Genomic DNA, 71,581 nt, shown 5'->3' with positions numbered 1-71,581 from the left:
GAATTCAGTGGTTGGATTCAATTCCCTCCAGGGACATACTCATTCTTACTGGGAAAATACAAGCCAGCCAAAAAAATCTTCAACCAGTTTAAGTCAGAGAGATGCCGTGCAGAGCATCTCAAGGCTGTGTGAGGCCCTACAACCTTCCAGAAGTGGCACAGCTTCAGCTGGGAGTCTGGGCCCCTTGGTGGCCTAGACCCTCCTCCTGCCCTCCGGTTCCCGTCTCTCCTCTCCTGCTCTCAGAGGGTCCATGCAGCTATGCCTAGGATTAGGGCTATGTTAGGGGCCAACTGTGTGACTGTGGCCTCTCCTCGAGTTTGGACCAGCTCTGGCTGGGTCAGCTGAGGACAAGCAGCAGCCTGTGGCGTCTCCTCACACTGTCCCAGGGAGAAGTAGTCCTGGGAACTGCCTCTGATATTCTGGGAATCCATCTCCCGGCTTTCTAGTTCTTCTCTCTTTTCCTTTTTCTCAGGCTTCTTAGCAATCCCATTGGACCAAGACAGGCGAGTCAAAAGTCCCCAGGACCTGTGGCGAGCAGGAGATATCCTCTGAGTCATGTGCTGTCTGACACCTGGCCCACCCAATGGTCTCACTTCCAACAGGACAGACTCACCTTGCCAAGGTCATAGGACATGCCAAAGGTCAGAGAACACATTCTCTGTCAGGCAGGAAGGCACTGAGATCATGCCACTGGGCTCCTTCCTTTCCTGGCCCAGTGACAGTTGCTAGAGAGGGTTATTTCAAAACTGAGAGACGGTTCTCCAATTCCCTCTTGATTTCTTGATTTTCGACTCAGCAAGGCATATAACACTTTTGTGCAACATAATAATAATCGTAACCAACACTTTTGTAAACACTTGCATGTTGGCATTTTTCTAAGTGCTCTATGCCATTAAAGGGCAGCTCTGTCCCTGACTGGGCTAAGCTGGGTGGCTTGTTCTGTCACCAGTTATGGCTTCCTTTAGCAATACTAGATTGTCCAACTCTGATTCAAGAATGAGGCAGAAAAAAAGTGCTGGTCTTAGAACTAGATTCGCGGCTCCCCTGGGCCAAGTAATTAGCTCTGTGACCTGGGGCAAACCACTGAGCTTCTCTGTGCTCTAGTTCCATCCACGGTGACATGGACTTCACGATCATTCCTTCAGGCTCACCTCATGGTGCAGGTGGGAAGCCCAAATGGGATAAGGGGTGGGAAAACCCTGTGGACGCTTAGAACTGTACAGATGGAGCTTTGTCATTAATGGCAAGAGCTCTCACTGACCTCCCTGGCTAAGGAGGGGACTGTGCCTCTCACAGGAGAGTGGACCAGGGCAATAAGGAAGCCAGGGCAATCCCAGTCTTGCCTCGTCCCACACGGGCAGGCTTTTGTGTGTTGGATGAAGAAAGCTGGGTTTTGAATTTAGGTCTGAATTCCCGTCGCACTTCTGCCCCTTAGTCGTGACAACCCCAGAGTGACAACTGTTGAGTCCCTTAATGTCCCAGCAAGTCAGTTAGTCCCCTGTAGTGTGGGTCTAAGGATACCCCGTGAGGCAGTGGGCGATGCATAATAGGGGCTTGAGAAATGTTAGTTTTCTCCTCCTTCCTCCCTCAAGTGGTAGGTTGGGTCCGCAGTGGTTCTGCGGAGATTCACGATGTGAGCTGCATCTTAGAGCCACCTGGGGGGACTTCTAGTAAATTCTGCCCAGGACCCATCCCAGATCAATGAACACAGAACCTCTGGGCGGTGGGGCCCAAGCTATGGTTGTTTTCAAAATTCCCCAAGTGATTCCTGAGGGCGGTCAGTTGGAGAGAGGCGTAGGGCCGCAGGATAGAATGCAACTGCCCCGTAGCTGGGGCTGGCACCCAGGCTGGCCCCGACTCAACTGCACCCCCTCTCCCATTTCCTCACTGTGCTTCACTTTAATGCAGCCTGTGTGAGAGCTGAGCAGGGCAAGCGTACTCACACGGTTTTTCCCACCCAGCCTGGTCGTCCCCGAGGAATGGTTCCTTGGCACTGGAGTTCCTGTCTTGGTCACCTCTGCTTTCCTTTCCTTCCCTGCCCATCTTGGTAACAGTGCAGGGGCTCTGCCCTCACCACCGGCACCCACACCCTCTCTTCTGTCATTCACGGCACATTTACCCAGGCATAGACACCATGACAGGCATTAGGAGTTTCAGATCCAGGTGAGATACCAGGATGGGCTCCAGGAAGGTACTCACATGGAACAAAGCCAGTGAGGGCCGCCTGTGGAGGGGCGGGGCAGCCAGCAAGGGCCCTGCGGCCCAGCAGAACTGGCTCCAGTTCTGGATCCATGGTGTAGCCTTGTCCCCTTAATTTAAACTCGTCTACTCCATCTACAAGTAGGGCTTATCATACTCCTAGGTTTGTAGTGAAAGTCAAAGTCAGTGAGGGAAGGAAAGAGTATGCATATGGCAGGTGTTCAGGCGTGACAAAGGAAGCCAGTGCGGAGTGACCGAAGCAGGAGCAAAGCTCTGTGGGCTTCCTCCTTCCTCTCATTCTCAACTGATCTCTCAATGATCTCATTGATCTCATTTCATTGCCACCCCATCTTTCCCTCCTCCCTCCTTTTTCTCCCCTTGGATTCTCTCCTCCCTTTCCTTTAACTAGGGGGGTAATGGCCATTGCCTCCATTCAGCTGGCACTTGATCATGCAATTGATAAACATTTATTGAGGAGCTGTTATGTCCCTGCTTTCAACTTTAAAAGCAGGTGATTAGAATTGATTATCCTCAACTAAGTTTCCTGGGTGCACGTGTGCACCTGTGTGGGTGTGCGTGTGTGCATGTGTGCGTGTGTGCACAGGGGGTTCTCCTTTCCCAGCGCTGCTACTGGAAGGAAATCACAGTTTCCTGTCCTGGGGGCAGAACAGCTGCTGGGCAGACTGAGTTGGAGACTCAGGGGTTTCCTAGAGGGAAGGAATCAGACAGGCCGGGGACCGGCTCCCATCTGAGAGCTATCAGCTCCTTCTTCCTGACCAGAAGGGAGCCGGACCTCGGGCCTGAAGGCTGGGCCTGCTTCCAGTGACCCTGTACGGAGTATAGACTATTTCTCAAGGTGCTCCCAAATGGATCTCATTCTATGTCACTCCCACAGCTACTGTCCCCTCCCCGGCCACCTGACTGCTCCCTCACTGGCCTCACTGACACCACCCACACCCTAGACGCCTAACTCAAAACCCACGTGTTCCGTGTGTGCCTCTTCCCTCTCCCCCACCCGAGGCCCCCATTTCCATGGAAGAGAAAAGTGGCACCACCGCCCACAAAGAAACCACTAGGGGAGCCTTACCTGCGGCCCTCCAGCTTCCCATGACTATCCAGACTGGGCAGAAGCTGATACCTGTACAGGGATTCAAACCCAAAGGCTGGGCTGACAATCGCATTGTACCAACTTCGCAGAGTGACAGAGGGTAGCTAGAGCGATGGAGGTGAGCATTTCATAGTGTATAAAAGTACCGAATCGCTGTGTGGTACCCCCGAAACTTACATAATATTGTATGCCAATTACAATTCAATTTCAACATTGTTATTCATAAGAAGTCCCCCACAGCTAGCTGCTCACTCCTGAGCTGCTGGCTGGTCAGAGTTTTGCTTGTTTAACATTTAAACTACTAATTCTTCTGTAAAATATTACCACTACCTTACTTACTCCTTTGTTAAATCGGAGAGCCGCAAAAACAAGTACTGTGACCCTGAGAAATGATAATGTGCCAGGCCTCAGGATTCAGGTTATCAGTGGGAGGCTCCCAGACAAATCCATCTCCAAATGATAAAGCAGACCAGTCTCCAGAAACTTCTAAGGCCTGTTGTGCTGCATGGACAGGCACAAAGAGAAAGGAGTCGGGCTCTTTTAATCTCTCCACAAGTGGGGTCTGAAGTTCTTCGCTCATAAGAAGCTACATTTTCAGTAAGAACATGATGGAGTTGTTTTGTTAATAGCTAAAGTAGGAGCTTTTTCTGTTTTTTAATGTATGTTTATTTTTGAGAGAGAGAGAGAGAGAGAGAACGTGTGAGTCGGGGAGGGACAGAGAGAGGGGGAGAGAGAGAATCTGAAGCAGGCTCTGAGCTGTCAGCATAAAGCCAAACGTGGGGCTTGAACCCACGAACCAAGAGACCATGACCTGAGCGGAAGTCAGATGCTCAAATGACTGAGCCAGCCAGGCGCCCCACAGCTCTTTCTTTTTGTTTTTTTTTTTAAAGTTTTAAGAATGTTTTTATTTATTTTTGAGACAGAGAGAGACCGAGCATGAGCAGGGGAGGGGCAGAGAGAGAGGGAGACACAGAATCCGAAGCAGGCTCCAGGCTCTGAGCTGTCAGCACAGAGCCCAACAGGGCGCTCAAACTCACGAACTGTGAGATCATGACCTGAGCTGAAGTCAGACGCTTAACTGACTGAGCCACCCAGGCGCCCCACAGCTCTTTCTATTTATTTATTTATTTATTTATTTATTTATTTATTTATTTATTTAATTTTTTAAAATGTTTATTCATTTTTTATGTTTATTCATTTTTTATGTTTATTCATTTTTTTAATGTTTATTCATTTTTTTATGTTTATTCATTTTTTGAGAGAGAGACAGAGAGCATGAGAGTGGGGAGGGGCAGAGAGAGAAGGAGACACAGAATCTGAAACAGGCTCCGTGAGCTGTCGGCACAGAGCCTGACGTGGGACTCGAACCCATGAAGTGTGAGATCATGACCTGAGCCGAAGTCAGACGCTCAACCGACTGAGCCACCCAGGCGCCCCAGCTCTTTCTTTTTAAATCACGTTTTGAAAATAATCATCTTGGGGTAAAAGTACGGATCTGTGAGGAAGTCTTTGAGTCCAATTTTTAGGACTTCTCTGGGCAATGGTGCCATGCATAGTCATGGCACGCGTGGTCCAAGGGCATCATAGTAAACATGCAGATGTCCCCCTTGTGCTGACAGGACTCCTAAAGCCCTCTGTTGGGGGAGCCAATTCCTTTTTGCTCTCCTCAAACTCTCAGAGGTCCAGGGCCCATCTCGGTTCCATACCTGGCTCCATATCCCCAGCTTGAAACTTGCTGATGACTTTGGCCCAGTAATCTTTTCCTTCCTTCCTTTCGTCTCTCTGGAATGACCCATCACCTGCGTGATTCTCTGTTTAGCCTAAGCTTCCCCCACATAGACAGGGAGCTCCCGGAGGGTAGGCGCTAGTCGGCTTGCTCACCTCTGTACCCCTAATGCTTCGCTCGGAGCCTGGCACACATCGGAGCTCCACAGCTGGCTGCCGGATGAATGAGCTGAACGGCCACAGCTCTGGGTCCCAGTTCCAGGTTTCTGTGGGTGTTCTGCTGCCCCAGCCACCCCGGTTCCAGTTGCTTTAGACTTGGCTTCCCATCAGGGAGAAGGTGGGATTCCACAAGGAAGCTAGCAGATGGGTAAGCAGCAGTCCGTTATCCATCTCAAAGGGCTATTATGAAGATTCCATGTGGTTGTATCTGGCATATCAGTACCTACAGGACGTTAGAAGACTGTATTTGTTTATTTCTGCCCATCTCTCTGACCTTAAGTCGCCACAACGGCCTTACCCACTGTGAGGACAGGACCCTCCAAGACTTCCTGGGACACCAGAAAAGCGTGCAGAACCCGTGCAGTCAGAGGCCCACTGGGCTCTGTTGCCACTGTTCTTTTCTGTCTTTAAAAAACTTTTTTTGGGGGTTTGCCTGGGTGGCTCAGTCGGTTAAGCGTCTGACTTCAGCTCAGGTCATGATCTCACGGTCCGTGAGTTCGAGCCCCGTGTCGGGCTCTGTGCTGACAGCTCAGAGCCTGGAGCCTGCTTCGGATTCCGTGTCTTCCTCTCTCTCTGCCCCTCCCCCGTTCATGCTCTGTCTCTCTCTGTCACAAAAATAAATAAACGTTAAAAAAAATTAAAAGAAAAAAAATTGTTTAACGTTTATTTATTTTTGAGAGACAGAGACTGAGAATGAGCGGGGGCGGGGGGCAGGCAGAGAGAAAAGGAGACACGGCATCTGAAGCAGGCACCAGGCTCTTAGCTGTAAGCACAGAGCCCGACGCGGGGCTCGAACCCACAAACCGTGAGATGATGACCTGAGCCTAAGTCAGTTGCTTAACTGACTGAGCCACCCAGGTGCCCCATCACTGCTCTTTTCGATAGTAGGATCGAGGCCAGTGCAGTGGCATGGACAAAATAGGAGTTTATTTGCCTGCAGGTCAGTGAGACCTTTTAGGGGAGACTCTACCATTCTCCTTGCATAGACCTCTGGCTCCGAGTTGCTTTAGTTCTTGGGATCTCCCAGCTGACCAGAAGAGCGAAAGGGAGACAGGCGAGCACTCACCTAATCAAGAGGACAGAAATCGCTTCTGTTTGTACCCCATTGCCAAGAACTCAGTCACATGACCACATCTAGCCGCAAGGGAGGCCAAGAAACATAGTCCTTAGCTGGGCAACCATGTTCCCGCTTAAAACTCCATTATTATGGAAGAAAGGAAAAGCGGATGTTGGAGAACAATAGCAGGTTCTGCCACCTTGGTCTTATGAAAGCTGGTGAGATGATCAGAAAGTCCATAATCAAGGCACTGCCCTGCTGAAAACATTTCAGTGGTTCCCCCATTGCCCTCAGGATAAAGCCCACATTCTTTAACATGGCTTATAGTCCCCCCTGCATATAGCTCTTCAGCGTGCCATCATTCTGGAACATTCTTGCCCATCCTAACCTGTCCCAGCTGCATGGAACCACTTTTAGTTTCCCAAGTGTATCTTTATGTCACCTGAGCTGGGCACGGACATGTCATCCTTTCTGCCTGTTCTTTCCCCCCAGGGTCTCCCCTTTCTCTTGAGCCTCCCAGCATAGATGTCCAGCCCCACCTATGTGCCTCCTAAGGCCCCCATCCCAAGTGGTCTTCTGAGCCCCAGACTTGTGTACATCTGTCTTCTGGATTGCCTCTACTTGGAGGCCCCACAGGTACCTTAAACTAAAGTCCCAAATGGGATCATCATTTCCCTTCTGTCCAATCCTGTTCTCCTTCTGGATCCCTGAGACCAACCCCACCATCCATCTACCCAGAAGCCCAGGACAGAATCCTGGGAGTCATTTTCTCTCCTTCCTCTCCTTGATCCCACATCCTCTCAACCACCCTGGCTCACCTGCACTTCCTAGTCTCTACCCTCATTGCTGTGACCTTGGTTCCAGCCACTCCCACCTGGCACCTGGATTTCTGCAGCAGACTCCTCGCTCTGACTCCTGTCTTGTCCTCCCATCCATTCTTCACACTACAGCCAGAAGTTGGTTCTAAAATATCAGTTCAGTCAAGTTTCCATCTTTGTAAAGCCCTTTAGTGGTTCCCCATTGACCTGGTTCCTGCTCGCCTTCCTACTGCCTCCCTTACTGGCTTGCTCGCTGAATTCCTTGCAGATCTTTAAAGCGATGCCAAGCTCCCTCTAATAACCTTCTTGCGTCATTCTGTGCTTCACCCCAAGGTACTTCCCACGTTTGCCTGGCTGAGCCCTTGCACCTGGCTCCGACGCGATCTCCTTCGGGAAGCCTTCCCTGAGCACCGAGGGGCGGCAGATCCCCCTCACGTGCAGTCCCATGTGCTCTCTGCGACTGTGGGGAGCATATGGATGTCACAGTTTCCTTGTCTGCCGCTCAGGGAGCCAGGCGGTCCGTTCTGCGGGGGTCACCTTGCCCACCTCCCCCTGAGCCTTCACCTGTTTCTCAGGACTCACGGCTGCTGCACCTTGTTCTGGCCTTCTCCACGCAGTGATGAGGGCGGCCACGTAGAGGACACGGTGTGCCCCGTGCTCTCCTCACTGTCCCTTTATGATGGAGTCATCCAGCTGACACCAATGCTGCCGGGACGGTGACTGTCCCTTGCAGGTGTGGAAACATGCGTCCACACATCTGGGACACATTGGGTCTGTCTGACCCCACAGTGCAGCTCTTTGTTGGGGCGCTCCTTTAGCTTCACCCTTCCCCAGAAATCAGGGCCTCTCACAGCGTCTGGGACCATCTCGTTCCTTGCCTTAGGGCTCTTGGAACTCCGCAGGCCATCGCTGTGGCCTTTTGCCAGGACAGAGTCGTGTCTAGCCTGTGCTGTGCCAGGGCAAGGATGGCCAGGCTGACCAGCCCTGGTAGTGGCCTGGCCCGGGGCTCCTGGCTCTGGTTCTGTCATCATCCCACAGCTCAGCACGGCTATCACGTGGTGTCCGATACCACCCCGGGGACACAGAGCAGTTTCCCTGGAGATGCCAGCCTTGCCGTTTTCCTGTGAAGCCCACACATTTACCCAGAACAGCAGGAATTTCTAAAGTGAAGGCTGGTCCTCCTTTTTTCCCAGGGAAGAGACACTTCATGCATAGCTCCAGTCCTTATTAACAGGAGGTTTGAACCCTCAGTAGTCCACTGGCTCTGTGACCCCGGGCAGGCACCTCAACCTCTCTGAGCCTCAGTTTGCCCAGATGTAAAGTGCAGTAAATACTTGTGAGGGTTAAAAGAGGCCACTTGTGGAAAGCACCAGAACAGTCCTGACCGTTAGTAGGTGTTCAATCGACGATAGCCCCTGCCATTATGATTGTTGACTTCGTTCCCTCTGCCCACCTCTTGAGATTTCTAAGCTCCTGGCACAGGCATCGGCTCTCTCCTTGGCATCTCTCTCCTTTCCCTTTTTAAGGGCATTTCTGCAGCTCCCGCTGCGCAGTCAGCCCCAGTTCAGACCCTCTCGGAGTCCTGAGGTCCTGCCAGCAGTCCCAGCCCCAACCAACCCGAGTCCTCCGCCCACATTCCTGCTAACTGTAGTCAGGGATCTGCCGAGGTCTGGCGGGGTGTGTTCGCGCCTGGGAGGGAGGGAGGGAGGGAGGGAGGGAGGGAGGGAGGGAGTGGAGGAGGTGGGGGGGGGAGCGAGCGACAGCTGCTCTTTTGTCAGCCAGTCACGGCGGGTGAGGCCAGGGCACAGCCTGTCCAGGCCAAGAACAGGAAACAGGTGGACTTTGCTGAGGCCCAGATGGGGGTGGGACGTGAGGCGGCCCACGTCTGGGCTTGAGGAGGTGCATGGAGAAATGAAAAGGACTCGCTCGGCGTTCCCAGTTCCCAGGCCGGGGAGTCCGGAGCCCTCAGCTGGGTTTCAGGTTGCTTTGGGACAAGGCAATCGACTGACTCATGCAGCTGTGCATTGAAAATTGTTTAGTCACCCTCCGCCTCTCTGTTAGGGTGCAGGTTAAGTTGCTGTAACAAAAAGCCCCCAACAGACGATTGTGTAAATGAGGCAGGACTTTACCTCAAAGAGCAGCCGGGGGGGGGGGGGGGGGGGGGGCCCCCCACCACACCTCCCCGGCGTGGCTCGGCCTCAAGCAGTCATTCCTGAAGGCGGTTTTCAGGCTTGTGGTTCTACCATCCCCAGAGACTGATATTCTAAACCTGGGCTCCAAACAGGGCTGGCCAGAATTCGGGGGCTGTCTGAACTTGCATGAGAAAACATCACTTCTTGATTTCCACCGTGGTGTACCTGAAAATTAGCATTTCTTTCCATCATGACATCAGGCCACAAACACAGGAGTGTTGGTGGTACCTGCGACCTCGTCTCTGACAGAAACCACAGATATTTTTGTATCACATTTAGTTGTTGTAGATGTTGGGAAATCCCACTTATACTGATTGCCATTACTTTGAAAGCAGGGTAGTTAGTAATATGTACTATTAGGCCGAATCTTTAATATTTCAACAGTATTTCAATATAGCTGTTTTCCTTTGTAATCTTATGATTTTTTTCTATGAATTTAAGAACATTCTTCTGAGAAGCATCCATTGACTTCTCCGACAGCCAGAGGGGGTCTGAGGCACAAAAAAACAAAAAACAAAAAACAAGCAAAAAAAAAACCCAAGCAGCCCTGCCTCGTGCTTTGCTCTTGCTGTTGCTGGGAGCTAGGCCACCGCTTGTCAACATTCCAGAAAGGGAGAAGGGTACAGGTGCAGGACAAACAAATTCCTTCTGTGCAAGCAATATGGAACTTGCACGCTTCACTGTTGTCATCCTCTGTTGCCAGAACTTAGTCACATGGCTATACCTAGCTGTAAGGGAGGCTGGGAAATAGGGTTTTTCCCTGGGCAGGAATGTGCACAGCAGGACTCTATAGTTATGGAGGAAGGAAAGAATGGATTGGGGACCGGCTAAGGGTCTTCCACAATCTCCAACAATTCTCCTGCCCCATCAGGACCCGGATCTTCTGAAGCCATCACCTTCTCACCATTCCTGCTGTCTGCCTCATGGCCACACCCCATACCCAGCCCTTCTTCAGTTCCTTCCTACACCCCAACTCCCTGTCTTCCCTCACTTGGCATAAGGGTCCAGAACTCCATCCTTCTTGTCTGCCAGTCTGGGTGTTCCCCTCCTAGGCTAATGCTTCCACTGTGCCCCCATCGTCACCCTCTGCCCACTGGAGCCCTTCGCTCCCGAATTCTCTGTTCCTCTCCTGCACCATCACTTCCTTACTATGTGGTTCCCACCGCCGTGGAAACATACCCTTACTTCCCCATCCTCAGGAAACTTCTCCTGACCTCACTTCTCCCACCAGCTCTTGTCTGTTTCTTCATCCCCCTTCATAGCAAAACTCCTTGGGAGTGGTCTGTACCTGTTCTCCACACGGTCTCTCTCTGCTTCTCTCTCAGACCACCCCAGGCCACCTTCCTTCCCCACCACTCTGTAGTAACTTCTACTGACAAAGTCACCGAAGATCTTCGTGTTGTTAATTCAGTGATCATTCCTCTCATCTACCAGACTCAGCAGCCGCACTGAGTCCAGATAATCACTCCCTCCTCCTGGAAACACTGTCTTTCCTTGGCTTCCAGGATACCACGCTCTCCGGGTTTCCCTGTGACCTGGGCGTTTGTGCCTTCTCCCTGACCCAGCACTGGCAAGCCCCAGAGGTCAGACCGTGGCCCCCTTCTCTGTCCACAGTCCCTTGATGGTCTCACTCATTCTCATGACCTTGAATGCCAACCATATGTGGACAACTCCCAATTTTATTTCCCCACCTGGTCTCCCCCGATGCAAATCTCATGTATCCAGCTGCCTACTTGACTTCAAAAACCATCTCAAGCTCACGTGTCCAAATCTCATATCCTAATCTTATCCCCAAAAGCTTTGCCTCCCCTAGACTTCCCCATGTTTCCAGTTCTTTAGGCCAGAGATCTCAGAGTCATACTTATTCCACTCTTTCCATCACATCCTACCTCCTGTTGTCATTGTCTTCAAAATCACCTGGAAACAGGCCACCACTTCTCATCTTCCACAGCCACCAAACCTGTCCTCATTGCAGCCATCTCCCACCTGAATTCTTGGAATAGTCTCTAACTGGTCTCCCCGGTTCAAGGCTTGCCTTCTATAGTTTCTTCTCAACTTGGCAGATGGAGGGATCCTTCCAAAATAAAAGTCAGTCCCCCATCTCTCTTTGAGTATGGTCCAAATTCTTCATGATGGCCCACAGTACCTATCTCATCTGGTCCCTGTCACCTTACTGATCCCTCTCTTGCTATTTTCCCCTCACTCACAATAGGCCTTTTTGTTATTCCTCTCACTCATTAGGCATGCTCCTGCCTCAGGGCCTTTGCATTGGTGGTTCCTTCTGCTGGGAAGGCCTTTCCCCAGATGGCCACATGACTCCCTCTCTCACCGTCTTCAGAGCTTTCTCATGTGTCACTTTCTGCATGAGGACCTCCCACACACCCTCCTTCCCCCAGCAAACCTGATCTCCTTTCCTGCCTTATTTTTTTCCATAGCACTTATCAGCATCTGCCAGGCTATGATATTATTTATTTTGTTACAGTGTATTTCTCCTCAGTAGTATGCAGTCTTCTTGGAGGCAGGGATATTTATTTAGAACAGTACCTAAGAAACAGTTATTGAATGTATAAATTGACTATCTTCTTCTAGAGCCCTGTTAGGCCCTATAGGAAGATTTCTTTCTTTTCTTTTCTTTCTTCCCCCCCCTCCCCCCAACCGCTGCTCCCTAGAAACTCTATCCAAAACATTAAGGTAGGGCTGGGAACCCATGAGCATGAAACAGATTAGTTGGTGGAGACCAAGGGCACAAAACAGAGAAGGTAGAGTGTGTGCATTTATTCAACATGCCTTTGAGTGCCTTCTATGGACCATCCCTCCCCCCATGCAAACACTGACATTATAGTGGAGACAGCTGGGCAACTCCTGTTTACAGTGTCATGTTTTCACAGGGTGAGCCCTGCAATGGAGGGGATGAGACTGATGACAGTCCCTGCCCATCCGGGACAGCAGGGAATGCCGGTGTGGTACAGTGACCAAGGGCACCGTCTTAGGCAAATGACTTCTTCTCTCTGAGTCTCCCTGTCAACATCTGGATATGGAGATACTTATGGGGACAATTCTTACCAACTTCACTTGACTGCTGTGGGGTTTACATGAGACTAGAAAGGAGTTTACTGTGAATCTGACAAAGCTTGAATGTCAAGGCCCTTACTTGCCCAGGCTCCTTCCAAAGCCCTAGCTATTTGTTCACAAGGTCATTTGGGGGGATAATTTTTCACTCCCTTTTAAAAAGAAGGCCTCCTAAGTTGCTTAAGTGTCAGGGCCCACAAAACCTGAGTCTGCCTCTGCATGAGACCATATGTGGAGTGCTCAGCATAGATCCTAGCATAAAGTAATAACTTAATAATGTAAAAATAGGCACACCTGTGGGAGTGCAAGCTGGTGCAGCCACTCTGGAAAACAGTATGGAGGTTCCTCAAATAACTAAAAATAGAACTACCCTAGGACCCAGGCATTGCACTACCAGGCATTTATCCACGGGATACAGGTGTGCTGTTTCGAAGGGACACGTGCACCCCCATGTTTATAGCAGCACTATCGGCAATAGCCAAAGGATGGAAAGAGCCCAAATGTCCACTGACGGATGAATAGGCAAAGAAGATGTGGCATTTATATACAATGGAGTATTACTTGGCAATCAAAAAGAATGAAATCTTGCCATTTGCAACTACGTGGATGGAACTAGACGGTATTATGCTAAGTGAAATTGGTTAGTGAGAGAGACAAAAATCATACGACTTCACTCATATGAGGACTTTAAGAGACAAAACAGATGAACATAAGGGAAGGGAAACAAAAATAGTATAAAAACAGGGAGGGGGACAAAACAGAAGAGACTCATAAATATGGAGAACAAACTGAGGGTTACTGCAGGGGTTGTGGGAGGGGGGATGGGCTAACTGGGTAAGGGGCCCTAAGGAATCTACTCCTGAAATCATTGGTGCACTGTATGCTAGCTAATTTGGATGTAAATTTTAAAAAATAAAAAATAAAATTAAAAAAATAGGGGCACCTGGGTGGCTCAGTCAGTTAAGCATCTGACTCTTCATGTCGGCTCAGGTCATGGGCTCATCATTCCTGGGATCGGCCCCGCATTGGGCTCCTCACTGACAATGCAGAGACTGCTTGGGATTTTCTCTCCCTCTGTCTCTCTGCCCCTTCCCCACGCTCTTTGTCTCTCTCTCTCTCTTTCAAAATAAATAAATAAACTTCAAAAAATTAAAAAATGATAAGCATGAAATAAATAAAATGCATTTATAAATAAGCATGGGAAAGGGGCTTCACAGAGGAGGTGTCACTTGAACCGAGTCTTTACGGATAAGTAAAGGTTTACCAGGTTCCAAATAGGGTACCAGGAACACAAGCGTCTCCCAGGTTTTGCAGGGATGTCTCCATGGGCCTCATTAGAGACCGCAAGGGATGCCTCTGCTGGGATAATAAGAGCTACCATTTGTTAAGCCCTTTGCATGGGCCACTGTGGTGCACTAAGAAATCTGTTTGGTGCTTGTCCTCAGTTCCTGGTACAGAGTAGGACGTCCAGAGTGAGAGGGGTGCTGGAGGCATCTTTTGTTGTAATATTTGGTCTTTGACCCCGGTTCCTGACACAGAGCTCCTAAATCCCTGGTAGAGTGACGGGAGTTACAGGAGTATTTTTACACAGAGTTCCTGAATCCCTTGAGATTTCCGGGGTGACAGGAATATCTTTTGCTCTGATGAGACAGCTCTTGGTGGGCTCCTGGATCAGGGCTGGTCACCAGAAAGACCAAGCCTGATTAAAGCTTGGAGCTTCCAGTCCCACCCTTCACCCTCTGGGGAGTGGACAGGGGCTAGAGATTTAATTAATAATGAGCATGCCTACGTGATGAAGACTCCATAAAAATCCCTACACCGTGGGGTTCAGAGAGCTTCTGGGCTGGCGAACACATGGGGTGCTGGGAGGGCGGTGAGCGCTGAGCAGGCATGGAAACTCCACGTTCCTTCTCCCATAGCTCGTCCCTAGGCACCTCTTTATCTGGCTGCTCATCATTGCATAATAAACTGGTAAATGTAAATAAATAGGTGTTTCCCTGAGTTTTTTTGAGCCATTATAACAAATAAACCCAAAGATGGGGTTGGGGGAGCCCCATTTCTAGGCAGTTGGTCAGAGTTCAGGTAACAGCCTGGGACTTATCAGTGGCATCTGAAGTGGGGGGAGGGGTGCAGTGTTGTGGGACAGGAGCCTCAACCCTAACTCTGGGCAGTTAGTGTCAGAATAGAAGTACAGGACACCCAGTGGATGTCCGATCGGTTGGAAAATCCCCACCCGTTGGGTGTCAGAAGTATTCTGTGAGTGTAGAAGAAACACCGTTTTGTTTTGTTTTGTTTTGTTTTGTTCTGTTTTCCTTTCGGCCACTCTCAATGCTTTCCCTGAATCAACTGGTTGATCTTCACCAAAAACCGTGAGGCAGATAGGTGCTCAGAGGTGCAGAGAGATTTAAGTACCTGCGTAAGTTCAAGCTACCCAAGGGCACAGCTGGGACTCAAACCCAGCTTTCTGCCTTCAGAACACCGGCCCTCGGTCTTTACTGGATCTGCCTCCTGTGGGTGGCTCGTGGAAGTTTCATCTGCCAGCAGTGGCTCCTGGGTTCCCTCTGTGCCTCTGGGATGGATTGTGCCCCTGTGATCCCGCTTCCCTAGGGCCCTAGTTCATTCTCATACGCTGCCCTGAAGGCGGATGCAGGTCCCCTATCGGGTCCCAGGCAGCCCTGCCCCTGACTTCAGGGAAGGAGGCTCAGACTCTGGCCACCTCCCCCAGCCTGAGCGCCTGCCACAGCCCAGCTCACAGAGGGCGGAGGCAAGGCAATTACCCGGAAAATGCAGGCAAAACTCCCACAGAACCACAGGGCCTTCTTCTTCTTCTTCTTCTTCTTCTTTTTTTTTTTAAAAAGCTCTGATGTGACAGTGTGGTGGCAGGAATCTTACCCAGTCTCATTTCCCAGCTCCCATCACAGCCCAGCCCCTGAGAACCTGCTGCTGAGCAGCTCAGAGCATCCCTTTGCTCTATGTGAAAATGAGAGTGAGACCCCCGGGAGCCAGCCTAACACAGTGTGTGCAAGATGAAAGCAGCCAGCATCCCTCAAGTCTGCAGTTTCTCTCCCTTCCCCTCTTAAATCTACAAAACACCCAGATTCTGGTGCCGCCGGAAAAAAATCGAGGTAATTGCCCAATCCCTGGACCTTTCCAGAGTGATTATCGTTTGAATAAGTCAGGCAATTGCCTTGCCTTGCGTTGGTATACTCTTGCTTTAGGCATTTGACAGATATTGTCCATTATGCTACATTGTGGGACAAACCCGGCTTCCCTCATTTCTTACACCCTCACCTCACAGGGACCCAGCCGACTGGAGCGGAGAACAAAAAGAAATTGGGCAGAAATAACCAGTACTCCTTGCATGTGGACAGCAACCTACGACATTGGATGTGCCACTAACCCCTTAAACCATTTTGTAGAGGAGAGCCCGTAGGGGTTGGAAGAGAGTCATGACTTCTCAGGGTCGCTAGTCTGATCAGTGGCAGAGCTAAGACTGAAACTCAGAGCTTCTGGTTCCAATCCAGCTCCTGTGGTAGGGTTCCCGTGGTAGAGGAGTGCACATGAAAACATAGCTCTGACACTGTCGGTCCCTGGGGGGGTGGCAGGGGGCGGGGAGGTGGCAGTTGACAATTGCTAGCTTTAATGTGGTACTTTACTGTGGATTGGGGTTATTGCCTAGTAAGTACGCTTTTAGACCAGAGCTGTGGGGTACATACGATCCCTTCTTTTCTTTCCTTTGTTCTTCTTTTTTTAATGTTTATTTATTTTTGAGACAGAGAGAGAGCATGAACGGGGGAGAGTCAGAGAGGGGGAGACACAGAATCCGAAGCAGGCTCCAGGCTCTGAGCTGTCAGCACAGAACCCGATGCGGGGCTCAAACTCATGGACCGCGAGATCATGACCTGAGCCGAAGTCGGATGCTTAACCGACTGAGCCACCCAGGCGCCCCTGATCCCTTATTTTCTTATGGAAGACTGTAGACCTGGAGGGTGAGGCCCGGCCCCACAAAGGACCCCAGCAGCAGGGATCCAAAATTCAGCATCTCCAGTATGCATCTGGCCAACAGCTATGTTATACTTGGCCCCCAAAGTATCCTTTAAAGTGTGGATATTTTTGCTAACATTTAAAAATTAGGAGAACTCACATAAAACTTGGTGTTTGCTGCGGTATCTCTTAAAAATGTGAAGATGGGCGGGACGAGGAGCTGAGCCGTCTTGCTCCCCCTAGAAGGAGGGTGAATTCTCCTGGACGCCAAGTTCACAGCCATTCCATACTGTTTCGTGATGCCACCCATCTGGCCCCTGTGGGCACTGGGGCTTTTGACTTTTGCTACAGGACAGAAACTCTTAACATTCTAAAGGTTATGGATAGAATTCAGGGGATCCACGAATGTGAGGGGGCAAAAACGACACGTTTATTTTCATGAGGCTCTACCTAAAACTGAACTTTCCTTCCATTATGACTGTAGGCAGTGATCATGATAGTCATGGGATCTGTGACTTTGTCACCAGAAGAAATCACAGACATTTGCATATCACATTAGAGCTTTGGGGATGTCTCCGAATGTCATTTGTGTTTATTGCTACTCTAACATCAGGGCCTGTCACTAGATCTCGTTCTTTAATGCATTTGATAAAGAAGCACATTTGTTGTGATATTACAAGTTTGATTTTCAAAATATAGTGTGATAACTGATTTTCAGTGTAATCGGTTTCTTTTGTAATCCCATGTGTTTTATGCATTTTGAGTATTTTTTAATTGAAGTATAATTAACAGTGCTATATTAGTTTCAGGTGTACGATATAATAACTCAATTCTGTGCAGTACTCGGTACTCATCATAAGTGTACTCTCAATCGCCTTTATCCTTTTTACCCACCCCCCAACCCACCTCCCCTCTGGCAACCACCAGTCTGTTCTCTGTATTTAAGAGTCTGTATTCTTGTTCAGCTTTTTTTGTTGTTTATTTTGTTTCTTAAATTTCACATGAGTGAAATCATGGCATTTGTCTTTCTCTTTTTCACTTAGTGTTATACCTTCTTAGGTACATCCTTGTGGTTGTGAATGGCAAGATCTCATTCTTTTTTTGTGGTTGAGTAATATTCCATTATATCTATATCTGTGTAGCTATATCTAATCTATATATCTCACGTCTTTCTCCATTCATCTATCAATGGACACTTAGGTTGCTTCTGTATCTCGGCTATTGTAAATAATGCTGCAATAAAATAGGGGTGTATATCTTTCCAAATTAGAGTTGTCATTTTCTTTGGATCATATGGTAATTCTATTTTTAATGTTTTGAGGAACCTCCACCCTATTGTCCAAATTGGTTGCACCAATTTGCATTCCCACTGGTTGTGCTCCCAACAACCGCTGGGGAGGGTGACATTGTCACCAACACTTGTCATTTCTTATCTCTTTGATTCTAGCCATTCTGACAGGTGTGAGATGATACTCATTGTGGTTCCGATTTGCATTTCCTTAATGATGAGTGATGTTCAGCATCTTTTCATGTGTCTGTTGGCCATTTGTATGTCTTCGTTGGAAAAATGTCTATTCAGGCCTTCTGGCCATTTTTAATAAGATTTTGTTGTTGTTGTTGTTGTTGTTGTTGTTTGGTGTTGAATTGTATCATTTCTTTATACGTTTTGTATTTTAACCCCTTATGGGATATATCATTTGCAAATCTCTTCCCCCATTCAGTAGGTTGCCTTGTCATTTTTTTGATGGTTTCCTTTGCCGTGCAAAAGCTTTCTATTTTGGTGTAGTCCCAATAGCATATTTTTGCTTTTGTTTCCCTTGCCTGAGGAGATCTATCTAGAAAAAGTTGCTATAGCCAATGTCAAAGAAATCGCTGCCTGTGTTTTCTTCTAGGATTTTTATGGTTGCAGATCTCACATGTAGATCTTTAATCCATTTTGAATATATTTTTGTGTATGGCATAAGAGTGGTCCAGTTTCATTCTTTTGCATGTAGCTGTCCAGTTTTCCCAACACCTTTTGTTGAAGAGATTATCTTTTCCCTATTGTATATTCTCGCCTCCTTTGTCCTACATTAATTGACCATAAAAGCACGGGTTTATTTCTCGGCTTTCTATTCTGTTCCATTGATCTGTATGTCTATTTTGGGGCCAGTACCATACTATTTTGATTACTACAGCTTTGTAGTATATCTTAAAATCTGGGATTGTGATATTGCCAGCTTTGTTCTTCTTTCTCAAGATCCTTTTGGCCATTCGAGGTCTTCTGTGCTTAGATTTATTCTAGTTCTGTGAAAGATGTTGTTGGTATTTTGATATATTTTATGCATTTATCCTGAGAAAACGTCCATAGGCTTCACCAGCCCGCCAAAGGAGTGGAAAGTGCAAAACTGGGCTCACATCTTCAAAATATGGCTGTCAGATCCCTTGGGCTGGGGAGAGCAGTTCTAGAACCTTTTAGAGGAGTGGGGCAGGACGTACTACACACTCCCATCCAGTCCCTCCCCAGTGGCTTCATACTAGGCTCCCAGCCCAGGGCGTGGGGCCCTCTGAGGTCTCCTAGAACCTGGGGAGCACTCGGCCTCTGAGCAGGAGGCTATGCTGGGCTTCTGCGTTCAGGTGCCTGAGCCCCAGGTCTCCAGGGTCCTCTCTAAAGCAACCTGAATTCGCACCTGCAGGGAGAAAAGCTTAGGTCCCCCGCCCCAAGCGCGATGCCGGTTTGACCCCGGCGGGAGCCAGGAGCTGCTCTCGGTGCCCGGGCGGCTCCCACCTCTCACGGACTGAGCGCCCCGGGTGCTGACTCATGCTCGGACTCTCCCGTCCAGCCGGGTGCACGCCCACGACGTGCCCTCCTTCTCGCTTCTCCACTGCTTCCTCCCAGGCGCTTCCAGGCGCCCACACGCGCGCTCCCGTCCCGCCGCCGCCCCTCCTAGCAACCGCCCTCCGCTCCCCCTGCCAGATCCGGAAACGGGCGGTCTGGTCCGCTGCTGCCTCCGGAACCCTGCAAGCCGCTAGGCCTCCGCCTCCGCCTCCGGCTCCCCTGCCCTCTGCTGAAACCACCCTGCTGAAGGTCGACCGAGCCCGCCTGCCCCGCGAGGACAGGTGGCCCTGGGCCTCCCACTCCCGCTCCCGCCCTGCGGCGCCGATGCTCCGGCAGCCGCCTCTTCCCGGATGGACTTGCTCGCTCCCCTGGTTTCCATGACACTGCACTTTCCCACGCCGCCTCCGAGTTTCTGACAGCTCGTTTCCTCGCTGGCATCGCCCCCCCCCCACCCCCCCACTCAGCCTCTCCCCGTGGGCCTGCCCGAGGCGCTGCCCTGGGCTCTCTCTCCCTCCTCCCGCTTGCGTGCCCACGGGCTCCCCCTCCGCCCCTGCCTCGTGCCACCCCCCCACTGCTGCCTCTCCAGCGGCTGCCGTCCCTCCGTAGCCCCCAGTCCCACGTGGCTAGGGCTTACGGAACTCTTACCCTACCCCCACCCCATGTCCTAAATCACTGGACGTCAGACTGGTGCCCCTGGAGGTGTTCAGGCGTGGTCTGGCCCGCCAGCCACATGACCTGGTGGGATGTCCTGGAGGTGACTTCACATGCCCCCTGCGCCTGAGCCCCGCGGCAGGCCTGCGCGAGGTAAGGCTGTGAGGGTGCAAGGCTTACAGGATGGGATTCTGTAAAACGGCTGCACGAGTTCAAATCCTGCCTCTGCTACTTGCCTCGGGTAGGGTCCTGTATTTGTTCATCCATTTATGTAGCAAATGTTAATCGAGCCACTTCTGTGTGCCAGACTCTGTTGAAAACACAAATGGAAAAACCAAGCGGCTCCCCACACTCTTGAGTCATGGCCTTAATCAAATAAGGTCCAAACAGACGCTAAACTGTGACTCTGACGAGCATCGTGACGCAGAGGCACAGGCTGCTGTGAGACCCCCCGCCTCCAGAAGGTCTCCTCTGGGCTGTCAGACACAGTTTCCTTGAGGACATGCTCTTGAACCTCAGGTGTGAAGAATGAGTGTGGGGTTATGAGGTGTGACAGGCTGAATAATGGCCCCCAAAGATGTCTACATCCTCAGAACGTAGGAATGTGTTACCTTACAGGGCAAGAAACCTGTGATTCTATTAAGGAGTTGAGCTGTGAGTCTCCTGGATTATCTGGGTGGCACAATGTCATCACAGGAGGCCTTATAAGAAGGAGGCAGGAGGGTCAGAGTCAGAGATGTGAAGATGGAAGCAGAAGTCAAGTGATGGCGTTGCTGGAAGGGGGCTGTGAGCCAAGGAAGCCTCTAGAAGCTGGAAGAGGCAAGGAAATGGATTCTCCCCCTAGAGCCTCCAAAAGGAGCAAAGCCCTGCTGGCCCACTTTGGAGACTTCTGATCCTCAGAAGTATGAGACAATTTGTGTTGTTTTAAGCCACTGTTTGTGATCATTTGTTACAGAATCAATAAGAGACTAACATACTGGTTGAAGAATGGAAAAGCGTGAGCCGAGGCCAGGGATGCGAGATGGGTACCTGTGATTTAAAGAAAGGAAGTGTGGTCGGGGTGTATGTGTGGGTGTATGTGTGGGTGTGTACGTGTGAGTGTGTGTGAGGGGGTGGCAGCCATGGGGCTACACAGCTGGGCAGGCGCCAGACCGTGACCACCAAGCAGCTCTTTCAAGCAGCCATTGATTGGTTGATGTTATCAACCCCTTTAAGCCTCAGGCTCCTCATTATAAAACGATGACTTTATAGGGTCATGGGGAAAATGAAATGAGGGGCGCCTGGGTGGCTCAGTCGGTTAAGTATCTGACTTTGGCTCAGCCCATGATCTCGCGGTTTGTGAGTTCGAGCCCCGCGTCGGGCTCTGCGCTGACAGCTTAGAGCCTGGACCCTGCTTCAGATTCTGTGTCTTCCCCTCCCTCTGCCCCTCCCATGCTCATGCTCTGTCTCTCAATAATAAATAAACGTTAAAAAGAATTAAAAAAAAAAAAAGAAAATGAAATGAGACAGCGTAAGTCATGATAGCTGTCGGTAAGTGCTCATTTAATGTTAAGTCCTATTATGATTCCGTGGCATTCCTGCTGGGAATTTGGTGGAGCCCCTCTGGGGCTGTGGAGAATGGAAATGGAAAGGCAGACGGGGCGGGGGGCCGTTCGGCCCTCAGTCAGAGCAGTCGAGCTTGTGTTTGCTCATTGGATTTGGCTTATGCTTACGCTCCTGTTTAAATAAAAGGTTCCTCAGCTGAAACAGTTTGAAAACCACTGCTCTAGTCTGTCTCTGCTTCTTCCCGTAAAGGAACCTTGCTGTGGAGGTGCCACCATGATTCGTACTGCATCAGAACCAGTCCCCGACCACTAATGCCTCAGCCCTTCGTGGTCCAGCGGCCTGGGCTTTGGGGTCAAACTGGGCACTTTGTAACATAGAGTCCACTTTCTTTCCTGGCACTTCCTGTGATCTGTGTTATGTTTTCTTGCATCTTTCCTTTACATCTGTCTTCCTCACGGACGCTAAGATCCACTGGGGCAGGAATCTCTTGTTTTGTTAACCACAATATCTCCAGGGCCTGACGCTGTGTCCCGACATGATAATAACGGGGAACGCTTGGAAAATGCCCCCTCTGTCCCGGGCACTGTTCCATGTCCTCTACACACATCCATGGACTTAATGCTCAACCCTACCTCACATAGTCAGCATTCAAGGTTTGTGTTGAATTCACGGCTTCCCATCACTTGCGCGCCTGGTGAGTTTCTTAGCCTCTTTGAACCACGGTGGCCGCGTGCGTAAAGTGGGGAACCACAGCATGGACGGTGGCGGTGGTGAGGAGGAAATGGTGTCACGATGTCTGCCCGTCTGCAGGCTTTGGGTCTGGCGGCAGCAGGCACCCAGGAAAGGGTAGCCGTGGCACTGACCTCCCTGTGCTGGGTACCGAGTGCCCTGGTTCTGGCCGCACCGTCTGGACAGGGCCTCAGCTTCAGTCTCATGCCCCGAGCCGCAGTGGATTCCTTCCCTCCATCAGCCTAGTCACTTCCTGCGAAGTTTCTCCTGCTCACTCCTCCTCCTCTTTCTCCCCTGGGCCCAGAGCAGCACATCTGCCTTTCTGGGCTCCCACTCCCCACCCCCCCACCCCCGCCCGTTCCGATGAACCCTGCAGGCAGCTGCTTCCTTCTGTACTCCACTTCCGTTCCCACCTTCCCTCTGGGGGGGGGGGGCTCCCCAAAGGCCCCTACAACCCATACCATCAAGTGTGACCCTGCTGGGATCCCGAGGACGAGCATAAGTCCACACCCTGCCCAGTGGCTCCCAGGCCACCACTATCACCTCTGGCAGGAGCCTCTACCTGTGGCCTGGCCCTGTCTGTCAGCCTTTGCTGAGCCCTCTCCTGTACCCTTCCAGTGTCCTGCGTACCTCCATTGCTACTCATCTGGCGTGGTCTATACGTGTCTGTCTTTCACGTGCCTGATGTAAGTGTGGTGGGAGTGGGAGATCCCCGAGGACCAGGATTCACTTTTTTTTTTTTTTTCAGTGCGAAAAAGGTGAGCTTTATTAAAGCACGGGGGCAGGGCCCATGAGGCAGAAAGAGCTGCCGTCACTTTTGCTCTTAAGTAATTCTGGAATGTGTCCCCTTGTCCCCTTTTCCACCACCACCCTAGTTGAGGCCACCCCAGTCTCTCACCTGGATGATCACAAAATATCATGGTCTGTCTCCTCTGGCCTTGTCTCCTCCCATTGGGCATTAAGGTAATCCTCGGAAGGCACCAGTGAGTTTATGGCCCTCCCTTTCAGGGTCTCCATTGGCCTCAGAGCCCTGGTGACCGGTTTCCCTCCCTCCCCATCTAATTGGATCCAGACACACTGAACTGACTTGTAGCGGCTTGAATGGACTGAACTCTCCAGATGATTGAAATGTCCTTCCTTTTGCTCAAGACTCTCCCTTTCTTCTCCTGTCCGGCCCTCCTCTACCCATGGGCTAATTCCTGCTCATACCCAGATCTCAGCTGAGATCCTCCACCTGGGAAAGGGCTCCTTGGCTACCTGTAGCCTTGGCCACATGACCTCCTCCGACCCTACACACTCCCTGCTTTATTGTGGGGGACACAACAGGGAGTGTTGCCTATTTGTTGTATCCAGCTTGCCTGTCAGTTCTTTAAGGGCAGGGCCCCTGTCTCCACTACCCCAGAGCCAAGCACAATGCTTGGTACATAGTTGGTGCTTAATAAATAAATAGAACTGAACTACTCCAGAAGCTTGGTCGGGCCTCCCAATCCCTAGCCGTCTCCAAATTTCACCCACTCTTCTTGATAACAAAAGCCATGGCTGACATTTATTGAGTGCTTATCTTGTGCCTGGCACTTTGTTAAGCACCTTGTGCATATCGTTTACTCCTCAACAGCCTTGCGAGGTAGGAACTATTTTATAGACACTAAGTCTTCGACAGGTGACATAACTAACCTAAGGGCACACAGCGTGACAGGGTAGAGCTGGAGGGGAACCCTGCTAGCTGACTTCCTTCTCAACCTCAAGATGACCCTGTCCTCCACGCCCACTCGTTCCCCACCTTCTTCACCAAGTCTTCTCCTGCCTCTGGCCCCCCAGGGTCTCTGTCTCACTAGATCCTTCTGGCCACTTCATCTGTGCTATTGCTCCCTGATTGCACACTGCCCTGAACAGCTCTGTGGTACAGAGGTTTTGCAACAGTTAATCTCTCTCGCTAGTGACAAAGTCCCCAGGGACAAGGGCTGAGATCTGTTTGTCTAGAACCCCTGGGACATCCCGCACAGTGCCAGACACATGGCTGACACCCAGTTCACCAGTAAAACAAAGGCCAGGTCTCCAGGCTCCTGTCCATCTGAGGAGGTGGCTTGGTTGGTTCTGGTCTCTCTTCTATTCCTAGATCCATTTAAATAATGAGGAAAAGTGTCAGGGCTCAAGGGCATCCGTTGATGGAAAACTCCAGCATTTTTCTAATCCCAGTGCTTCTGAACGTAATGGGTTTCTGGGAGCCAGAGAATTTGGGGGAAGGGAATGCCAAGATTCATTGATGCTAAGTTTGTGAGCAGCATCTTGACTTCATTTTTCTGGTCAGGGAGTCCCATTTTTAACCATAGCATGTTCCTGGAAACCATGTCATAAATCAGATGATCAAAAAGAAGATATTTAAAAGAGGATAGTTAATCAGCAAAAATTTCATGCCCCGAGCACTTACTATATGCCAGGCAAGCAATGAGCTAGGTGACGGGAGTCAAGTTAAATATGACATGACTGTGCTCTCAGCGGTCTCACTGTCTGGCTAGAGTCATGAAGCAACACATCGCAGCAAAAGGCACCTGAGTTTTGCATGTTCTTCCTCCCATCTGCCTCTGCGAGCTCATACCAAGTGTTTCTAGAAGTTTCCCATGGGTGTTTCCCATGGGGCTCATGTCTAAGTCCAGGCATTGCCGCTAACACGTGATTTCCATGATCGCTTCCCCCTCTTCCTGGTGTAAAATGTACCACACCCCTGCTGGGCACCTAAGGCTGATGATGAAGCAGGTCTAGGACCTGTTCTTCAGTGAAACAACTCTGCAATGCCTGACATGGCTGGACCACGTCAGGAACCCCTCCCCACCCCCCTCCCCACATGACCCAGACTTGATTCCATAGGTTCTGAGCTCTCAGGCTGAGCTAGGTTATTATATTCAGATGCGGCCCTTCTTTAATGACGAGGGCTCACTCACTAAGGCAAAGACATCTGCTTGACCTCTTGTCCCCGTGGGACGAGCCCTCATTCAGAAGGTTCCTCACTCCTTCTAGAGCATCAGCCCCTGGCAGCTGCCCCACCACTTCCCTACAGAAGCCCACACCTGTCCCAGTTTTGCCACAGACACAGCTCTCTACTCCCCCCTGTTCCTCTTACACATGAACTACTTATTTATGCTCAGATTGAGAAAAAAGACAAGAAGGAAATATTCTAAGAGGCTGTGATTCTGGGAAACGTTATTTGCTTTTTTATACTCTGCTACCTTTTCTGAAATTAAGAAAATAAGCATATGTCGCATTCACAATCCCCGCTCCCCAATAAAAGCTTTTAGCTGTGGTAGATGTTGTTACAATACAAAATTAACAACACAAGCTGTAGAAGCAAAGAGGAAAGAAAGATACATTTTAAGGTGTCAAGGAGAAGTAGAAAATCTTCCAAAAGGAATAATGTTACAATTGGAGGTCCCTAAGCAAATGAATCATAAATAACAGCCAAAAAATATACCATAAAACCAATGCCATAGTGACTATAAATCTCCACAATTATTCAAAAGAGTAAAATTATTTTCCAGGCCCTACAAAATACACACATCACATTGATTATATAAAAGCCTGCAATGAACTTTTAAGTGTGTGTATCATATATTAAACAACACCCACAACTTCACAACCTTTATAACATAGCAAGGCATGGTAGGTTAGCTATAATAAACAGTACACATTTAATTGACAATAGTTATGTTCACTTTCCACCTTAGAAGTGGGGCAATGCTTGGTCTCATGACTTCCCTTTCTCTGAAACAAACAGGGATGTTCAAGATCACTCCTTGGAGATCAGCGCTGAGCATAAGGGGTGTGATTTAAGTGTCTATTTGCTCTCGATAATGATGCTCTACTGAAAGTCTTGTATTTATTTTATTTTATTTTATTTATTATTTCATTTCATTCCTGCTTCTTTATTTTTGAAAGTAATTTTGATTTTTTAATGTTTATTTATCTTTTAAAGAAGTTTTTTATAATTTTTTTAACATTTACTTATTTTTGAGAGAGAGAGAGAGAGAGAGAGACAGGGTGTGAGGGGAGGAGGGGCAGAGAGAGAGGGAGACACAGGATCTGAAGCAGGCTCCAGGCTCTGAGCTGTCAGCACAGAACCCAGTGTGGGGCTCAAACCCGTGAACTATGAGATCACAGACTGAGCTGAAGTCAGACGCTCAACTGACTGAGCCACCCAGGCGCCCCTAACATTGATTTATTTTTGAGAGAGAGAGATAGAGTGTGAGCAGGGGAGGGGCAGAGAGAGAAGGAGACAGAGACGGATGCAGCAGGCTAAAGGCTCTGAGCTGTCTGCACAGACCCTACCATGGGGCTTGAATCCACGGACCACAAGATCATGACCTGAGCCAAAGTTGGACACTTGACCAACTGAGCCACCCAGGCACCCGGAAGTCATTTTAAATATCTGGAAGGGCTGATCTGGCAACTTCTCCTTCCTTCACGTCTGCGTACTGAAAGCCACAAGGCAGGGATCGGCATCGGGTTAACGTGGGCCGTAGGAAGCCTGCCACAGGCTCTAAAGTCCGGCCTTCCCATCCTTTCCTTCCTGCGGACCACCCAGCAGCAGTAACTGTAAGTGACCACAGTCAGTGTACAGAACCCGCTGCTGGGAGGCTCTCTTCATCTGGGACAGTGACAAGAAAGGGATGGCTGGGGAAAATCAGGCGGAGGAAAAGACCTTGGCCATGAGCTGCTCTCACGCCTAAGAGCCGCCACCAGTGACATAGAGAGGGCACCCTCTGTGCCTGGAATTACGACAGAGATGGTTAATCGTACGTCATTGCTGCAGCTGTGAGAGGTAGTATCCTCCCCGTGTTATAGGTGAGAAAGCAGAGAATCAGAATCCGTGAGCTTAAGAAACTTACCGTATATTGGTTTGCTGAAGCTGCCGTAACAACGCATCACAAACCGGGCCCCTTAACAGCAATTTATTGCCTCCTGGTTCTGGTGGGTGGAAGTCTGAGAACAAGGTGCCTGCAGGGCTGGTTCTGGGGGCTGTGAGGGAGGACCTGTTCCATGCATCTTTCTCCTAGCTTTCGACGTTTGCCCGCGATCCGTGGCGTTCCGTGGCTTGTGGTTACGTCATCTCAATCTCTGCCTTCATCTTCGACGGCATTCTCCCCAGGTGTGCGCCTGAGTCCAAATTTCCCTTTTCAAAAGGACAGCGGTCGTATTCAACTGGGGCCCACTCTCATGACCTCATTTGAACCATTACCTCTGTAAAGACCCTATTTCCAAACAAGACTCCGTTCTCTGTACCGGGGTTAGGACCTGTCTTGGGGGAGAGAAGCGGACACAGTTCAGTCCACTCGCCTCTGAAGATCTCCCCTCCAAAGAGTTACAGAGCCGATATTCAAAACCATAGACAGTCTGACGCCAGCTCTTAGCCAAACCCTATGCTGTCTCCTTCCCGGCTCTTCCTGGCTACCAGCCTCTCTCCTGTAGGACACATCTATCACATGGGACCCATGACTATAGAGGACAAAGCCCACCTACCACTTTCGAGGACTTCCTAAGTATCATCTCTTATTTTCTATGCTTTCTCCTGGAGGGCCACGCCAATGGCTCAAGTCTTTTTTTCCACGTAGGTACGGACGGACATCTGCTCTACTGAAGGAGTGTTCCCCTCCCGCAATTTTTTTTTTCTTTTAATTAAAAAAGCAATGTCCGTATAGCCCCAATTTAGACTTTGTCTTGGTTCGCTCGCCAGAAGATGGTCAGCTCCGGACTGCGTCACACCCGACTGGGGTAATGTTGGGATCCACCTCACTCCTTTCTGGGGTCTCAGGGACCCCTCTGGGTGGGTGAGGTCGTCAGTGAATGAGGCAGACGCTCACTGAGGGTCTTGCAGTGGCATGGCCGTGCGCCCGGACCCCCCTTCAGAAAGCACTTGCCGCCCCAGCTGTGGGGAGGCCCTCCCTGCAGAGAGCATCACGAGGCCGAGGCCAGGCCCCCCGCTGGTGACGGGCTGAGGCTGGGGTGTAAAGGCCCAGAGTTTCAGCCTACTACGTGGCAATTCTTAGGGGCTATTTTAGTTCCAGGGTCCCATGGTGTCTGCCGAGCTTGTCCTCGGGCCTAAATCAGAGCTCAACGTCTCCAAGTCACTCCAGCTTCCTGCCCCTCCCTTCCTTGGGTGTTGCCCTGAAGAGCACGCCCTCATGAGCCCCCACACTCAATTCCATCCCAGAGTCTGCTTCCCAAGAGCCTGCCCTGAGACTGGCCTCTCCAGGGACTCAAGTCAAAGTTTGGTCCTGAAGCTGCAAAGAAGCAGCACTAAGTGTCCACAGGTTACTTCTATTTGGGGGATGGGCCCCAAACTTGAGCTTTCCCAACATCTGGCCAGGATGCTCAGAGGCCTGTCCAGACTCCCTTCTGTTTGCACCACTCAAAATTAGCTGACCAACATCTTTCTCCCTCCCTCTCCTCCACAAAGATTTATTGAGAAACTATTATGTGCCAAGTGCTGTTCTAGACACTAGAAATATAGCAGTTAAAAAAAAGAGAGAGAAAAGTGTTTAAACTCATGAAGCTTACATTCTAGCAGGGGGAGCAAATAATTACCTAATAAATCAGTAAAATAATGTCACTGGGTGATGGTACTATAGGGAGGAAAAAGCAGGGAGTGGAGAGGGTTTGGGCAGGACAAAGGGGATAAGGCGAATAGGGTCAGAGTCACTGAAAAGGTGCTATTTTAGCAAAACCTGAAGGAGGTGAGGGACTGAGTCATGAAGCTATTTGAGGGTCAGCCTTTCAGACAGCAGAAACAGCATGTGCAAAGGCCCTGAAGCAGGAGCTTGCTGTCCGTGTTGAAGCACAAGCAAGGAGGCTGGTGGAACTGCAGCAGAGAGGGAGAACAGTAAGGAGTGAAATCAGAGGTCATGTGTGGGGGGATAATGGGACTGCAGGTGTGGAGGGCCTTCTAGGCCACTGTGGGGACTTTGGCATCGACTCTGAGTAAGACATGAGCCACTGGAAGGCTCTGAGCAGAGGAGAGACATGATCAGAGGGAACACCTTAAAGGTTCACTCTGCTGTGTGGAGAACGGCCAGGGAGGGTGAAGGCAGGAGACCCATTAGGTGGGGGATCTCAGTAAATTCCGGTGGGAGGCAGAGGTGGCTCAGCCGAGGGGCTGCGGTAGACGTGGCCAGATTTTGGAAACGTTTGGAAGGTAGAGCTAATGGGATCTGCTGTTGAGCCTTCCAGGGAAGCCAGATGTGTGGCTGGCAGGATCCCTCGTGTGAGCACAGCCAGCAGCGTCTCTCAATGTGACAAGCCCTCTGTCGCGGCCTTGGAGCCAGACACACCTACGTGTGGACCCCGACCCCATCCACACTAACAGATTGTCTTGAGTAGGTTACATCAGCTAAGTCTCCACTTCTTCACCCGTAAACCGGAGAATCCTTATATCACGGGATCATTGTGAAGATTAAATTAGATAATGTAGACCAAAAAGGGCAGGCACAAGGGTAAGATGATTATTTTAAATCATGCAGTTTCCCATGAGCCCCGGAAAGACAGCAGGGGCCCGCGGAGGGGAAAGGAGAATCTGAGGGCCAAGGGAATGTGCAGGAGGGGCTGGGGCAAAGCCGTGGGGCAGCAAAGACAGCCCGGGGGAGCGGGAGCGCTAGGGTGGGGAGAGGGCAGGAATCCAGGGCACATGCTCGCCTTCTCCAGTGAGGCTGGGGGATTCCACAGCCTGGGCGGGTTGGGGCGGGGGCGGAGGAAGGTGGAGCAGTGGAAAATGGGAACATCCCCAAATTCTGGAGAGGATGAGGTCATCCCAGCTGAAGCCAATCAAAACTCTCCCCTGGGCAGGCAGAAAAAGGGTTTTACTAGGCCAAAAACTGCAGAGATGGCTAGCAGCTGCCAAGAAAGGAGGCGAGGCAAGTTCTGGGCCCGAGGCCATGAGCCCCAGGGGCCCCACCCTGGCTAGAAAAAGAGACTAGAGGAGTGGTGGGGGGCAGCCCAGAAGCCAGGGGAAGGGGGGGCCTGTCTGAACTGTCTGGTGGTGATGGGGTATGCTCCTGGAAAAACCGATAGGTCCTGGTCACAGGCAGCTGACAGAGCTCTGTGAACCAGGGCTCTGCGATTCTGTCTTTTCCTTACGAAAAGACAAAAAGCAGGATTCACATTCCTTCCATCAGAGATGTCCTACTGATTTATGCATGTGTGTGTTTTGGCTTTGTTTTCTTTTGTTTTTGCAGCCAACCAGGACATAGGCAGAGGTTAAACTGGGGGTCCTGCGCGAACCTCCCAGTTAGGGCAAGCCGTGGTGTTGAACAGGATGTGGGTTCAAATTCTGGTGTGGCTGTTGACCTCGGGCACGATGTTTGACCTCCGAGTCTTGTGAAATGGAGATCACGGTTATTCGGTCATTCGTAGGTGTCCCCTGATGGCACTTCTCTCCCCTCCCCCACCCCCGAGGTCAGGAGAATGAAAAGAGACCTTTCCTGTGTCACGGAGGCCATGGGGGCTGGTTTCTAGGGGCCAGAGTGGAGAGGTGGGGTCTGGAACCTCGGGGAGCGGGCACATACCCCAGGGCCTCTGGAGCAGCACCCCAGTTGCAGGATGGGGTGCCCTCCTTACGCGATGTCTCCCAGTTCGGATGCCTTCCCCCTCCGCACCGTCGTCTGTTCCCAAGTCAACAGGGCCCCAAAGAAATGGGACAGAGTACTTGGGCGAGGGACATCCTTTCCCCAGTCGTCCCTTAAGGTAGAAGTCCCCCCAAGCCCAAAGCCTTCCAGAGGCACTAACGTCAGCCAGAAGCAGGGCTGCGGAGCTTTTCTGGAAATCTCCTTCTCGAAGCGTCACCTCCGGGAAGGACACTGCTGGGATGGGGGCCAAGTCCCACAGCTGCTCAGCACCCGCCTGGCCTGGAGTGGCTTCCTGTGTGCCCACTCGCACGGTCACAGTCCTGGGGTCCCGGGGGCAGGGGTGCTGGCTGGCCATTCCCCTCCCTGTCACCACCCTCTGCGAGAAGCCAAACCAGCCCACCGCCAGCAGATTCCCATAGTCTCTTTCCCTCGGGCAGGAATGGAAATAGAAGTCTCTCTCCTTCCCCCTCCCCCGTCCCTTGCCTGCCTTCCTCCCCTTGACTGTTCTTTCTCTGGTCAGGTCGCAGGCTTTGAAAGCCATTTGGGTTTTATGTCCAAGTAACTAGGTAGAAGACAGAAGCTCTGACTCCTGGTCCCCAGTCAGTTTTTCAGGCCAGCACGTCATAGAATTTGAACACAGGCTCCAGGATCTCCCCAACCAGGCCAGTGCCCTTTTCGCGAGCAGTTTCTGTGTGCCGGGCACCGCACTCATGCTTGAGGGGCATTATTTACTCCTGACGACGAGTTCAGGAAAGAGCCACTAGGAGCTCTAGTTTACAGATGCGAAAATGGACACAAGCAAGTTGCTTAAGGTCACGCACACCGCAGCCTGAGTCGAGAGCCAGGTCTTATGACTTCAAAGTTGAGCTCTTTGCCACCATATCACACTTCCCAAAGCATGTTCCGTGAATCATTCATTCCTCTAGGTCGGCCAGGAATGACAGAGACCTGGGGTCAAGCATGCTAGGATGATGCTAGCCTCTCGACTTCTTGGAGAGTCTCAGAACATGTTAACAGATTAAAGGCTCTGAGAAGTCCTGCAGGGAGTAAATCCGTTTAACTCTCTGTAACCCAATGTGTGCCAAACTTATCTGCACTTGGATCCCACCTCCCCACCCGCACCTTTTTTTTTTTTTTTTTTTTTTTTAAAGGGACACTGTTTCCATCCCAGAGAAGGCTCTGGGAAGTGCCACCCAAGATCACATTACCTGTCATGTTTAGATATTGCCTGGCAATATGGCACAAGTTCCTTGCCTGGACCTCAATAAATATTGGTTGGATAAAATGAATATGCTTCTCCCATTTTCAGCCATCCTAACCCATTCCCCACTCTTCTTTTCCCTGAGAAATTCCTCAGCTGGGGGATATACCCAGACCTGCAGATAACCCACTCTTGATGTCGCTCCTGGGTGGCTCTTCCGGGCTGGACTGGTCACATGGGAAGAAAATTCCATTCAGGCAGCTCCTGAGGCCTCCCCTAGTCCAGCCCCTCAGAGGTCTCTGTTCTAAGGATGAAGGGAAAAGTTGGAGACAATCCCGTCCTGTTTTGGCCCCAGGAATATGGGTGTGGAAGAGGGGGTAGAAACTCTGCAGCCCTCCCAGCCCTTAAGGCAGAACAACTCAGACCTTGAGGTGTCCCTCCTTCCCTGCTAGCGCGCTCACACCTCCGTTTCCACGCTCCTTCACTCCCTTCCTCCGCTTGTACCTCTTTCTCCCTACCCTCCCGGCCTCGGCCTCAACTCCCTACTGGAATGGAATCAGAAGTCCTCACCGGGGACCACGAACACACGCCCAGTTCGGGAGATTCAGGGGTAATTGCTACAGAACGGGGCTCAGCCCTCCCGTGCCTTCAAATGCAGCCAGGGTTGGGAACCGCGGTCTCCCACCAGTAGCCATGGCCCTCTCCCCCACCCTTTGGCAGCACTCCCTCGGCAAGCCTCCTACCCTGGCACGGCAGCCAGTGTGCCCCTTTCTCCCCTCTCCTGACCCCGGAGCGCCGCTGGAGAAATGCCACCTCCACCACTACCAACTGGGACTCCCAGCTCAGCGCCACTCGCCAGCACGAGTAGCGGGCCTGAGTCTTGTCGTCTTCAACCTCCTCCTATTCTGGGCCTTCCTCACTCCCTCTATGTTCCCTCCTGACCCCAGGCACAACGCTCAGCTCCCTGTCTGCTACCGGAAAACAAAACTGAGGCCACCGGGAGCACATGATCTCCATCAAATTCTTGCCCCCAACCGATCCTGTTATCACCGTCCCTACCAGTTTCCTGTTAATTTTAGAAGCAGGCCGAAATCCAGGTCAGGTCCCCCTAGCCTCTAAAGTCAGGTTGCCAGGGTTCAAATCCCATTTATATCACTTGCAGGCTGTGTGATCTTGGGTAGGTCTCTTAATCTCCTCGGTGCCTCAGTTTCCTCATCAGGGAAATGGGATCATCCTTGCCTTTACTTCATAGAGTTGACGGGAGGACTAAATGAGATAAGCCCCACGGAGAGCTCAGCACGGCCCTGGCACGTTGGCAAGTGCTAACACAGGCTAGTTCTTGTCAGCTGCTCCCTGCCTCCTCCAGACCTTGTTCTGTCATTGCGAGCCTCTCCTGCTTCTAGCTCTCGCCTCTTGCTGCACAGAGATGCACAAGTCCTTGTGTCCTAAAAAGCTCCTCTTGATCCTGTGTTCCAGATTTCTCTTGTTCCTTCTCATCCAAGCCTCTTGGAAGCTTTATCGGCTCTCTCATCTTTTGTTCCTCAGTCCACCAAGGACTGGGCCAAAACCACCTGGTCCCCTAACTTCTGCCGACTGCACTGGACTCTCTTGCTCATTTCCTTTACAAACAGGCTCGGCTTCAATGCCTCCTCAGCCCTCGCTTGCTTCTCCTTGTGTGTCCGTCCTCTGCCTTCGCTTCTCCGTCCCCTCCGGGGCTCATCATCCTCTGCCGGCCCCAGGAAGGCTATCGTTACCCTGCGTTTGTCCTTAGTTGATGGGTCTCCTCTGCCCCCTCACACTCCACTCAAGTGATCTTAGCAGCTCTCATGGGCCCGACTTCCTCTTGATGATTGATACCTGTCAGGGACTGAATCGTGTGCCCCCCCAATTCCTATGTCAAAGCCCAACCCCCAGTGTGACTGTATATGGAGATGGGACCTCTAAGGAGGTAATTAAGGGTAAGTGAGGTTATAAGTGCAGGGCCCAAATCTGATAAGACTGATGTCCTTATACGGAGAGGGAGAGTCACCAGGGATCTCTCTCTCTTTCTGGGCTCGCACAGAGCAAAGGTCATGGGAGGACACAGCAAGAGGGTGCCATCTGCAAGTCGGGAAGAGAAGCCTCACCATAGAGCAGCTCTGCTGGCACCTTGGTCTAGGACTCCAGCATCTAGAGCCGTGAGAAAACAAATTTAAGCCACCCAGCCTGTGGCATCTTGTTACAGCAGCCTAAGCTAACAGGACATCTAAGCGGATCAGTTAGCTTTGCCTGCGTAACAAGCAATTCCAAAATTTAGTGGCTGAAAACAACAGCCATGTATTTAACTTCCCTCTCTGCGGGTCAGCGGTTTGGTCTGGGCTCAGCAAGGTGGTTCTTCTGCCCTTGGCCAGGCCCACTCGTGTGTCTGTGGCCAGCTGCTGGCTTGGCTGGGTGCTGGCAGGTCAGGTGGCCCCAGGGGGGACGGCCCGTCCCCACACCATGTTCTCTCTCATCCTCCAGCATGTGGGCCCGGGCTTGTGTTTACGGCAGTGCAGCATCAGGCTTCTAAGAAAGCAGAGTTGAGGTTTGCAGGAAAAGCCCCAAGCTAGAGGCAGAGATCTGGGTCTTTCCATTCATACCTGGTCTCCTGCTAGTGGACTTCTCAATATCAAGACACCTTGGACAATGAACTAGGAATATAGACTAATAATTAAATAAGCAAATTCTGGGAGAAGCACCTAGCACTTTAAAATGTGGTTGATGGGGCGCCTGGGTGGCTCAGTCGGTTAAGCGTCCGACTTCAGCTCAGGTCATGATCTCGCGGTCCGTGAGTTCGAGCCCCGCGTCGGGCTCTGTGCTGACAGCTCAGAGCCTGGAGCCTGTTTCGGATTCTGTGTCTCCTTCTCTCTGACCCTCCCCCGTTCATGCTCTATCTCTCTCGATCTCAAAAATAAATAAACGTTAAAAAAAAATTAAAATAAATAAAATAAAATAAAATGTGGTTGACAGGACTTGACAGACATGGGATGAGGAAGGATAGGGAAAATAGGCCTTCTCCTGGGCAGATGGCTTGGTGGACTGGATGGAAAGTGGAAATAACTTGCTGAGCACTTATTATATGCCGGATACTGTGCTAAGCACCTGGCACCCAGAGGACATCGAGGTGCTTGAGAAAAGGTCTCTGGAGCCAGACTTGCTGAATCTGAAGCTCAATTCTGTCATTAAGCCAGAGAAAGTTACTTAACCTTTCTGTGCCTCGGGCTCCTCCTCTGTAAAGGAGGCATGATCACGATACTTCCCCGGGCGCCTAGCTGGCTCTGTAGGTAGAGCAGGCGACTCTTGACTTCAGCCCCACGCAGGCCTGGAGCCTACTTCGATTGTTTTTTGAATCATCATCATCATCAGTAATAATGATAAATAATGGCACTTACCTCACGAGGCTGTTGCAAGGATTAAATGAAATAATACACATCAGTCCCATAGAAATGCCCAGCATCTGTGGTATCCTATAAACATCTGCTCTTGGCCTTATTGTCTCATTGAACCCTCGCAACCAACTTAAGAGACAGGCACTTCTGTCTCCACTTCACAGGTGAGGACATGGAGGCCTGGAAAGGTTAAATAATGGCCCTACCACGCATGGCTAGGATGTGGCTTTGGACCCAGGCAGCCATAACTCTAGAACCTATTCTAGAACTTATGCTGTTAACCACCACTTCCTCCATACCCCACCCACCCGCACCATTTACCATTCATCAACAGCAAGAGAACGTGTTTGAGGCTGAAGATCATGAGTTTGGTTTAGATGTCGATGTAGAATTGCTGCTGAGACATCCAGGTAGAGACTTCTGGCCAGCAGCTGGGTTTGTACGTGGAGTACAGAAATCAAGACAAGGTGGACTGATGGGGACATGTAGATAGATTGAGTCACGGCTGGTAAGGTCACACAGGGAGATGGTGTAGCACGACAGCAGGGGAGGGCCCGGGACCCATTTAAAGAGTAGATGGAGGAAAAGGAGTCTGAGGACAGACAGCCACGGAAGGGAGAGGGAGGTTTTGGAGGGAGGGAGACCATACGTCTGGGTTCACCTGGGAGAGTCTTAGTTTATGACGGTTAGCCTGGCGTAATAATTCATTAGTGCCCTTTGTCTCTTTAAATAGTGGCCCAGTTTGGAAGACAAATGATATATTCACCCTCCTTCAGGGGTCAAGGAGGAGAAAGCATCAGGGAGGAGGAAACACAGGTGTAAAATACCACGGAAAGAACAAGGAAGCGGTGTTTGCAAAGTGGTCCGCTGGAGTTGAGTTTGGCAAACTGCTGACTTTGAGAGAGGTTTCTGAGGAAAGAAGTGGTAAGTACGTGCATGCTGACATCTGAAAAGGAGCTCAGTACAGATAACAGATATGCACACGTCACTGTCTTTGAGACTGGGGTTACAGAAGTGAACAGACAGGACTGTCCTGATGGAATTGTGTGTGTGTTGGGGGGGGAGGGGGTTGGAAGAATTAAGTAGAGTGACCTGGTAGGGAGCTATTTGAGGTACATGGGGTGGGGTGGGAAGCCCTCTCAGAAGCCCTAACACTTGACCTGAGAGCTCTGTGAAAAGGGTGAGTCTGCCTGGGAAGCTTAAGAGATGGAACCTTCCAGAGAGGGAGGTAAGAGTTCATGCAAAGGCCCTGAGGTGGGAGTTTGAAAAACACAAAGGAGGCTAGTAAGGGTGGCCGTGGAAACCAGAGGGGAGAAGACGGATTCGAGCGCCAGCACAAGTGAATCGACGGCCCTGGTGACTGACTGGATATGAGGCGGGGGGGCGGGGGGAAGCAGGGGGTGGTCTAAGGGTGACTTCCCACGTCAACTTGGGAAACGTGGGTACACCCCTCCCCACCCTCGACAGAGCTGGCAGAAGGAACTGGTTTTGAAGGAATGCGATGAATCATGTAGTGAGTTAAATAGTGGTTTATCCACTTGGACATGTCCTTTGTCCAACCCTATCCTGTGAACCTGTGAATGTAACCTGATTTAGAAGAGCAGTCTCTGCAGATGTAATTAAGGATCTTGAGATAAGATCATCCGAGGGTTAGAATGGGCCTTATATCCAATGATAGGTGTTCGTGTAAGAGAAGGGCAGAGGGAAATCTGAGACGCAGAGGGGGACAGGAGAAGGCCATGTGAAGATGGAGGCAGAGATTAGATTCTTGGCAGCCATGGCCAAGCAATGCCTGGGGTTACCAGAAGCTGGAAGAGGCAAGGAAGGATCCTCCCCTAGAGCCTTCAGAGGGAGCGTGGCCTTGCCGACACCTTGACTTCAGACTTCTGGCCTCCGCAGCTGTGAAAAATGAAAATTCCTGTTGTTGTAAGCCACCAAGAATGGGCTAATTTGTTATGGCAGCTACAGGATACCAATACGGACTCCTCCGCGTTGAGTTGGGGTGGGGGGCACATAGAGGTGTTGACTGGGCGAGTGCATGAGCTCCCCTCAGGAGAGAGAGTCCAGGGCTGGAGATAAAGCTTTGGAAGCCCATTGAGCAGGTGGCAGTTTAAACCAGTGTTATCTCTGAGGGGACCCTGGAACATGGCTCCAGAAGCTCTCTCTCAGAAGCACAGAACCAAGAGCTTTCCAGATTTTTAAAACAGATTTCACTCACTGATATAACCAAACACCCACACTATATATATATCAATGAAATGTAACGTTCATACCAAAGAATATGTTTATATGCATTTTAATATCTCCCAATAGATTAAAGAATATTTTTATCAGATTATTTTAAGTCAGGAATGCTTGCACTTCCTTGGACTTCTTCTGGGTCTGATGTGAGACGAGCCCGTTTTACATCTGACACTACGGAGAATATATAGGGAGAAGGGCGTATACATTAGAAGGAAGTGCCAGAAATAGTATTTGTTAGTTTCTGAAATTGCATAGCATAAATTTCTCCCAGGGCCCCTGGGTGGGCAGAGGAAGTGCTTCAGTTTCCTCTTTATCACTTCTCTCAAAATGGTCCCCTCGCCGATATTGCAAAAGTGACATTCCTCTCTTAGCACCTGGTATGCCTCTCACATTTGCAGGGCCTGGGCCAAGAGTACAAATAGAGGCCCGTGTAACGCATATCTAACAATCTCTCAATTATTAAACCCGTAAACAGTTAATTAGAATGCAGTGTTTCTCTCTACCTTGACGAATAACTTCCTAATGCCCTGGAAGTCCCAGATCAAGTTCAGAACCAGCAGGCTTTTTGGAGTTCGCACTGGAATGTGGAACATGGGCAGGGCTCCCTCCCGGCCCCTTCTCCTCCCACTCCCTGCTCAACAGCACACCCGGAGGGGCCTCCCAGGATGCAGGCTCACACCAGTGCCCAGAGCCAAGCTTCAGCCACTCGCTCCTACAAACAGAGCCTCAGGCCACCCTCAGGCCTGAGCACCACCGTGGCTCCAGAGGACTGGCCCAGAAAAGAGGCCCTGCATAGGCCCTAGAGTTGACTTGGGACATTTGGGGCAGGAAATTCTGGGATCTAGGAATTTCTGGGATCTGGAATGGCCTAGGGACAGGTTTGGTCCTGTGGCTCTGTGGACTCCTTGACCAGGGAGAAGGGGCACAGAGCACAGGACCAGGACAGGGGCTCCTCTTGCCTAGGTAGATCTAAGGTGGGCTGCTGGTCAGCCTGCACTCTAACAAGAGAGTCGGAGAAGTAGACCAATACCTGGCCAAGCCCATGTGCAGACTCTCTTGTGTACTTTTCAGTTTTGAGAAAATGCCGGGTTAAAAAATGAAGTACCATAGATATCTTGAGCCCTGATTAATAAACACTATTATCATGCCAGTATTTCATTGAGTTCTAGAAATCAAAGGTCAAATCCCTAAAAAGTTTTGAATATAGTAAAATAAGGCAACGAAGCAATAACTTGGGTGGCAGTGCTTTCTGGAAGTTTTTTCCACTTCTTCCTTTCTTCCTGCCTCCCTCCCTCCCTCCTTCCAATCCATCTCCTTCTTTCCAAAGCAGGAAGAGCCTAAATGAAGGCCATAGGCTTGGATGCAGGGGGAAAGTGCAGCTGAAGTACAAAGCAAGAGGGCCATGGCAGAATTCTAAGAGATGTCAATATCCAATAACCAAGCCAAAGAAGAGCTTCTACCAAGGAAAGTTCTGGAGTGGCATGAGAGGGAGAGGAGAGACTGGGGATCCATAGACCGGGGAGGAAAGAGTTGCACAGGAGGGAGTTGTCCAGAAGAGCAAATGCCTCAAGGAGCTACCATCTTCCTCAGGCCGACTGAAGCAAATCTGGCCCATGCCTCTTCCAGCCCAGTCCCTCTCCTTCTCTGGAGAGCACCAGCTCTTCCTCATACCCCATGTGGGGCTGCTTCAGTCCTGCCCCATCTTTTCTCACCCTGCATTTCCCCGCTTTATCACAGCTGTCCTCACCGTTGGCTTCCCAACGTCCATCTCCATCCCTGGTCTCTTTCTTGAACCTCTAGCAGAACAATGGGTCCCAAGCATGTGCTTTGGTTAAGGGAGATGCTCACCAGATAATGGTCCGAGGACCTTGTCCAAAACAGAAATGTTCACCAGTGTTCCTGATTCCCAAAGCGAGGACAATCTACTTCATCTCCGGAGAGGAAAGTGTGCATAAGCCCTTTATCCTGTGCTCTTCCTGTCCCCTCAACATTGGAATGTTCTTGTCCTTTCCCCTGCTCCCCAGCAATGCTCTTTCCTTGGTCTGGAATGTTCTCTCCCCCATCCTGCCATCCCAGTTCAAATGTCACCTCTTGGTGACTCCTCAGGCAGGAAGGCTTTTCTGAATAGTGTGTGTGTGTGTGTGTGTGTGTGTGTGTGTGTGTGTGTGTGTGTGTTCACTTCTTATATTTTTCATTTTATATTTTCACTGTCTCCTTTCCTCCACCAAAATTGTAAGGCTGGTAGGGAAAGTTTGCTTTACCCAGTGTACCCAGTGTTATAAACCGAATTTAAGTGCCCCAAATTTGTAGAACATAGTAATACTCTCTCATAGAAGTTTATTTAAAAGTTCAGTGGGTGATGGGCACCCATATTAAGGAAGGCACTTGTTGAGATGAACACTGGATGTTACATATAAGTGATAAATCACTAAATTCTCCTTCTGAAACCAATACTGCACTATATGTTAACTAACATGAATTTAAATAAAAATAAAATTAAAAAGTTCAAGTTTGATGAAGCAATCAGGAAAGATTTTGTTTAAGAATTCTTCAGTCTTTGTTAATCTGTTTTTCAGGGATCAGCCCCTCTGGGTTGATCCAGGTTTTAAAAGGGCAACCTACTATCTCCCATTCTGGGTGGGATCCGAGCCTAATAGCTGTATTATGTATCATCACTTAATTATAGGAGAAGAGCTCTTAGATGTTCTGCAAGTATCTGGAATTTAAAATGCCTTAAACTCAGCCCCTTCCCCAATATCCGTGAGCTTGATTCCTCATCTCTAAATTTTGTTCAAATGTTCCCTTCTCCGGAAAGTCTTCCTTACTCATTCTATTGAAATCTGCAGCTGCCTCTTCCCTAGTCATTACATACAACCTCTTTCCTGCTTCATTTTCGTCCATAGCACATATCACTCCAATATACTACATAGTTTATTAATAGTATATTAATTACCTATCTCCCCTCAATAAAAGATAAGTTCCATGAGGGTGGAGTTTGTTCATTGCTGCATCCCAGTGCCTAGAGCAGTACCTGGCACATAGTAGGTCTTTTTTTTTATTTGAGTGATAGAAAGAGAGAGAGAGAAAGAGAGCGCATGAGCAGGGGAGAGGGGCAAGGGAGAAAGAGAGAGAATCTTAAGCAGTCTCCACATTCAGTGCACAGCCTGACGTGGGGTTCAATCCCATGACCCTGGACCATGACCTGAGCTAAAACCAAGAGTCAGATGCCCAACTGACTGAGCCACCCTGGTGCCCCTGAACTATTTGATATTTTAAAAATCAATAGAGTTGTACTAGAGAGCGTTGGCTTCCTATCACCCATTTCTACCCCAACTTCCATACTTCAGGTGTCCATCAAACTCCACATGGCCCATTACCTGTCCAGGAGATGCTCACTCTAACTCTTCAACTTGGCTGTCAGAGAAAGGATGGGTCCTGATTAGTTTAAGCCATTATCTATCTGCATGTATATTACCACCCCCTTCAGGAGGGCACAAGATGGAAGTTGACCCGCTCAAGTGTTTTCTCTTTTCTAATAGATGTGGACAAGATAATGCCAACTGTCTCTGGCAGCCATCTTGTGACCACAAAACCAGCCAGGGACAAAGCTGTCATTGAGCATGCAGAGCTGAGAGAGAAAGAGTTTGGGTCTTCAATGTACCCTATGTCTGTACTGCTGGTCCATTCATTCCCTTATTCTACAAATACTGATTGACCACCTGGTATCCATCAAGTACCATTTTACATGCTGGGGATACAGCTATAAATCTAAACAGACAAAAATCTACCTCATGGAGCTTCCATTCCTGGGGCAGGAGGTGGTGGGGAGAGTAGTGACATCATAAAAATGACTACAATACACAAGTAAATAACATATAAGTGCTATGTAAAAAAAAAAAAAAAAGCCATTTGCTAGAGTGGATTTTCAAACACTGAAGTCCTATATGTGTTGTGTGTTCTTTTCAAAGATAAATCAAAACATCCCTTTTGGAAATTGACAATCGTTTAGTTTCCAGTGTGTAAGAATACATCATTGTGCACTGGAGTTGGGATTCTGATCTTATTTTTTATCTAATCCAATGGTTGAAGACAGGTGGAAATTGTGAAGGACTTGGGAGCACTCCTGCTGATTGGGATTTAAAAAGGCATTTGTCTTTGGACGAGGGTAATGACCACATGAATAAATATCAGAACTGCCTGTCAGTGTTGCAAAAATATCAGACACAAACAAGGCAAATGACAACAAAACAATAAAGCACGCATACACATATGTGGTGGTAATTCTTTGAAATGTGGATTACCAATGCACTGGCAATGAAAATGAACCAATGCTATCATGCATCACATATTTTGGAGATGCTCCTAAATTCTGGCATAAATTTATCCAACATCAAGCATCACTTTGAAATGTACATGGAATACAATATAAAAATGATCAGAGCAACTTAACATTACAACCAGAACACAGTGTATCAGGAGATAAAAGTGTAAACTCTGCTGAAGCCAAATGTATATGATTATATTTAATTGCAAAGCCTGGAACTGCTAAGTTTATTGACAAATTGTCAGTCCTCACACCAAAAAAAAAAAAGAAAAAAAAGCAGAGAATGATGATCAAAGTAAACATAATGACTGACGAGATCTCTCTGTCCAGCAAAATAAATGACAGAAATGGCAGCCAATATAGAGCAGCCATTTTTATCGGTACAACAAAGTGAAATGAGTCACTGAAAACTGGCAAACCCAAGTGAAATTCTGAATCCTGGTGGGTTTTTTTTTTAGGATTGTCAGTATGACAGCCTATGAGTCAAGTGAAGAAGCCCATGAAAATATTTTATGCTGCCAAGTTTGGCCAGCTTGTACGGACAACTGACTGATAACTTGCGGTATGGACTGGAAGCAAGAATTTAGGGTAGGCATGGATGGGCTGAAGCTCTGGCTGGCAACATGAGAAATCTGTCTCCATAGTCAAGCTGTTACCGCAAAGCTGTGTCTCCTCAGTGCCCTTATATACAAAGAAACCGTTGCCCTCCAGAATGCGTGTGCGGATTTAAGACAAGTACTTAATGAAGCTGATAAACTTGTCAATCATGTCACAAGCAGGCAGTTCAATAAAGACCTGACCTTTTTTCTTGGCTGAGTGAAGAGACAGGTGGTGACTACAAAGAACCACTGTTTCAAATGAAAGCTCATTGTCTTTTGATTAGAAAAGTTTTTACTCTACCAAGTTATAAGGGGAACTTTATTTTTTCATAGAAAACTTTCCTTTGGTGAGATAGTATAGCAGAGTGGGCGTGGCTTACAAGTTAGTCTGTTACCAGGCAAGTGTATGAGGAGTCGGCCATCGACACCCGGGAGATGCACTGGCAGAAACCTGGCCCCGTCTGGCAGAGACTTTGATCCTGGGACTTGAGGTTTTTGCTGTTGCCTGAAAGACCTGGCTTTTAACTCATCTGAAAATAGGAAGAGACATTAGACGACTTAATAAAAAGGCTAAGGAGTCAAACTGGAAGTGGTTTAGTAGACAAGGAAACTTTTATTGCACTACTTTAGGACATCACCAAATAATTTTGGACCTTAGTATGAAGAGCGGATCCTAGAGATAGTGTCAGATGGTTTCTTCAAACTACTTTTCTGGTTCTTTCGTTCGGGGTTTTTGTTTTTGAATACAGTCATTTATATCATTTTCTTCCACTCGCATCATTTTGAGTGGGAATTATCTTTCAGCATCTGATCCAGTCAGAGGAGACAGTTAAACAGAGCAGGAGTCAACGTTTACTGGCACTTTCTTTGTGTAAGGGACCGTTGGAAGCGCACATACTCATTTAATCCTCTCAGTGACACCGTCAGGTAATATCATCCCATAAGTAAGTGACTGTTATTATCTTTGTTTTATAGATATTGAAACTTAGGCACAAAAGGTTAAGCACTTTGCCCAGGGTCGCACAGGTAGAAAAGCCAGGATTAAAGGCCAGACAGTTCTGCCTGCCAAGGGCAAACTTTGAACCATTGCGCTATATTTTTTAAATATATAAATATGCATGTATGTATATACTTAACATAAGTGGTACTTTATTGCTTCTGCAACAAATGACCACAAGCCTACTGGTTAAAACAGCATGCGGTTATTATCTTAGCATCATGGAGGTCAGAAGTCCGAAATGGACGTCACCAGGGCTGCGTTCCTTCTGGAGGCTCTAGGGAGACTCTGTTTCCTTGCTTTTTTTATTTTCTAGAGGTTACCTGCATCCCTCCACTCTTGGCTCCCTTCCCCCGTCTTCAAAGGCAGAAGTGTCACACTTTCGGTTCTCTCTCTGACTCTGACAATGATTCTCCTGTCTCCCTCTTTTGCTTGTAAGGACACTTGAGATTACATCGGGATAATCCAGGATCATCTCTTGATTGTAAGGTCATTGACTAGCAACCCTAATTCCATCTGCAACCTGAATTACTCCTTGCCACATAGCATAACATGTTCACGGGTTCCGGGAGTTGGGACATGGATATCTTAGCGAGGTCGCCATCCTGCCAACCGTAACTTTCCTAGTTCACACCCCGAAACTTAAAACCCAAAACGGTGTCCAGTGGATAATCTCCCTCTGTGTCTGCTCCCTGGCCACATAGCTCCCTTCCTCAGAAGCATCTGATGTTATCCTGTGTCCTAGATATATTTTATGCATGTAAAGGCAAATATGGATATTTGTTATTTTTTTAATTGTTTGATCTTCCCTACAAACACTGTCCTACATATTGCTTGTTTTCATTTAAAAGCTATGTCCTGGAGATCGGTCAGGTTGATATATAAAGATCTGGGTGTCCTTCTTTTCTGTGTCTACATCATCCTCCACTCCATGAGTGTATATTATGTTGTATTTACCTTCATTTAGCCCACAGGACAGGTGTGGGGGGGGGGGTCTCCAATCTTTCAGTTGTTTTCAGTGTTTTGCGATACAAACAATGCTGTAGTGAACAGCTTTGTACCCTTATCTGGAAAGTGTAGAGTGTGTCTATAGGATTAACCTCTAGAAGGAGAATGACAGGGTCATGGAGTCTGTGCATGTGTCATTTAGCTAGCTAATGAGAAACTGCCTTCTTTTACCCTTTCCAATTAGGAATTAAAAAAATAAATAAAGGGGCGCCTGGGCGGCTCAGTCGGTTAAGCATCCAACTTCGGCTCAGGTCACGATCTCATGGCTCATGAGTTCAAGCCCCAATCAGGCTCTGTGCTGACAGCTCAGAGCCTGGAGTCTGCTTCAGATTCTTTGTCTCCCTCTCTCTCTGCCCCTCCCCTGCTCACACTCTGTCTCTCCCCCAAAATAAAATAAACATTAAAAAAGTTTTAAAAAATAAATAAAAATAAATAAAGAACTTATGTTTACCTAACAAATGTAATAAATAGCTCTTGATGTCTAGGAATGTGTTCTAAAAATGTCAGTAGATATGTTATTTGCTTTTCATTATTGTCTTTTAATCCTCTTAACATTTCAAGTTTAACAGCCTGTTTTGCTTTTATTGTAATTTTTAAATTTTCTTCTTTATGGTGAGTGATATTGGCTTTCTGTTTATAAAGTACTATAAACTCCCATTTAAATATATTTCTTTGGGGAAAAAAACAATATATTTCTTTGGGACACCTGGGTGGCTCAGTTGGTTGAGCATCTGGCTCTTGATTTCAGCTCAGGTCATGATCTCAGGGCTGTGCGGTTGAGCCCACATCAGGCTCCATGTGGAGCCTGCTTAAGGTTCTTTCTCTCTCTCCCTCTGACCCTCTCCCCTGCTCTCTCTCGCTCTCTCTCAAATTAAAAAAAAATTAAGGATGGTATTTATAAAAATAGATAAGTGAATGTATATATTTCTTTATGTTAAAAGGGTGAGATGATTTAAAGACAAATAATATGTCAATAATAATACAGAAGTGACCCTGACATGGCCAAAAATTATGAGGGAGGTGTCCTAATGGCTGATTCCTCGCATCAAATCACTACTACCTGATTAGTTTTTGTTGAGGTTTTTTTTTTTTTTTCCATAACAGAGAATCATTGTCAACAGCAAGATCCTTAATAGACAAAGGGGGGTGGGGACTGGCAAAGCAGAAATTCTGCAGAAGCTGCCTTTGTGATATTCTCAAATGCTTTTAAATCCTATCTCGTGGATGGAAGCCAGAAACTCGGGCACCCAACAGAGAAAAAGTCAAATTCAAATAGATAAACTGAAATAATTAAAACCAGACAGTCCTAGAGCGTTAGGCTTCCTGCTACTAGTCAGGCGACGGCTTTTAGGGAAGTCTAGCCTTGATTCAGGTGCTATAAACATGCTCACCTTTTTCATCCTTTGCTATGAACACTCAGCCTAGCTCACCCACTTTGTGGATCGCGGGTGGCAAACTTTAATCAGGGCTCTCCCCTGGGGCGTATCCTTGTTGTGACGGAGCGTATCGCATTCCCTAGTTGAAAAATGAGGGGATGCAAACTCTTTTTAATGTTTGCTATGCCAACATTCCCCAAGGGAGGGGACTACAGAAAAGAGTTTTGGGGGACTTCAATGAATATTACTTGGAAAAGGAATTCTATGATTAGATGTTTGGAAAACTTTGAGTTAAAAGCTTTCTTTACTGCAGGCCAGCTCACAGCATTTAGTATGCTCTCTGGCCAGAACCATGAACTCAGTTTATCTCAAAGGACCAGCGTTTCATGGACCACTGGGTGTTCAGTGGTGCTACCTAGACAAAACATAATTAGGAAAGTGAAACTTTACCTGAATTAGACAACGTACTCTCAAAGCTAAATTTGGGATAACTGGGGTTATCTGCTTTCTTGGATTATTCACATGCTGATCATTTCCAATGACCAAGCACTTGCTTTGTGCCGGCTACTGTGCTAACATCTCAATGAATCTTACGACGACCCTGAAAAGGTCTTCTTTAATCTCTACTTTAATAAAAATAAATTAAGGATCAGAAAGACTAACTAAGTTCATCCGTTTAACAAATTTTTCAGTTTATTTATTCTGAAAGAGAGAGAGCACACGAGCAGGGTGAGGGCAGAGAGAGAGGGAGAGAGAGAATCCCAAGCAGGCTGCCCGCTCTCAGAGCAGAACTCGACACGGGGCTCAATCTTATGATCCACGAGATCCTGACCTGAGCCGAAATCAAGAGTTGGACGCTGAACCAAGTCACCCAGGCGCCCCCATTTAATAAATTTTTATTATGAAGCTCCTGCTAAGCACTGGGCCTGACTCACTGGCTCCACAGCCCTAATGCCCTGCAGATTGGGCCCTGTAACCAAGAGTGAGCACTCTTGGCAAGCAGAAAAACAAACCTAACAGAGCTCCCGGCGTATGTTTGGGAGATACTGTGACATAGTGGCTTGGAGCAGGGGCTCTAGAGTCTAAATCTGTTAGAATCTCAGCTTTTCCGTCTGAAAAATGGGTCTAGAAAGAATACCCCACCTCAGAAGGAGGTTGTGGAGATCGAGTGAAATCATCCCGGGAATACGTTTTGCGTGGCGCAGTTACATGGAAATGCTCAACCACTGTCAGCTTGACCTGCAGGTCAAAATGTGAGGAACTCAAGTGTTCAGGCTTTCCGGGAGCACGCTCCCTGTCTCCTCTATCTAAAATCGCCAAGAGAGGGAGGAAGGGAGCAGAAAAGGAAGGAAGGAAAGCAGACTATCAAAAACGTTGATTCTTCTGGTCACACTGATTTGGGGTTGGTGGTGGCGTTCTAGAGTTGGCTTCCGTGTCAAGCAAAACTCCCCACATAGAGATCCCAGCTGGTCTGGAACAGAGAACACTGGAGGTCAGAGTAGCTCTCCTGAGGGGAGAAACATTTTTGGACAAGAACACAGAGCGTTCAGAATGCACACAGAATCATCAAACTCAAGAAATCTGACACTACGATTGAAAAATCGCAATTAATGGGAACTGAGCTGATGTCTTAAAGACTCTGGGAAGTCTGGTTGAGTGAGCAACTCCTAATTAAAGAACAGACCTGGACACAATGGGGACTTTGTGGGGGGTGGATCAGGCCAACATTCCCTGAAGTCCCTGATCAATCTGAATTCCACTAAGCACTCTGTGCCTCTAGAGGTCACACAATAGGAAGATCCCAGAACTGCCTATGAAGAATTCTTACAAAAAAGTAAAAATAAAAACTTGAACCTGACTCCAATCAAGTCTCTAGACTTGATGTGATAGAAAACCCATGGGAAACAGAACATGTTAAATGACACCATAAAGATGCAATCAGCCAACCCAGAGCCAGGAAAACTATAGAACAAATGAACAAATAACTTTTGTTCAAATAAATGGATTTTTTTTTTTAATTTGAGAATTGTTAGAGATTCATTTGAGAATTGTTAGAGATCTGATGGGATTTAAGAAATGCAAAGTGTGGTACTTGTGTGGGTCCTATTCAAAGAAACCAACTGAAAAATGGCATTTTTTGGAGACAACTGGGGAAAATTGAGCCAATTGGACAATAATTGAGTCCGAGTGTATTGTTATTATATCTCACCAGCAGGATATTAGATGATGTTAAAAAGTTCTTGGTAATTGTAGGTATCATAACGGTCTCATGTTATATTTTTATTAAAGTACTTATCGGTTGGCGATAAATCCTGAAGTATTTACAAGCGAAATGGCACATCGTCTGGAATTCACTTTAAAATATTCCAGCAAAAGCAAACAGACCATTAAAATTGTTTGGTTGGGGAAGACTGAATGAAACAGCAGGACAGTGCTTGAGGCTGAGTGGTGAATACATGGGGCTTCATTACCCTCCGTTCTACATGTGTGTATGTTTTTAAAATGCCATTAGAAGTTAAATGAATACAATTAATTTCTGAAATCTTGAGAGCTGAAACGGAGGAGTTTTCCAGGCTCCTATCAAAGGGAAAACTGGCATGTGGTGAGATTCCAAGAGGTGGCAGCCCCAGGGAGCCCTGCCGGGCAGCAGCTTCTCAGCAGCACAAGACGTCTCCTCCCCGCACGGCCATTGTAAAGCTGTCTATTTGACATGCTGCACTGGCTTCTATAATGTCTAACTATCTACAGAGCTAATTAAATTATTAGACTCAGAGCTGTGAGATGGCCCAGTTTACATGCAGAGAGTACCTCTTCCAACGCTGTAGCCACTAAGCGAATTCCCCTTGAAGTCATAATTAGTCATCCGGAGTGCTTCCCAATCAAGTTGTGTCTCTGATAAAGAATTCCCAGTTTGCTCCTAACACTTCCCTGGTGGTGAGATTGTTTATTTAATTTCAGCACAAACAGATGGAGGCGGGGGCAGACCAGGAGAAAAAGGGTTCTCAGTCTGGCCTGGAAGGGCCAGTTTTTGAGTTAGGGCGTCCAGTGAGAGGGGCCTCTACTGAACTAACAGGGACTAAGTTTATGCCTCTTCAAAGGCTCAGACACGGCCTGTTGCCTGTGATGTCTTTGGGATGAGGGAACTGTGCCCCCCGTCTTCTCTGCCAGCATCCATCAAGGTCAGAGAAGGGGCCTAACCCCCTTGAAGAGAAGCGACAGGGATGAACAGTGTGGGAGATGGAAAAGCCACTGTGCTGAGAACCAAAGATGTGAGCTCAGGGTAAGTCTCCACACTCATCTTGGGCCCTAGGGTCCTCGCCTACAAGATGGTGGCTGAACAAAGAGATTTCAAAGATTCCTTTCCGGTTACGAAATGGGTTTAAGTGGCTGGGGTTCTTTTGAGAAATGGTCCAAAAACTCAGAGCGACATGTTTGCAGTTTCCATCCTCAGCAGAGCTATAAGCATCATAGCTTAGTGGCCAAGAAAGGACTCTGAAGCCAGAGCGCTTGGGTTCTGGTGCAGCTACTGCCCAGCCCCCGCACCCCCCCGCCGCAACAGTGTGGCCTATTGCTTAACCTCTTGAACCTCGTTTCCCCTCTGTCAAATGAGGATAACAGCAGGAATTTCCTCGCAGGTTTTATGAGGACCAAGGAAATGAATACACATACAGAGCTGTTGCTATGACGTTTATCAAGAAAAGTAACACTTTATACACCTTTACAGCCCTAGGAGTGAAGCATGATGCTGTTGACATTTTGTGATTGAAATTGGGACCTCCCCACTGATTTTAGAGTCTGGAAGACCAGCATTCCTATTAAAACCTTGGCCCTAGGTGCGTCTGGTTGGCTCAGAGACCCACACTTAATTTCGGCTCAGGTCATGATCTCACATTTGTGACATAGAGCCCGTCTTGAGTGTGAAGCTTGCTTGGGATTCCTTCTCTACTCTTCCCCTCACTCATTCCCTCTATTTCTCTCAAAATAAAAACAAACCTTGGCCTTGACACTGATACTATTGATATGAAGTAGTGTTTATTGAACACATTATTTTCTAAACTTGCTTTAAAAAAATTTCTTTTAATGTTTATTTATTTTTGAGAGAGAGAGACAGAGCATGAGTGTGGGAGGGGTAGAGAGAGAGGGAGGAAGACACAAAATCTGAAGCAGGCTCTGGGCTCCGAGCTGTCAGCACAGAGCCCGACGCAGGGCTCGAACTCACGAGCTGCGAGATCATGACCTGAGCCGAAGTCGGATGCTTAACCGACTGAGCCACCCAGGCGCCCCTCTAAACTTGCTTTTTAAGTCAGAAGGTTGGAAGGACAGAAGGTTGGAAAGGACCTCTAGGGTTTTCCAGCTTCAGCCTCAATCAGAAGTTCAAGGCCATGTACGAAATCACTGCCCAGTGACACGTCGTGTTCTGCTTGAATTCCTCCGGGGACATGGGGCTTACAGCCCTCTGACAGACCTGCTCTTTGAACCTTGCCCCAGGAGAAAACATGAAAAGAACTGAAGATCTTTAAGCTGGAAAACAGGTTAGTGGAAACATAGCTGACTTTAAATATTTGAAGGATCGTTTTCAGTGTTAAAAGAAAAATGAACATTAAGCATGGCCATTAATGTATTGTCATTATGGTGATCATGTATCCACCTTGTGCCCTATGTCAGACACCACACAAAATGCCTTGTGTGACTTCCAATTTAATCCTTCAACATCCCCCTAAGACAGTATTAGTATTCTGATGTTATAGTTGAGGAAACTGAGGTAGAGGACAGTTAGGTAAAACTCTGCCCTAGGAGATACAGTCAGTCAGGGGCAAAAACAGGATTGGTCTGACTTTGGAAGGTAGAATGAGAACTGTTTTTGCAGAAATTCCTGGGACCCTAAGGCACGCACTGTCTGGGAAGCAGGTTTGGGATCAACATGATGAGAACTTTAACATGAGACTGAACTCATTTCAGGTAAGGAAGGGTTGCAGGGCTTTTGTAAAACACACACACACACACACACACACACACACACACACACACACACACATACACTCTCTGATCAGCCTGGCATGGGTTTCTGGAGAGACAGTGGGTAGACAGGAAGGGTGGGGACCTGGGGAGGCCAGACGAACGAAATGGGCTGGTAGAGAGGGTTGCCCATGGCCAGTGACAGGGCTGGAGAGAACACCCAGGAGGCATGACTGGCGTGCCTGCAAATGTGTGGTCTCCAGCACAGCTCTGCCTCCCCACTGTTCCCTCCACAGTGGACCCTATTCTGGACCAATCTCCCTGAGCAGACGCCACTCTTCCTACTTCACAGGGAAGGTAGAGGTCATTGGGCATAGCTGACCTCAACTGTCAGCCTCTCTGCATGACCTTCACTTCCTCCTCCCCTGCTTCAAGAACGGGGCTCCAAGAACATCTCGGGATCTTGACTTACACACTCTCCACTCTCTTTCTTGAACCTTTATCTGCCCTGTCCTGGCTTCTTTCCATCTGCCTGTCACCTTGTCAAAAACACAGGGGAAAATAACTCTTGTGATCCCGCACCCAGCTCGCAGCAAGTGTCCCGGCCCCCTTCTCAAACCAAGCTTCTAAAACACAGTTGGTGCTCACTCTCTCCAGTCCTTTGAGCATCTGCCGTCAGCCCAGCCCATCCAGCTTCCAAACACACCCACGTAGGAACTGAGGACACCTCTGGCCTCTCAGTTCCTACTGTCCGGCAAACACTTGTGGCCTCAGCCTTACCTGACCGGATCTGTTACTCACTCCCTCTTTATGAAATTCCCATTTCTCCTGGTTGCTATAAAACACTTTCTTGGTTTCCCCCTTACCTTTCTGGCTCTTTCTGGATCCTCTTTCTCTGGGGCCTGTTACTTGTTTACCAGGAGCCATCTGAGCCCCTATGCCCAGTCTAGACCCCCTGCAGGACCATTCACCCCCAGATGGCTTCTCCACGCTGCCCACCCTCCCAATCTAGACATCCAGCTGTCACCCAACAAACACCTCAGCCCCTACATAGAGCTGCCTAGTAAGGGGGGGCTCTGGACCCTCCATGTAGAAAATAAAAAACTCCCCCCCCCCCCCCGCCCTACAAACCTGCCAACAGCTTTAAGGGATTCCTGAGAGATGCTGAACTATACTCACCACCCTACACAATATGAAGTCTTAAGGCTTCCTATGGTCCTAGGCTAGAGCAAACTCTAGTGGGATCCTCTGACCCAACTCCTTCTGCCTTCCTCTAACCTCAGACCTTCTGGCTTTGCCTTTGCCTCGGCCCTCCAAGGCTGAACCGTGGGTATGTGATCTTTCCTCCACTAATTTGCTTCCTTTTGGTCCCTTCTCTCAACCCCCTATTCTCCCACTTCCCCAACACCTGCAATGCCACACATTACATCTCTATCACAGCCCTCTCCCCTCCCCTTGCATACACTATTTATAGAGGCCAAATACATTATTATGTCAGCTACCTTTGCAGCTGGCTTACATGTCGGGAGAATAGAAATGGCTCACACAGACACCATGACAGGTGCTGTGTCAAAGTCACGGACGAAGACCACACATGGGTGCTTCTCAGTCCTCAGCACGGGCTCCAGACTATGGAGAGGCCGCATCAGCTGGGCCTCAAGGCACAGACTGCCTGAAAAGGAAAAGAGTAGCCTTCCCCCACGGAGGGCTCCCAGGGGACCCAGAGCACCCAGGATCTCATAGAAACAAGAGGTGTCCTGGCCTCAGGACAATGCTGAGGGTGGGTGAGAGGAGGAGCAAGAAGAGGAACATTCTGGCTGGGAAGCTTGCAGACGCCCTGCTGTGGGTCTGCGTCCCAACGGGGCAACTGAATCAGGCTTCTCTGGGCTCCCTCTGTGCCCTTTGGCCTTTTTCCTTCACCAGAACCAGTGTTTGTTCTTTGTCAGGAGCAGTGGTCGTAGGCTGGTGCTTCTCCTTTTTCTTCTTCTGAGGCCAGCATTTCGGTGTGCTCCACCCCTGCCCTTTTCTTTGCCCCCCCCCCCACCCCCGAACTGGGCTGACCCTGGGGGGGGGGGGGGGGAATGGGGCATACCTTCCTCCTTCCCTCCTTCTTCTCCCTTTCTACCCTCCTCCCCACCCCCATCCTCCTCCTTCCTACCTACTTCCTCCCTCTCCCTACCTCCTCCCTCCCTCCTCCCTCCTCCCTCCCTCCTCCCTCTTACCTCTCTCCTCTGCTTCTCCATCCCACCTCCTTCTCTCTTCCGTCTGCTCCCTTCTCCCTGTACTGGGACTCAGAACTGTGCCCACCCCAGGGAGCTCAACATGCATTTCATGAGGGACATTGGGTGTTGCTCAGATATTCTCAGACACCCAAGAACAAGCTGTAGATAACAGGGTGGTTATAGACCCTCAATGTACACGGGGCTCTCCTGTGGTTGCTTTCTGATAACCAGACACCTCGCTCAGGATGGGGACCCGAGATATTCTTACACTGCTCTGGCAACTCTCGTTACATCTGTGGACAATAATTTTTGTCTTGATACCCAATAACTTTTATTTCAGCTTGGCCCACTCTTGAATTCTCCGTAGATCAAAGCAGCTTAACCAAGAATGTCAGAAAGCAAGCATTTTCTTTTTTTTTTTAATTTTTTTTTTTTCAACGTTTATTTTATTTTTTGGGACAGAGAGAGACAGAGCATGAACGGGGGAGGGACAGAGAGAGAGGGAGACACAGAATCGGAAACAGGCTCCAGGCTCCGAGCCATCAGCCCAGAGCCTGACGCGGGGCTCGAACTCACGGACCGTGAGATCGTGACCTGGCTGAAGTCGGACGCTTAACCGACTGCGCCACCCAGGCGCCCCGCATTTTCTGAATTAACAAGAACCACCACCCCAATCTTTCAAGAAGAAGAAGAAGAAGAAGAAGAAGAAGAAGAAGAAGAAGAAGAAGAAGGAGGAGGGGAGGAGGAGAAGGGGGAGGAGGAGGGGGAGGAGGAGGGGGAGGAGGAGGAGGAGGAGGAGGAAGAACACCAGAGGAAATATAAAAGAGATTTCAACCAGACAACTCTCACCTAAGAAGTTCTTGTAAAAATAGGTAGATCGTGTATCTGTCCCACATTGCCTGGGTCTCTAAAACCCAGATAACAAAAATCAGTTCAAATCCTTTTTTTTTTTTTTTTTTCTAAAATAAGAATTTATGGAATGCTGTTGCCTTTTAGAGGCTGGGAAAGTGGGAAACACTGTGAAGCTGAGCTTTGGCGTGATAACCACTGCCACCGCCGGGTGTCACACACCAAGGCGAGGCGCTGTGCCAACCGCGGCAGACACGTTACTTAATTTCACCCCCTTGGAGCCCTGTGAAGCAGATATCATTGTCCCATTTCGCAGGCCCCAGAGAACGTATTTCATGACCCAGGAGTCAAACTCGATTCTTTCAAACTGCAAAGTCTTGATGCTTAGCCCCTGCACTCCCCCTGCCTCACGTGTATTTCAGGTACCTGGCAGATCCATTATCATTCACTTCCATCGCCTTTAGCAAGACTCCCAGAATCATTCCCAGCTCAGCTAAGGGCAGAAAACACAGAACTCGTAGAGTGCTTGTCCCTTAATGTCTTGAAGGCAATACCAGTGCGATCTAGATCAGGACTTCTCAACCTCAGCATTACGCATGCTTTGCCTGGGATAATTCTTGGTGGGGGGGGGGGGGCTGTCCTGTGTGTGGTACGATGCTTAGTAGCATCTCTGTCCTCTGCCCACTAGAATCCAGCAACATCCCTTCCCGCCACCCGTCGTGGCAACAAGAGTATCTCCGGACAGGGCCAAGTGTCCACTGGGTGGAAGACACTGCCCTCAGTTGGAACCACCCATCTAGACGTCCAGACCGTCAACGGGGACTCAACACCTCATCCCTGCCCCACCAACTTTGCTCTCTATGCTTTGCGTACTCCTACCTTGAAGCAACAGACCTGGCAATCCCACAGCAGGATGGGCAGGAAGAGAGTGGCTGTGAAGAACTCAGTAACAGGTGATCTCTAGAAGTCAGGTAGGTTGGCAGCTGGCATCGGGTTTCCGGATTTTTCCACATAGGCCAGTATTTTCTTTTTTTTTTCTTTTTTTTTTTTAATTTTTTTTTTAACGTTTATTTATTTTTGAGACAGAGAGAGACAGAGCATGAGCAGGGGAGGGCAGAGAGAGAGGGAGACACAGATTCGGAAGCAGGCTCCAGGCTCTGAGCCATCAGCCCAGAGCCCGACGTGGGGCTCGAACTCACGGACCGTGAGATCGTGACCTGAGCTAAAGTCGGACGCTTAACCGACTGAGCCACCCAGGTGCCCCAGGCCAGTATTTTCTTGACGAAAACGTCAATTTTACTTCCCCTCATGTCAAGTCTTCTACACAAAGACCATTCTTAGTATGTTTCTATTTTAAAGGTCATAGATGTGAAGACTAGGAAAACCAGGCAGACAAATGCTCATGACAATGAAAAGAGCAGGTGACAAAAACTGTATGAACTCCGTCGTGGCATCTAACGTGACAAGAGAAATGATGGAATGAAGGATTATGGGTGGTGTCTTCCTCCTCTTTCTAAATTCCCTTCCTCCTCTTTCTAAAGGTAACTTCCAATGTACCTTCGTACTTTAGAAGGTAAAATTCCAGATGGTGTCCCCAGACATAGGTCTCCCTACCCCCCTCTCCAGGTCGTGTCTCCAGAGCAGTAACCTCACAATGAACAATTACTACCTGCTCCCTGAATTACCACCTGGATCCCCAGTGTGACCATAGACAATGTCATCTGTATAGGCTGTGCCGTATCTAAACTGCACTTAATACGTTTGTTTAATGAAGTTTATTAAAATTCAAAAATGATTACATTATTTTTCAGAAAAAAATGAAGATTTATTCTTCCATTGCCTGATCCCATTTGAGCATCTGAAACCAACGGTACCTGAGACACCCCCTCCCACCCACCCCCCCCCCCCCCACTCCCTCCCAGGGATTCCCTTACCTGGAGGCAGCCTGGAGGCAGAGGTGGACCCTCCTCCCTCCACTGTGGCCACTTTGGCACTTTAGGCCCCGCCCCTAACCTGAGCTGGACCCATCAGATTCTCTTTCTTAGAAATTTGGAATTTTGAACCAATAGACCTAGGCCCTTGTCCTGTTCATGTAAGCGGCAGCTCTCCAAAAAGTCTATAATAAATTCCTGCTACTTGGATCCCCGATTTCTGTCCCTTCTGCAATCTGGTTGGTCCATTTTGCCTGGAATCCTCCCCCACCAAAAATAATAATTTTATTTGTTTGTTTGAGCTGGTTCTAATTCGAATTGACTCTTGCTTCTTCCGACTCAAAGAATCTTAACTCCTAGATGTCATAATTGACATCTCTTTATTAGCCACATAAATATCAGGCCATAAGTATTCTGACCCTCTTGCCAGTGGTGATGTCTTTTATGGTCTCATCTGAAGAGCAGAAATACTGGCTTCCGTCAGACTGGTTGCATTCTCAGCTCTGCCCCTTTAAGCGCGAGTTTCCTTATAGGGTATGTGGACACTTAACTGCTTTTGCAGGGGATGAAGGGCTTTGAATGAGGGGTGTGCTCGGGGCTATTTCTGCAAGGGGCTGTGTCCCCTTTACATTCTGTCTCAAGCAAGAAGATACTCGTTCTTCTTTATTAACTCATGGTCTAAAAAAACAAAATCCCATTTTGCAAAAACAGTCTATATTTCTCTCTGTGCACTTCCCACTTTTTTTTTTTTTTTCTCTCCCCAAATCCCAACACTTGATTTGAAGCATGTCTTCAAGGCCTTCAGTTTCCTATCCGGGATTTCCTGACCTTAGAGATGCCTGTTAGGTTTCTTCTGACGTAGAATTTGGGTCCTCATGAGAGTCCCTAACACTGAGTAGTGGTTAACGAGCTTGGAACATCTTTAGAGATGCTTTACCAACATCCCATACATTGGATCCAGAAGTACTGATAATTACTGAGTGCTTACTGTGTGCTTTGCTTAAGTTGTCTTATTTAATCCTCATGCAACTCTGTGAGGTAGGTACGATCATTCCACCCATTTTACAGAAGAAACTAAGGCTCCGAGCGGTTAAATAATCTGCTCAGTGTCACATAACTGGTAACCGGTAGACCTTGTGTGCTCAGCTGCCATCTGCGCTAAATTTGCTGCCTTTACGTTACATATGACTAACTTCCTGGCCTGCCCTCAGTGAATGATGAGCCAAGCACCGGGACACCCATGTTCATCTTGGGCCCAGAGCAAAGTTCTCCATATCTAGGGGCCTCAAGGGTCCTTCCGCACAGGGCCTGGGAGCAAATACCCTGCTTTTCCCGAGAAAGTCCCTGTGTGTGGTGCAGTCCTGTCATTTAGAGTTACTGCTCCTCCTTCTCCTGTCCCATCCATCTACGTGCTGTCTACACCCTCGGCTTCTTGCACTTCTGCTTTTTTTTTTTTTTTTTTTAATTCTTTTTTAACGTTTATTTATTTTTTGAGAGACAGAGAGAGACAGAGCAGGAGCAGGGGAGGGGCAGAGAGAGAGGGTGACACAGAATCCAGAGAGCAGGCTCCAGGCTCTGAGCTGTCAGCACAGAGTCTGATGCGGGGCTGGAACGCACAAGCCGTGAGATCATGACCTGAGCCGAATTCGGACGCTCAACCGACTGAGCCACCCAGGCGCCCCTTCTTGCGCTTCTGTTTAGTGAGCACTTTGCTATGTACCGCATGAATGCACAGAACATATTTCACAATAAATATCACCTCTTGTTTTTGTCATTAGGGTTCACACCGCACCCCCCCCCCCCCCCCGGCTCACACACACACATGGGCCCACGTGGCCCTGTGTGATCTATCCTGAGCCACCTCCCTGACCACCTCCCACCCCCTCCCTCTCCCTCACAGGCTCCAGCCGCACCAGTTTCCTTGCTGCAAGCTCGCTTCTGCTTCAGAGACTTGGCATTTAGCGTTCCTTCTGTCCGGATTGCTTACCCACTTCCCTCAGTTCCCGCCTCAAATATTTCTCAAAACCCGTGCTATGCCCTCTTCGTAAATGATCTCATTTCGTCCTCAGCAATCCTATGAGGTGGGTACCATGTTGGGTTAAGCGCCTATGAAATTGCCAGTATTTGACCATTTGACTTAACGGAAAGCAACTTCTATTGTTCAACCTAATATTATGCCGATTTTACAGAGGAAGGAATTGGGCCTTAAATAATTTGGCCAAGGTCACACTGTTACCAAGCGGCAGGGACAGGATTCAGTCTTAGACCTCTTTTATCCCAAGGTCCACACCCTTAATGTCTAACCATTTGCCTCCCAGACCTTCCCTGTTTCTTTCTTGAATTTTTGTCCTTCCATTTGGTCAAGGAGCATGACATACCCTCTACGAAGCTGGGGTACCAAGAAACTGAAACACTATTGTTCCCACTTGAAGAGCCTCGAGCCTTCCAGTCAACACAGAGGCTGCCTACCTGGATCTTTCCTGTCTCTGCTATCTGGCTCCAAGCCGCTGGTAAGTGAGCCCAGACAGCTAAGGATGAGCCCTACAGACCAGATCTGCACTTCCTGAAAAGTGAGGGGGCATCACTAGCTATTAGGCCTTGGGGATCTTGCCTGAAAACAGAAAAATGGCTCAGAAACTGGGGAGGAGAAAAGAAACCTGGGAACTTAAAAACACTATTTTAACACTGTTAAACCCTGTTATAACTCTCTCATCGGCTGAGCAGAAGCCTCCCTAGGTAGTAAGCACATAGCCAGGGGCTTGGGGAAGTGTCTGAGAACCAACATCAGAAGAGAGGGCAATGTTAATTAGCACAAGTGTATGGGGCACCTGGGTGGCTCAGGCGGTTATGTGTCTAACTCCGGATCTCGGTTCAGGTCATGATCTCAGGATCCATGGTCATGATCTCAGGGCCCAGGTAAGGGCCTTGATCTCTAAGGGCCCTGATCTTGGCTCAGGTCATGATCTCAGCACCCTGTGTTGGGCTCTGTGCTGACAGTTCGGAGCCTGCTTGGGATTCTCTCTCTCCCTCTGTCTCTCTCTGCCCTTCCCACACTTGCGTGTGTGTGTATGTGTGTTTATCATGAGAGTAGATAAATCTTCTGAGCAAAACCACACCGTGCTCTCTTTCTCTCTCTCTCTCTCTCTCTCTCTCTCTCTCTCAGTCTCTCACTCACACACACACACACACACACAAAGTAAATAAATAAATTTAAAAAATATATAAGCACAAGTAGAGGGCTTTGGGGGAACACCAACCATCATCACTTCTCGCCCCCAGCATACGTGCAGTCTGAAGACCAGATCTGGCCCAAGCTTGATTTTGTTAATGCCATTTTGAATATCATTGCCAGACAGTAGCGTATGTTACAAACTTTACCAGTTATGGCAAATCTGCTCAGGGGAAAAATGACTCCCGTCCTCTGTTTAGCTCTCTGGGTTCCCAGTTTTACTTGGATTTGGGTCTATCTGCCAGTTCAGTATCCTGCCAGGTCTTTGATACCTGGAGGATTTTTAGAGGATGTACCCTGGAGGGTCATTCCACATCCTTATCTCACTGTGTTACTGAAAAGGAAAGTCCATTAAGTGTTCTTAAGCAGAGGAATCACATACTATCAGCCCTTTTGCTTTGTTTTGTAAAAGATGACTGACAGCTGTGGGAAGAATGGATGAACTGGGGACAGAACCCGAACAAGGAAAACCATTTCAGAGGCCATCGCGTTCGTCCCGCTGAGAAATGCTGTTCGCTTGGCCTGGCCTGTGCCGGCGGCAGTGGAGGGAGACAGAAAAGGACCAATTCAATAGGTATTGTGGATGTATCTGTACCAGCTGGCACCCCCTCTGGGGGTGAGCTGAGCAGGTGCTCCAGGTGGTCTATCCTACGGCCTCGGCCATACAGCTAGTGGGCCAAATGACTCTAAAATCCTTCCCAACTCGATGATTCTATTGATCTAGAACACCAACGACGTGGCTATGGCTATGGGTAGAAATACGCACTGTTTGATAGTTGTGACCCATGCCCATGCACGTGGTCATATTTGAGGCTCATAGCAATCCTGGGAAGTACATATTATTTTTTCCACTTTAAAAATTAGAAAATTCAGGGGCGCCTGGGTGGCTCAGTCGGTTGAGCGCCGACTTCGGCTCAGGTCACGATCTCGCGGTCCGTGAGTTCGAGCCCCGCATCGGGCCCCTGTGCTGACAGCTCAGAGCCCGGAGCCTGTTTCAGATTCTGTGTCTCCCTCTCTCTGACCCTCCCCCATTCATGCTCTGTCTCTCTCTGTCTCAAAAATAAATTAAAACGTTAAAAAAAAAAATTTAAAAAAAAATTAGAAAATTCAGGCTCAGAGAGTTTAAATGATGGATCCAAACACTGACCAAATCCAATGGCTCTTGGGTTCAAATGCAAGTCTTTTGACTCCAGAACCCACCTGTTTCTTCTATCATGAGAGTAGATAAATCTTCTGAGCAGAAGTGCCAAGGAGACCATAAAGTTGAGACTAATAAAATCAATGCTATTATTTTAAAATAAATCAATGTCTGTATTATTAAACTGACACAAGTGTAATTATAACAACACCCTGTATTCGAGTGCTTACTCTGTGTAAGGACTATTGAAACACCAAGTGTATAATCATAATTGGTCCTCACAAGAACCCAGGGAGGGAGGTACTATTATTATTTCCATATCATATATAGAGAAACTGCAGTATAGTGGTTAAATATATTGCCCGAGTTCACACAGCTAGTTAGCTGTGGAACTGGAGTTAAAACCCAGGCCACTTAGACACCCGAGTCCTTTGGGCTAAATGGCTTCCCAAGAAAGAATATATACACAGGTGATATTATATGCATAGGAAGCTTCTGAAACTCCCTGTAGGAAGGAAGACCAGAAGCTAGAAGGAGAAGGAAGATTCCAGCTTTCACTGTCTGCCCTTTTGTATTTTTTACACTATAGTGACTGAGACTACCAGCAGGCCACCAATATCCATTCTCCCCTTCTTCCTTTAATTATAGGAATCCTGAGTGTTAGCTAGGCATGTGGGAACCCATCTTGAGTGTATACTCCCCAGCCTCCTCTATAGTAATAGGTATGGCCATGTGACTAAGTTCTAGCCAGCAGAAAGGATATATGTAAATTCTGGGCCATGTCCTTACAAGGAATGGAGAAAGGTTACCCTAGCCTTTTTCCCTCTGGATCGCTGGGATGTACTTATGATGACAGGAGCTCAAGCAGCCACCTTGGACCTAGAGACAGAAGCAATATGTTGAGGATAAGAGGGCTACCTTACTAAATTGGGGAAGTCTATTTCTGGAATTTTACCTGAGGGAAAAAAAATCAAACTTGTATCATATTTAAACCACTATATTTGTAGGTCTATTTTTAACAAGTTTCTGCCGTATCTAACACACATATGCATATATTGCCTTTTTCAATGAAAAAACTAATTAAAAGGGGTGCCTGGGCCGCTCAGTCGGTTAAGCATCTGACTTCAGCTCAGCTCATGATCCCACAGCTTGTGAGTTCAAGCCCCGTGTTGGGCTCTGTGTGGACAGCTCAGAGCCTCGAGCCTGCTTCAGATTCTGTTTCCCTCTATCTGCCCCTCCCCCACTTGTACCTGTGCTCTCTCTCTCTCTCTCTCAAATATAAATAAACATTAACAAAAATTTTTTAAACTAACTTAAAAAATCATGACATATGGAACATAGCCACAATTATATATTTGAGATAATTATTCAGTGAAATAGTAGTAAGTACTTAAAAACAGCTCTCCAGGGTGGGGAAAAGCCCTGATTTGTAGCGTTTTCCAATTTTCCTGGTGTAAATACTCTTCCAGGGCTGATTTCAAGCTACCAATGTGAGGTCACTGAGCACAGAGTTGGGAAGAGAGGGTACACACTTGGCTCCCAAAAGTTAATAGGAACCAACTCTAGCATACCACCACAATTATCCCTATAACCTTTGGAGAAAATGCTTTAAATACTAACTGCGACAAAATCTGGACATGATCAAATAGGATTCTAAGGAGCCTCTGGTATAGACGAATAGAAGGATTTTTTTAAGTATTTTTTTCTAACTGTAAGACATGGCTCAAGTCAGAAAATCTTACAAAACATGAAAGATATTTAATTTTACTTCTCAAACGATGGATTTGGACTCTACATAAGTTTCATACTTACTGCAATAGAAAATATGAAAGCTAGAAATGATGTTGGGAACACACAGTCCTTTAACAACCATTAATCATACCTACTAGCATGGGAGGGAAAGAGGGAAATCAAATATGGCCCCTGCAAACATTGGTGGCTTTAATATGCAGTGTCTAGAAATGAAGCTCCATTTCCGAGTTGTAAGATTATGAAGATTAAGGAGAGTATTTCTCTCTGTCCAACACCACAAATTAAAATGAAGTCTTCCTTATTAGTCTTTTAGCTCAGTTTTGCAGAAATGAAATTCTCTCGTCCTAAGGGAGCAATGGCAAGTTCTACCAAGAGCGTACTGTGCGGGAGGAAGAAGAAGGTGGGTACGTTTGGGAAGGGCTGACCACACGGAGCGATTGCCACAGTTACAAGATTTTTAAATCTCGAGGACAGTGAGATTACAATAGCAAATGCTGGAAACGTGTGGGGCTTCAAACGTTTCCCCAGGGAAATGATGGAAGCCCTATCGCCTCATGGAACCTCACAGATAAATTCCAAAGAATCTGAGCCCATCCTCATCAGTCTGTCAAATTTCCACAGACCCTCTTCCCACAAACCAGTGTTAAAACAAAAAAATATACCTAGGTGAAAATAGCTAAGGAAATGCTGTCTCAGAGTCTGAATTTTTCTTTTACTTAAAACAACCCTCTACTCTTAGAACTTGCCTTATTAGAGCTAGAATCAAGTGGTTTAATCCATGGCTCTGAAAACAAAGTCTGGTCAGGACGGAATCCAAACATCTGAGATCTGCACGAATAAATGTCCCCGGGGTGACTATTGCATCTGGAAGGGTAGGAGCCATTTCTACTCTCTAGGAGTTGCACAGAAAGGAAAGGAGAAGCATGTTGGATTCCAGGCTGTCTTGCTCCTGGTGTCTGATGTCATTGCAGAGGCCACCAGTGGCCCAGAGTAAGTCCAGCTGGCAGATGATTGGATAGCCTACAGGGCTACCCTGGGCTTATCTTCTTGGCTGCAAGCCTCTGAGCTGTGGGGCTCTGTCTGAACGGCCGGATTCCATACACAAGCAGAGACTGCACACTACCGGTGACATCCAACCAGTCGGCAATGAGCTTCTGGGCAATTCTTCCAAGAGACTAGATGGACACCTGGAGCCAAACTTTATCAGACTCGCTGAAGTTTGACCCTTATCAACAGTTCAGTTCTCCAGAGTTTTCTGGCTTGCGTGTGGTTGGAAGTGGGACTGTGCCAAGTTCCGAGTCCAGCTTTGAAATGTTTATCCTGTACCACCTGCTCCAAAACACGAGGTGAGTAAGTGCCACGGCTCGTGGGCTAGGTATGTGTGGTGCTGCCTGACACGCCAGAGTCACGTGGTCGTACAGATGGCCACCAGCCAAGCGTCTGGGCTTTTAGCTTCTGGCAGTTTCCATTATGGCTCCTCTGACAGGCTGTGGTGTGGGATGATTTGGGGGGACTATGTTTTCTTGCGCCCATTGCCATCAGGAAAACTGCATACTTTGCCAAGAGACACTGTTCTTCAGAGTTCCCTGGGGCTGAAGTGCAATGACCAGGATAAAATCAAACCTGAAGTACAAATAGCTTACCCGAACCCTAATCAACGAAAATGACTAGTGCCTTCTAAATGCAAGGTACTGTCCCGGGAGGTATGATGTGGGGTGGGGGGCGGGGAGACAATACAAAGAAGTAAGACTGGGCACAAATACAAAGTAAAAAATTTGGTCCTTGCTTTTATGCAGCAGAGGAGCAAGATCTGAAACAAATACTTCCTGTGTCTCTCCTCCTCGGTGAAGTTTGATCACCACCCCAAACTCAGTCCAAAGTATTTAGGTTAAACCACATTTGTGGCCGCACCATACAAAATTGCTGTTTTTCTAGTCAAAAAGGTAGAATGTCAGCAACTTCATTTGGTTCAACTTAATGATCAGTTCTCCCAAAGCACTTTGCCTGTGTGTGTGTGTATGTGTGTGTGTGTGTGTGTGTGTATCCAAGCAGTGTGCTGGTCCTGGGGATGAAAGACTGAATCAACATGGTCACTGCTCAGGATGAGCTTGGGTCTCAGCGAGACACAGAAAATTTCATACCATCAAGAAGGGTTCAACAGCGGCACTATTGGCATTTTGGGTCAGGTAATTCTTTGTTGTGGGGATGGCTGAGCTGTGCATTGCATGACGCACTCACTACCCACTCGACACCACTGGTATACCCCATACCCTCCCACACAGTCATGACCATCAAAAATGTCTCCAGATGTTGTCAGATGTCCCCTCGGGATCAAAGTCACCCCTGATTGAGAACCACTGGTATGCATGTGCTAACGTGGCAGGATGCCAACATGGTGATTCAGAGAAACTTCCTGGAAAGGATGACACCTGGGGTAGGTCCTGAATGACGTGTAGGAACTAGCAAGGGGAAGCAAAGCAGAGGCCATTGCACAAGCAAAGACATGACCCCTTGCCTGCACTTTACCTTGACGAGGCATAGGTGTGGCCCACACAGGAGTGAAAGCCAACTTTCAAAAGTGAATTCTGAAAAGAATATTAGTCCACATACTTACACTTTAAAAAGTAGATCCCCTCCAGTCTTGGTTTCTGATATAACCTTCTTTCCATGAAATCCTCTTTCTTTAACAATGCTTGACCCAAACATAGGACCTCGATGAATTGAGGTCCCTCAGAATGATTTTAATGCTTGTGCAGAAGCAACACCAAGAGTTAGAATAATACTATCTTCTTTTGGCAAGATACTTTATAGGGCTTTTCTCTCTCTACTATTTTTTTTGCATTAATTTTTTAAGTGCTTTAATGAGATGTTGAATACATACAAAAGAATATTTTTTAAGTTTTAAATTTTAATTCCAGTATAATTAACATCCAGTGTTACATTAGTTTGGGGTGTACAATATTGTGACTCAACACTTCCATATATCACCCGGTGCTCATGAGGACAAGTGCACTCCTTAATCACCATCACCTATTTCACCATCCCCCCCCACCCACCTTCCCTCTGGCAACCATCAGTTAAGAGTCTGTTTCTTTTTTTTCTTTAATGTTTATGTATTTTTGAGAGAGAGACAGAGTGTGAGTGGGGGAGGAGCAGAGAAAGAGGGAGACACAGAATCTGAAGCAGGCTCCAGGCTCCGAGCTGTCAGCACAGAGCCCGATGTGGGGCTTGAACTCACGAACTGTGAGATCATGACCTGAGCTGAAGTCGGACGCTTACCTACTGAGCCACCCAGGCGTCCCAAGAGTCTGTTTCTTGGTTTGCTTCTCTCTCTCTCTCTCTTTTTTACCCTGTGTTTGTTTTGTTTCTTAAATTCCATATATAAGTGAAATGATACGGTATTTGTCTTTCTTTGACTGACTTAATTTGCTTAGCATAATACCCCCTAGCTCCATGCACGTTGCTGCAAATGGCAAGATTTCATTCTTTTTTTATAGCTGAATAATATTCCATGGTGTGTGTGTGTGTCTGTGTGTATCACATCTTCTTTATCCACTCATCTATTGATGGACACTTGGGCTGCTTCTACCATTTGGCTATAAGTGATGCTGCAATAAACTTAGGGGTGTGTATATCTTTTCAAATTAGTGTTTTTGTATTCTTTGGATAAATAGCCAGTAGTGTGATTATTGGATCTTAGGGTATTTCTATTTTTAACTTTTGAAGAAAATTAATTTTTTGAAGAAATTCCATACTGTCTCCCACAGTGGCTGTACCAGTTTGCATTCCTACCAACGGTGCGAGAGGGTTCCTTTGTCGCCACATCCTCACCGACACTTGTGTCTTGTGCTTTTGATTTTAGCCATGCTGACAGGTGTGAGGGGATACCTCATTGTAGTTTTGATTTGCATTTCCCTGGTGATGAGTGATGTTGAGCATCTTTTCATCGGTCTGTTGGCCATCTCTGTTTTCTTTGGAAAAACGTCCATGTCATTTGCCCATTTTTTAGATGATTTGTTTTTGGGTGTAAGTTGTATAAGTTCTTTATATATTTTGGATGCTAAGCCTTTATCAGGTATGTCATTTGCAAATAGCTTCTCTCATTTAGTAGGTCGTCTTTTAGTTTTGTTGGTTGTTTCCTTTGCTGTGCATAAGCTTTTTATTTTGATGTAGTCCCAAAAGTTGATTTTCAGTTTTGTTTCCCTTGCCTCTGGAGACATGTCCAGAAAAATATTGCTCTGGTTGACGTCTGCTTGTGCTTTCTTCAAGGATTTTTATGGGTTCGGTTCTTACAGTTAGGTCTTTAGTCCATTTTTGGGTTTGTTTTTGCATACAAAAGAATATTTAACATGCAAATACACAGAGTACTAATGAAGCACATAACTTCAATGCTGCTGTGGACATAGAATATCACTCCCACCTTTAAAGTCTTCTGTGTACTCCTTCCTGATCCCATCCCTCCCTCTACCTCCAGGGGAGAAAGATTTTTTTGTTCACATTTATTCATTCAAAAGACATTTTCCTGACCACCCCACTAGCTATGGGTCAGGCTCTGTGCTCTAAAGTAGTGAACAGAACAAAGCCTTTCCCTCCCTAACTTAAAGCGCTTTCACATCAGCCATTTCCATTTGATTTCACGTTCTTAATATCCCAATGAGACACATATAAGCAGCTAATAATTACTCTTTCCCTGGCCTGCTTCACAGATGAGAAAATGGAGGCTCAAACTATTGACTTATCCCAGGTCACGTGGTTTCTAAGTGGCAGAACTAGAACAAGAAGACAAGTGGTTGCACCCCTCCCATCCACCTCCTTCCATTGCACCACAATCTTCTCTCCTCCTCTCCTGGCCTCGCCCAACAACAACACACTGGGGCTTCGACTGCTGCCGAATGCCAAGCGCAGCAGCTGAAGTGAGGCAACCGCAGAGCAGAGAGCTGGGTGGGGTCCAGAGACCCCTAACAGCCATGCTGGATTCAAGACTAACCAGCCTGCATGTTGGGAGGGACGTCTCTGCAGTGAAACAGCTCCCAGTGGGGACAGACTTGTCCCCAGGAATTTGAGACCATATCCAACCCCGACTTTAAAGTTGCACTATATCATACGCACAAAACCATCTTTTTGCCTTTTCCATTTCATTGGGGAAAACATGGTTTACTTGTGGTTCACTTATTAGCTACTTAAGTTGGATAAACTTGGGGCCATTTATGTACGACTCGATTTCTGCTTCACTTGTTGGTATCCTTTGGTAAAGACCTCCCTGTAAACAAAACTGCTAATGCCTGATAATGCCAGGTGACAGAAAGACAGTTCTCAGAGGCTGCCCAAAGGTGAAGAATGGCTTCTATCTAGTGTAGCAACGCTGATCCATTGGCAGCAACTAACCGGGGTGTTGTCTTAAGAAGGCTCAAGGATCATAATAGATTTGCAATCATGGGCTCTGGAGAATGGAGTGGGGGCTCTTATACCACGTATTTATCAACCCTGATGTGGCCTGTGATCAGTCAAGATTAGCCAAGCACCAATGAAGGCCTCAGACCAGAAAGGTCCATGGTGCCCAGTAATTGGCCTATGTCTTGCTGTGTGACCCTAGTCACATACTCAAAGGAAAGTAAAGATCTGGTTCCTGGTTCCAGACCCTTTCGAATGAGGACATAGCATGACTAGAAAGCCCCAGCTCTAGAACCAGATGTGACCTCTTGTGACATAATAAAAAAATATATTTGGTCTCTGCCTGTGATTCCTGACACAGAGCTCTTAAAACCCTTCTAATCTCCTGAGTGATAAAGATGCTAAGACATCTTTTGTTCTAATATTTGGTCTTTGACCCTAGTTCCTGACAGAGCTCCTAAGTCCCTCGGGGTTTCCTGGGTGACAGGAACATCTTTTGTTCTAATGAGGTGACTCTTGGTGAGCTCCTGGATAGCTTCAGGATGAGGGCTGGTCACCCGAAAGACCAAGCCATGGTTAGAAGCTTGGAACTTTTAGACCCACCCCCATCCTCCAGGGAGCAGCGAGGGGCTAGAGTTGGGTTAATAATCCATCATGCCTACGTGATGAACCTCCATGACAATCCCTCAGCTATGGGGTTTGGAGAGCTTCTGGGTTGGTGAACACTTCCATGTGCTGAGAGGATAATGTGCCTCAACTCCATAGGAGCAGGAGGTCCTGCACTAGGAATCCTTCCAGACTTTGCCCTGTGTACTTCTTCTTCTGGCTGTTCATCTGTATTCTTTGTATCCTTTACAATAAGCCAGCAAGTGTAAGTGTTTCCCTGAGTTCTGTGAGAAATTCTTGAACCTGAGGAGAGGGTCATGCAGACAAACCTCTGATTTATGGCCAGTGGGTCAGAAATACAAATGACCACCTGGGACTTTCGATTAGTGTCCAAAGGGAGTAGAGGAAGACAAGAGTTTTCCTTTAGCTCTGTTGGCCTCATTGACTCCGTCCACGGATATTTTTGTTGCGGCCTCTTCTGTGCCAGATCCTCTGCTGGACACTGGGGATCCTAAGGTGACCAAATCAGAGACCCCGTCCTCAGGGTGCTTGCTTACTGTCAAGTGGGTAAGACAGATATACATGAATAGCAACACTGCAGTATAGTGAGGGCCATGAGAGGGGAAATGCAGAATCCTACCAGAGGTTGTTCACACGGGTAGTCAGGAAAGGATGGCTGCCCATAACACTGGGGGCAGAGAACATTCTGCAATGAGGCAAAGAATCCCTATTCTTCCCTGAAACATGTTGGTGAGGTTGTTTTGTGACCTGCTGGGTCTTGATGATACTAGGAAAGCAGGTAGAGGCTGGACTCTTTGCATTAAGGGGCGGAATAGGTACCCAGGGCCGCTGTTTATAGTTATGCAGGTTGTGGCTTACACAAGGTAACTGGCTTAAAGGGGAAAACAGGAGGGAGGAAAGGGTAACTTTTACTAACTCTGCCCAAAGAGGTAATCTTTCAATTACCCTATAACCATGGAAGGTAGGACGGACTGGATTACCTTTTAGCTGCTTTCATGGTGTCTACACATCTTAATATCCTTTGATCTAAATGGACATCCAGACATTTCTTTGGATCTACATGGAAGGGTTCACGCAAAGAAGCCGAAGCTGTGGGTTCTGGTTAAGGGTTTTATTACAGGCATGAGCCTCCCTCTGAAGGAGACGCTGGAGAGGTGAAGGCACAGGAGGCCCTGAAGGTCAGAGAAGGAGACACCAGGCTGTTAGTCAAGCAAACTAAATAGATCCACCACTGTGGAGGGACCATATGGAGAAGCCTGTGGGAGGTCTTTGGGGGGAGGGGCCCGTGTGGGTTCCTTCTCTGTGGATCTGCCACGAAGCATCTGAGGAAGAGCCTGGGACTGCTGTCACGTCTAGAATCAGCAGTCAGGAAGAGGAGCAGGATGTGGAGGGGAAGAGAGTGAGGACAAGTGAGACCCTGGCACCTTGGTATCTGCCTATCACCACATCTAACCCCGATGACCTTCCAAGTGTAATGGCCACTGCTTCAGTTTCACCTTCCAGATCCTGAACAAATTCCTCCATGGGCCAGATCTAACTCGGAACCATGTGGGAGAGGGGGTCTGGGAAAGGGAGTTCCATTTCAGCCAAGTCGCCAGAGTGCAGCCCGCCATGCTTGAAGAAAACATAGTGGGTGAGGGCAGCTCCAACCTTCTTTAATAAAGAAACAATTCAACAAAGTTAATAAACCTCCTGGTTTTAATAAAGAAACCAACTCTGCAGAAGTCCCCAGTTCAAAGCACCAGTGGTCCTGAGACTCATGGGTATAGCTGAATTGCTTGGGGGAGCTGATAAAAAGACCAATTCCCAAGGCTCGTCTCTCCAGATTCCAAGGTGCAGCTGGGTGCCTATTTCAGCAAGCTCTATAGGTGATCCTGATGGGCACGAAAGCTTGAGACCCACTATCCTCAACCTTACAAGCAAATAAATAGGTTATTAATCAATGCAACTCAAATGACCGCCTATTGGAAGCCCTTATCAATTACCTGCCATTTAGGGACACTGAGATGGTGACCCAGATGTTCGACGCAACCCCAAATTCCCTCCTGAGCTGGACTTGATGGGTCCCCCATCTCCCTGCCGGAACCCTCTCAAATTCAGACTCAAGATTCACTCCTGAACTCTTCTCTGAGGAAGCTGGGTGTGGCTGGACAGCCGGAGAAATCTCACGCAGACACTGCCAAGGGGCTGATGGATTGGGAAAGCCAGAGGTATGCTCCACCCTGCAAACTGGGTTTACTGGTAATCACACAATTGATTTATCTCATTCAGGTGATCACTATTAAACAGCATGCCTGTGACACCTTGAAGTGCGTGGGCATCCATGCAGAGTGCTATGTGTCGCAAGTGAAAATGATAGGCACCTGCCTTGGAGGTCAGGGATGACCAGACCTGCAGACCCTCCCATGTTCTTGTTGGCCCTGGGGCTCTCAGATCCTCACCCGGGGAACACACCTGCCCACCTGTCTCCTCCCCAGCACCACGGAAACTTTTGACCCAGCTTCCAAGGCTACTGAGAGTGCCAGCCTCTCTCTCCTTGGGGAGGTAAGGCAGGCAGCTTGAGAATCTCAAAGAAGGATGGGGCAGAGTCTGGAGTGGCCCAGCTAAGGTGCAAAACAGAGCTGAGAGAAGATCTTCCTGCTGAGTTCCACAGGGTCAGAGTCAAGGCCAGCATGCAGCCCCAAGTTGTTCCCTTCCCATGCCTGCCTTTCCTGCCTTTGCAAACAAAGTCACAGAGGAATTGAGGCACATTAAAATGCCCTCCTCACCCTGTCTTCTCCTACTACTGGTCAGTTTTAGCATTTCTGACTGAACAAATTGAGGCGGGGGGGGGGGGGGGGAGGGGTGCAGATCCTCAACCAGTAAAGTGACTTGACCACCCAGGGAGCTTGTCAGTGACACAGATTCCTGAGTTCCACCCTCAAAGAACCTGACTCCAAGGCAAGACTGGGAAACTGCATTTTAAATAGTCACCAGGGATTCCACTGAAGTGGCCAGGGACAAGATTCTGGAGAACACCACCCCGGGCAGAATGCCTGTGGAGGTGGGATGAGCAGAGGAGGATGGGGGAGAATACAACTCCAGCTAGGTGGGAAGGCAGATGGTACACAAATGAAAAAGACTTCAGGGTGGGCAACACGCATAGCTTCACAAAGACCCTGGGAAGGGAGATCGCCTGGATCCATTTATCCCAGTCTGCTTGGTTCATGGCTGTATCTCTGGCATCTCATAGGGTGAGGACAAGGGAGGGGCAAACGAGGCGCCCGGAGCATTAAAGGAGGCTCTCACTCCCAATTTCCAGCCCTGGACTTGTGCGACCCTAGGGAGGGCACCTGCTAAATGTCGCCCCTCAGCATAGCCCTGGCACCTGCAACCGTGCCTGGCACAGAGTAGGCACTCTGTAAATATCTGTTGACTGACTGAATGAATCTATTTAACAGACATCGCATAAAGCCCAAGCCTTTACACTCGGTGTGTGCAACTGGATGTGGGGGGTGGGTCCGGGAGGCAATGACACCCTCAAAACGAATTGGACCCAGATCTACCTCCGAAAGAAGTTTCTGATCTGGTTAAGTTTGGCAAGCCCGAAAATAAAAAATGCAAGGGA

At 48.3% G+C, this 71,581-nt stretch overlaps 2 long non-coding RNA genes across 3 annotated transcripts; both read left to right on the top strand.

Annotated features, from left to right (window-relative positions):
• The first annotated feature begins 19,162 nt into the window (after positions 1-19,162).
• Positions 19,163-45,379, top strand: LOC132664375 (uncharacterized). Of its 2 annotated transcripts, XR_009603638.3 has the most exons (4): positions 19,163-19,993; positions 36,065-36,255; positions 42,358-42,487; positions 42,897-45,379. It is a non-coding gene; the product is annotated as an uncharacterized LOC132664375 (long non-coding RNA). The 2 variants fall into 2 exon arrangements; XR_009603637.3 differs by having other exon boundaries at positions 42,358-45,379.
• A 3,695-nt stretch (positions 45,380-49,074) lies between these two features.
• On the top strand, positions 49,075-53,468 carry LOC132664376 (uncharacterized). Its single transcript, XR_009603639.3, has 3 exons — positions 49,075-50,411; positions 50,747-50,838; positions 53,398-53,468. It is a non-coding gene; the product is annotated as an uncharacterized LOC132664376 (long non-coding RNA).
• Positions 53,469-71,581: the final 18,113 nt, after the last annotated feature.

This window comes from Panthera onca, chromosome F2 (assembly GCF_046562875.1).
Source record: "Panthera onca isolate mPanOnc1 chromosome F2, mPanOnc1 haplotype 2, whole genome shotgun sequence".
In the NCBI taxonomy this organism is placed as follows: Eukaryota; Metazoa; Chordata; class Mammalia; order Carnivora; family Felidae; genus Panthera; species Panthera onca.
Note: the sequence above shows the minus strand (reverse complement) of the source record. Positions and strands in the feature narration are given on the sequence as shown.